The sequence below is a fragment of the Cupressus sempervirens genome, chromosome 2, assembly GCF_028749045.1.
Source record: "Cupressus sempervirens isolate cs-2001-9-10 chromosome 2, ASM2874904v1, whole genome shotgun sequence".
Classification (NCBI taxonomy): domain Eukaryota; kingdom Viridiplantae; phylum Streptophyta; class Pinopsida; order Cupressales; family Cupressaceae; genus Cupressus; species Cupressus sempervirens.
The window spans coordinates 216,098,365-216,169,731 of NC_143119.1; the positions used below are offsets into that span (position 1 = coordinate 216,098,365).

General features: G+C 35.8%; 1 protein-coding gene across 2 annotated transcripts; it reads right to left on the reverse strand.

Moving 5' to 3' along the window:
- Positions 1 to 2,617: 2,617 nt before the first annotated feature.
- Positions 2,618 to 47,838, reverse strand: AMSH1 (associated molecule with the SH3 domain of STAM 1). Of its 2 annotated transcripts, none has more exons than XM_089813225.1 (14): positions 47,660 to 47,838; positions 46,007 to 46,071; positions 44,877 to 44,952; positions 44,547 to 44,720; positions 44,305 to 44,417; positions 14,508 to 14,613; positions 14,349 to 14,401; positions 13,807 to 14,158; positions 13,589 to 13,678; positions 13,402 to 13,464; positions 13,217 to 13,291; positions 6,425 to 6,487; positions 3,166 to 3,218; positions 2,618 to 3,072 (listed from the first exon to the last, which is right to left on the reverse strand). In XM_089813225.1, the coding sequence occupies exons 1-14, from the start codon at positions 47,771 to 47,773 to the stop codon at positions 2,898 to 2,900; spliced, it is 1,572 nt and encodes a 523-aa protein (XP_089669351.1). In that variant the 5' UTR covers positions 47,774 to 47,838; the 3' UTR covers positions 2,618 to 2,897. The 2 variants fall into 2 exon arrangements, with proteins under 2 accessions (XP_089669351.1, XP_089669350.1); XM_089813224.1 differs by having other exon boundaries at positions 44,305 to 44,426.
- Between the last annotated feature and the right edge of the window lie 23,529 nt (positions 47,839 to 71,367).

Here is a 71,367-nt window from a genome sequence, read left to right on the forward strand (position 1 = left end):
TGGGTCCCTTATTTATTTGGCAAATACAAGACCTGATATTTGTTATGTTGTTAATGCCTTAAGTCAATTTATGTGTGAGCCAAAGGAGATTCACCTAGTTGCAGTCAAACACATCATGAGATACAAGGCACCCTTAACCTTGGGCTCAAGCATGAGAAAGTTGAATTGGATCTACATGGATACACAAACTCAGATTGGGTTGGAAGTGTTACTGACAAGAAAAACACTTCAAGATGTTGTTTCAGTTTAGGTTCAGAAATGATATCATGGATATGTAGAACGCAGTCTTCAATAGTCCAAAGTTCCACAGAAGCCAAATACATTGCTGCAGCAATGGCCTCTTGGGAAGCAGTTTGGCTTAGAAAGATACTTGTGGCACTATTTGGTCTAGCCATGAATACTACGGTTATTCAGTGTGATAACTAGAGTTCCATCAAGCTTTCTATGAATCTAGTTTTAAATGACAAGTCCAAGCATATTAAAATTCCTTACCATTATGTTAGAAATATGGTAGACAATAATACAATAAAATTAGAATACATTTGTACTATAGATTAGACAACAGATATTCTTACCAAACCTCTGTCTCGAGTGAAGATAGATCACTTTAGGAAAAGACTTGCTATGGTTGAATTATGAATAAAAATTTATTATTTAAATTATTAATAAAATATTTTTGTTGCCAGGCTATTGACTACTATGGGTTCCACAATTTGTAATTATTATTTAAGAGGCAATGATCTCTGAGTAATGAACACTATTATAAAAGACATTATGAGAAATGGTGATTTCTTTGATAATGTGTTGAACAGTAGAGATCTGTTGTCATATCTAGATGAGTACAAGATCACATTGTGATGTAGACATTGTTATGCCTATGAGTCACAATTTGTATAAAGAAAGAATTTAATCATTCTCCGGAGTTTATCCTATGAACTGGCAGATCTTAACTAAAGATCATGTTGTGATATAGGCCTACTAATACCTATGAGTCACAACTTCGATAAATTCATTCTCCAGATTTTATCCTGTATGTTACATTCCATGTAATACTTTTAACACTAGTATAAGTGATAAGTCATATCACAAATATAATAATATGACATTGTATCATGTGTTCAATAATACCACATGCTAAGAAAATTTAAATAGATATAGAGTATCAATCTTGCTTGTTCATCTTAATTGATATTGCTAGATATGATATCTCTCACTATGATTAGCAATTTAAGAGGGAGTGTTAATTCTGTAACTTCAAATCATATTGGTCTGATTATAGATTGTATTGATTTGTTCTTGCAGTAGATCCCTTCTTAAGTCATTATATATTTGCCTCCTCTTCTTAATAGTCATTGGCACCTCTGTTGGACAACTGGTTTATGGACTAACTAATCTCCTTGGTTAGTTTAGGTATTAACCTAAATTTTCCTTGGAAAGTCATCGGTTTTGAGAAAGCATTCAAAGCCGACTTTGGAAGGGGCGTCTCCTTTGTCCCTTGGTTCTATATTTAATAGGGTGTGGTCGTAGTTAAAGGACACACAAGTAGAACATACAGTCTACTCCTTTAAGCAAGTCTGCCCTATACAAATACATGCAAAAATAGAACATTTCAGAATAATAAAATATTATTGACGTCTCTTTATACAAGTCTGTAACAAGGAAGATCATCTTCAGCAAGCACAATAGAAGGTATTATCTAAGTTTGATTTATAACAGAATTTGTAGTAACTTTAAAAATAGTACATCATAATAATCATATTGCATAGCAACATTATATTTTTAAAAATTCTAGACATAAGCTTTCATTTTTCGTGATGAAATGATAATAAAACTTTAATCAAACACTCATTTAAATGGAATTTTTTCAATGACTTAAAAATTACGCATGCAAGAATGCTAAAATCTTGGGACATAGTTATATGATGGTCACTAATATTTACAATGCTTAATATCTGTCATATAAAATACTACACAGATCCACTGCCTAAGATGGGAATTAAGGTCTCTTAATTCAAGTGAATTTCAAATTTAAGCTATGGTTGATCTAGACAATCAGTTGTATGATGCAAAAGTTCCGCTTGCTGCTCTGTTCCTATCATCTCCACCAACCCATGCTCATAACACATGTTCCCAATGAGAAGCCCCGTGGGTCTCCTGATCTAGTATAAACTAGCACAAACCACAGTATTTTTCTTAATACATAAGGTGGTTAGAACCATAACCCATCAGTCTCATGATTTATTGAGCCATCCTAAAGACTTTCCAACCGACAGACACAAACAGTTCTCTTTGGTTATCAAAATACATGTGATTTATATTATTGGAGCATCTGTAAACATCAGCAGATCTAAATATGAAGTTAATACAATTGAAATTGGACTACTCTATCATACATCATCCTCTCTTAGTGTTTAGTAATGCAATCAAGCTCTTTAAACGCTAAATATTATTCACAGAAATATTAATAGAACAAATGGGTGAATAAACAAAAATTCACATTCAGTACCACTATCATAGAGGTGAAATAAAATATCAACTGTTTCTGATGAAACCACAAGATAACGAAAAGAAATAGACCAATGATTTCAATCAAGAAAAAATGTCTCGAGGCTCAAACTCAGAAACTCTTGCACGAGAAGTAATCAATACATAAAAACCAACATACATGAGGTATTATGGCTCATCTTAGAAGAATGACAATACAAAATACATATAAAGAATCACTCCCATAATCAATAACTAGTACTTGCCCCACAAATGTTCAGTTTCTATTGGTGATTCAAAAAATTACAGCTTGACTTGTACAAATATGGTGTTCTACAGAATATGACATTGCCATGACAGATGGGAAAATTTACTGTAACAGCTCTTCTTTATAGTTGCTGGCATAGCTTATATTAGCGAAGGTCAATTACATCAAATTTCAGAGATGGATCAATAAGAACATGAGAACAATGTTCATAAATTGGGCTACCATCCGGAGGTTCTTCATGAGGATGAAAACCACGCTGCTGGCATTGTTTTATGACATTAACACCCCCCGGTTCTGATAAGCGAAAAATGCCATATTTTCTGTGACATCAATGCAAAATTAATCAACAATAAGAACACAAAATTCCACAGTAAGTAATTAAATGAGCATAATTCATAGGATTGAAACCATACCTTGTTGTGTCGGTAGGTGCCATAACAATAGCAACAGCTTCTGGGAGCATAATCTGCAATCATCAGGTAGAGATATTGAATAACAAGTTTCTGGTACCACCTTCATTAATTATGTCGGTGTAAATTATTATTGCATATTTCTAGGGGTATAATCATAATGGCATATTGGAAAGTATTTTTAGACTTTTTATAGATAAAATAATAAAATACAATGTTAACATGTGCTGTGATGGAATTTGTGCAAATGAGTTCTAAGTGATGAATTTGCAGATATCATACATCATTCATCAAATGGATTAAATGTTCTATTTAAAATTTAAAATTGATATGCCTTTTGTTCTTTTCCCTGTTACCCAACAATGAATTTTATAAGCCATGTGCATTTGTCTCTTTTGATCTATGTTCCACGGAGTTTCCGGGACAGGGACGTTTTAGGGGACGGGGACGTGTTTCCGGTACAGGTACGGGTACGGGTACGGGTCGAAGCCAAAATTTTGGGGACGGGACATCAGGGGACGGCGATTAAAAACATAGGGGATTTTTCTTAATATAGAGACAAAATTCAAATATGTATATCATAACATTGATAAACCATTCACCATAGACATTTTAGAAGATAAATACATGGAATATTATCAAATGGCAAATACTAAGTGCTTCCATTATAACAATATCACATACATATATAGCAAAAATTAAAATGCCTGAAGGCTTCAAGTATCATGCTGAAATCAGAATGAAATAAAGAGAAGTCCAACTAAAATAGTTAGTAAATAGTAAATACCAAACGCAATCTTTCCTCACTAAACACAATCTTTGCTCATTGCTGCTACTGCTCTTATGTTTTTTCCTTCCTCTTAGCAAGTATGTTGAATCGAAAAATGAGTAGAAGAGTTAGTGTTTTAATGGACCAAATATGGGTTGCATATTGTTATTATGTCTTTAAGATGACTAGGGGCCACACGAACAACAAAAATTAGAAAAAAATGTTTTTTTGGGATGATTTGCCTTTACCAAATTGACTGGAAAAAAGGGGACGGCCAGCAGTTTCGGGGACGGATAGGGGACGGCACAACCGTCCCCGATACTGCTGGCCGTCCCCAAATTTCCTACCCAAAAAAATTGGCCGTTTCGGGGACGTTTCTGAATTTTTCAAAAAGGGGACGACTCAAGGGACGGCCAAAATCCGTCCCCGTTTCGTCCCCGGTACGGGTACGAGGGTAAAACCCCAGGAAACGCGTCCCCGTGGAGCATAGCTTTTGATCTATAATGGATCACATCAAATACTTCGACAAATAATGAACTATCATTTGGAATACGGAAAGCTGCAAAAAACCGCTTTGTTTGTAGTGTACCCTTGTTGAAATAGGATTTATTATCAAATAAAAATAAAGTATTACAAAAAATAATAATAATATAAACTATAATATAATTATAAAATATAAATTTAAATAAGTTTAATGAATGGTCAAAAGGTATGAAATAAAGAGTTATGACAATTGGAGAATTAAAGGCATAAAAGAAATGAATCAATCATCACCTTAATAAATGGAGAGGGAAAATTTAAGTGACTTGAGGAGATATAGATAAGTACTTATTTTAAAAAGACAGCACTAAGGATGAATAGGTGTGTCCATTTCAAAGGGCAGAAATAATATAGCATTGCACTCTTTCCAGGGTGCTAATGGTGAAGCTTGTGTCTCTTGGCAAATGGCATTTATGATATAAAGGTGTGACCTCTCCTTCATATTGAGAGAGATAAAAAGGAAGAACGGTCATTTGAGAAAAGCAGGCAGACAGGATTGAATAGGAAATGGAATATACAGCAGATTCAAATATATATATATTGTGGTCTTGGAATATGTGCATAATACTGGAATTCAGACTTCTACCCAACACCTTCATAAGGATAGGGTGTTTGAGACGGGATATGGATGGGGTCCTAAAGCCTTGAGGGAGCCTACTTGTAAATTGGTTTATGACAAGTAACCCCTCATCCTCCTTAGGGTTGATAATTAGGAGAGCTAAAGAATTGAGCCTAAGAAAATGAGCTTAAGTAAACCGTCAAATGTATTATGAATCATTAATTGTTTATTAATTAATTCTGATTTAAATGCATAGTGATGTATGTTAATCATTGGAGTTTGGCAACCTCCTAGTAGGGAAAATTACAAAGAGTAGGTTAAATTTACATTTCCAAGCACAATCCAAACCCTAGACAGGAATTTTAGGTAAATCAAGTCACGTCCCAGTACATCATGACATTGTTACTACATAAATATGATTACAGACAGGATGTTTCGGGAGACTGTTAAAAAGTGCGGTCCTCTTCTACTGCCATATGAACCTTTCACAGAGACCAGGAAAAAGGTAGTTGTTTTTCTGCATAAGATCTATGGTGACTAATTGCAAATTGAGCTACCCAGTAGATACAGTTAATGGAACTAGCACATTAATCACAAAAGATGGATTTGTTACAAGTATCAGGATGATGTTGAAAATATTAGACCCAAAAAGCAAGTCCAAATACTGTCAATTAAAAATATTATGTACGTAAACCAATATAAAATTATGAAAGAAATTATACCACAACATGATATGGAGCATATTTCTGAGAAATTGGCTACTTTAATTTTGAGTGGCATATAACAATTCGGCTATGGTAGTTAGAGAAAAGGTTTCCCACAAGACAAGTATAATTTTTGCAATCAAATACCATATTAAAATCACAGAGGTGAAATAATGAGAAGTGAAACCATGTATAGATCCTAGAGTTTGTCTAGCAAATTTGTATCCAAACACCATAGCAGAGATTTTATCATGAAACAAAATCCTTGTATAAGTTTTATCCTCATTTATGATTCTTCTTACATAGAGGAGGCATTTCTAGCAGAGAAGTCCTTGAAAAGAAATACAAAACAAAAAACAACAATAGAAACATATTGTCTGCATTCCTTGCCTAGATTTAGGTTTAGAAGTCTATGCTAATGCAAGGAACAGTAACAAAGTTAAATTAATAAATTTAATCTCAACCATTGTTCCAAGGAAATATTCATTAAAAAAATGGCTGTTAACATTTTTCATTTTAAATTTAAGATTCAAGAACATGGAACCCGCTTGAACTCATCCAAAGAAAAAAAAGCATACCAGCTAAGATTTATTCTGCATGGTGTACAATCATATGAAGTTTGAACTAACACAAATACGATTGTATACTGTAAAAAAAAACAAAAAATCATTAAAGAAATTGTAACATTACCTGATATGAATAATGAGTATGAAGATCAATTGATGACATAAAGCAAGACTGTGAAGGATGTGTCTGCAATTTGAAAACGGCAACAATGATTTAAAAGCAAAATGTGAGAAAGGTCAGTAAAAAATTAGTCTATTTATTTAAAAATGACAGACTAGCTTTAATAACCAGGTTCAACAGAGCCAAAAATCATAGATCTCTCAAATTTGGGGAATAGAATGTTCTATCTTTTCCAATACACCTACGTAAAAGTTTGCCAGAATTTACTGTTTACAAATGGGTTAAGCGAAGCAATTGCCAGTTAGATTGTGTGAATATGTATAAGTTTCAAAGTAAGTGTCTTCATTGTATAAGTAGCGATGTAAAACATTATTATGTAGATGACAAGGTTGACTGAACTTGGATTAGTGGATAGCTGTAATACAAAATTCTACCGTACTCTTTCTTCACTAACATATTATAATACATAATATTCCATATTCTCTTTAGTTATATATAATACTTCCCAAGGATGAGCACAGCACGTTTCTCAAGTGTTACAGCAACTAAGATTGCTGAGCAGTTTCCATATTTAGTATTTACCCTTCTGATACTAACAAGCATAGATTGACTGGAACCAGAATTGGCCATCAACATATTCATCTAATTTAGGAAATTGGGGAAAAAAAGTAGGAGTGCCATGTTAATAACTAGTTGTTTGCATCGGCAAGGAACAACTGTAAATTTTTTAATTTATATTTTGTGTTGTGCATCTCTTGCCAATTATGGATAACTATTACGATAATAGATAATCGTCTATTATTAGTTAATGGTAATCTATTGTAAATATCTAGTTAGCTTTTGTTTTTTTAGCTTTCTCTATTAGAATAGAATTCTATTCTTTACAATCGTTTCCTAAGGAAACATCACTTTATTCTTTTGTATATATAGACCTCTCGGTCTCTGTTAATAACAAGCAAGTTTTTTACCAATTACTTCCATAATATGGTATCAGTGCCTATACTTCAATTTTTTTGAAAAATCTATAATTTCTTTTGAAATTATTTGTTTAGATTTTTCAAAAAAAAACATTTCTAAGGTTTTTTCTCCAAAACCCGCCTAGGGTTTCTGTCCTTGTGAGAAATTTGTATATGCAAATCGTGAGTCATGGTCTCTAGTCGCATCCGAAATCATTGCAGAGCTCGTTTCTTCTGAAAATCTTGTCACAAATACACTCCTTGGCACTGTGTGTTTGATATCTCTGGAATCGCAACATCATCTTCTTGAAAGTGCTCACAATTTTCTCTGTAAATTGGGTCTGCAAAAATCAAGTTTTTTGGTCTGCAACTCACAATTTTTCGTGTGATTTCTTGAGTGTTTTTGGTGTTGTTTCCTCCTCTTTGTTGTCTTAGCCAAAATGCCTCTATTCTGAATAAAATTGATCATTTTTCTGCCTGCAAAACATCTTTTTTCTGCAATTTCGACCATTAATGGCCGCTAGCTAGGGTTTTCTTTGAAACCCTAATTTTTGGGTTCAAAAAAAATTTGATCATATATTCTTGAAATTTTTGAGAGCTCAACTGGGTTGTCATCTGATTTTTTTGGGTGCCTTGATTTTCAAGCCAACAAATCCAAAAAATGTCATATGCCTTCTAGGTTTTTTGAGCTCCCTTTTGGTTCACTCTCCGATTTTTTTGGGTCTTCCACTTTTTTGCCTCGAAGAATGTGCCTTCACTGATTTTCACAATTTTTCATTGAAAAACATGCCATGGCATCTCTAACAAATATTCTGCTCGAGCACAACTCCAAATTCAATGGTCGAAATTATGGCTGCACTTGGAAGCAGCAAATCGTCGCAATTTTTGAATATCGGAACACCAATCAACTTGTTCTGGGTGTTACGAAATGTCTGACTGCTCCTAGTTCTGATCATGATACATGGGATTTGAATAATCAAGAGGTGGTGATGCTTCTCAAATTATCCGTGGCTGATAATTAGCTTTCTCAAATTCCATCCAGCAAGACAACTGCAAAGATCTGGACACATCTCAAAGGTCTTCAAGAGACTTCTGACAAAAGCAGAGCCTTCTTTCTAAAAAACACTATGCTTTCTATTGTCATGGATGAGCACATCTTACTCTAGGCACACCTGAATCGGATTAAACAAATCTGTGATCAGTTACTTGCCATCAGTCGCAAGATGAAGAGGATATTATATTTATCACTCTTCGGAGTTTACCAAAGTCCTATGAGTATTTTATCGAGACTCTCAACATCACATCCTCTAGTGTTGATTTGAAGTTCACTGATCTCTGCACCCTACTGCTTCAACAAGATCAGTGGAAACAACAGTTCAATAGCAGCTCCAATTCGACCTCCATAAAGAAAGCCTTTGCTATGAAATCCTTGTAAAAGGATAAAGGCAAGTTTCAACAACCATCTCAACAGAAGTCTTCTACTCCAATATCAGATGGTTTCCAAAAGAATAATATTCAATGCAACTACTGCCACAAGTTTGGAAACATGAAGGTTCAATGTTGGAAACGCTTAGCTACACAATCTAAGCAATCAAGTTCACAGCCCAAAGCGAACAGTGCAAAGCACACTGAGCAGGCGGAATCTGCCTTTTACGCCTTCATGGCTAAAAGACCTGTAGATCATGTGAAGTCATCTGCCTAGTACATTGATTCAGGTGCCTCTCGTCATTTCATTCACCGCAGAGACTAGTTTACTGACTACCAGCCTTATTTAGACTCTGTTATTTTTGGTGGCGGAGAAGAGTTCACAGTTGTCGGCAAAGGCAACATTCAAATTCAGTCTGTTGGGAGGAATCTCATATTCCTTGATGTGTACTACGTTTCAAGATGGAACTAAATCTACTCTCAGTCAATCAATTGTTGCGACATTCTCCACATTTGGATGTCACCTTCAGTTCGTATCAGTGCATCATCACTGATAGGGCGACTCAGTCTACTGTTGCAGTGGGTCTTGAGGATCATTGTCTTTACAGACTTACTAATTCTAGTGATTCTCGGAACTTAGCTATGGTTGTTTGGCGGTCTTCTGTCAGCACACTTTGGAATCAGCGATTGGGCACGTAAATGTGCATTATCTCTCACAACTTGCTCGGGATGAGCTTGTTCTTGGATTGCCAAAGATTCAGACTCACCAACTTGGAGTTTGTGATGCATGCTAGGTTGGGAAGCAACATCGCACACCTTTCACTAGTGGCAATTCATGGCGAGCTTCTCAGGTACTCCGGCTTGTTCATGCCGATATCTACAGCCCTATGGCCACTCCTATTCTTGGGTCCAGGTATTTTTTGTTGTTTGTTGATGATTTCAATAGAAAAATGTGGGTGTATTTCCTTAAAAAGAAATCAGATGGATTTCTTGTATCTCAAAAGTTTAAACCTTTAGTTGAAAAAGAGTCGGGGAAATCTATTATTACTCTTAGATCAGACAATGGGGGGAATTTTCTTCTAATGTTTTCTCCAGCTTCTTGGATACACATGGCATCAAATGCCAGTTAACCACACCCCACACACCACAACAAAACAGTGTAGTTGAACATCAGAACAAGACAATCACCGAGATGATCCGATCCATGCTTGCACACAGACATGTTCCAAAGAAGTTTTGGGCAAAAATAGTTGACACTACACTTTATCTGTTGAACCGATCACCCCCAATGGATGTCAAAGGTAAAACTCCGGAAGAGGCCTGGTCAAGTTGCAAGCCCACAATCAGTCACCTGAAGGTTTTTGGCTCCCTTGCTTTTGTTTGGATCCCTGATGCGTCACGCACCAAGTTGGATGCAAAGAGTCAGAAACTCATGCTTGTTGGATAGAGTAGTCTTCACAAAGCCTACCGTCTAATCAATGTTGAGACATCTCGTCTCATCTACAGTCGTGATGCAATCTTTGTTGAGCAGCGAAGACCTTTCATGCCTGTTTCTCATGTTCCTAATCCAACAGACCAGCTTATGAAGGCTCATGATTTGGGAGTTCGGCTTCCATTAGGTCCACCTGATGGGAGGGCTCCAATAGCTCCTGCAGCTCCAGTTATACCAGTGGTCCCTGAACAAACACCTCCGGCTTCTCCTGCGGAATCACCTCGATTTGTAGATGCTTCACCTGAGTTTGATCCCAATTCTTCTAATGAGGAACTTGATCACCAAGCATCTCTTGATACTAATGTTGGTCGTTCTCCTCTCCGGCCTAAGTGGTGGGCTAAGATGCTTGATCTTCGTGATGATGAGCTCATTAATGAGAGAACTGCTCAGAAAAGAAAAAAAAAACTACAGAGTTTGTTAACTTTGCTCTCATGGTCAATATTCACAGTGTGTTTGAACCTCAAACATACTCCAAGGCTAAAGGAATTCCAAAGTGCGAACAGGCCATGACATTTGAACACCAGAGCCTATTGAAGAACAACACCTAGGTCCTTTCTGATCTTCCACCAAGGAAGAAACCCATTGGCTGCAAATAGGTTTACAAAATCAAATACAAATCGGATGGTACTTTGGATAAGTACAAAGCTCGTTTAATGGAAAAGGGCTTTTCTCAACATCAAGACATTGATTATGAGGAGACCTTTGCTCCTACTGCAAAGATGAGCACCATCAAATTAGTTCTAGAAATGGCAACACAGTTTGGTTGGAAGGTCCATCAAACGGACGTCAAGAGTGCTTTCCTGAATGGTGATCTCCATGAAGAGGTATACATGACAACCTCCTAGTTTCAAGGTTGCTGGTAAAGACCATCAAGTTCTCAGATTGGTAAAAGCTCTCTATGGCTTGAAGCAAGCCCCTCGTGCATGGTACATAAAAATTGATAAGTACTTCAGTGATCAAGGCTTCAAGAAGAGTTCTTCATGCTCAAATCTGTACATCAAGACTACTGACAGTGACATCATCCTTCTGGTTATTTATGTGGATGATGTAATCATCATTGGCAGTTAGACATCTTTGATTCAGGAATCAAACAGAATTTTGATATGACTGAAATTGGGCTCATGCATTATTGACTAGGTGTTGAAGTTTGGCAACAGTCTTCTGATATATTCATCTCCCAATCCAAATATGTCAAGACCCTGTTAGACAAATTCCGTATGCAGGATTGCAAGCCTGCATCTACACTTATGGAGAAAGGTCTCAAGTTATCTGCAAAGTCTAATTCTCCTTCCGTTGATGATACTACATACAGGCAACTAGTAGGCAATCTCATCTACCTCTCTACTACTAGGCCTAACATCAGCGTCGCAGTCAGCTATCTCTCACACTTTATGATAGCTCCTAAGGTTGATCACTGGATGGCAGCAAAGCATGTGCTTCATTATGTGAAGGGCACTTCCGATTATGGACTTCTATACTCTCGAAGTTCTAATCCTAAACTCAGTGGGTTCACAGATTCAAACTGGGCAAGCTCTGTTGATGATAAAAAGTCAACTTCTGGATATGTGTTCAGTTTGGGATCCAGTGCAGTCACGTGGACCAGTAAAAAGTACCAGGCAATTTCTCTCTCCTCTACAGAGCCCGAATACAGAGGGATTGTTAAGGTAGGATGTGAAGTTGTTTGGCTTCGTTGGATGCTTAAGGATATGCAAATGTCACCAGCAGGACCGACTACTCTGTTTGTTGATAACGAAGGCATTATCAAGTTAGCATGAAATCTAGTCTTCCATGAACAAACCAAGCATGTGGATGTTCACTGTCATTACATACTATAGCTGGTGGAAGACGGGACTATAGATTTGCAGTGTGTTCCTACCACAAATCAGACTGCAGACATTCTCACCAAGCCTCTTGGTCCTGATAAGTTTGTCAAATTCAGAGGACAGCTTGGTGTTCTAGATAGATTAACCATTAAGGGAGGGTATTACGATAATAGATAATCCTCTATTATTAGTTAATGGTAATCTATTGTAAATATCTAGTTAGTTTTAAGTTAGCTTTAGTTTTTTTAGCTTTCTCTGTTAGAATAGAATGTTTCTATTCTTTACGATTGCTTCCTAAGTAAACATCGCTTTATTTTTTTGTATATATAGACCTCTCGGTCTCTATTAATAACAAGCCAATTTTTTACCAATTATTTCCGTAATAATAACAATGTAAATCTAAATTTTTAATTTGGATCTAGTTTGCTGCAGTATAACAAGGAGCTGGCTTTTCAGCTATCAAATGGCGAAATGACAAGGAGCTGGGTTATTTGTTCTCAGTTGACAATATGACAAGGAGCTAACTTTTGAGCTACTAGTGGATACTGTGTCAAGAAGCTGACTTTTTTAAAGAAGGTTTGTGTAGTAGGCCAAAACAAAATAAATTTTCAATGGAAGGTCCACTACAAGATAATTAACTGCTTATTGATAAATAAAAAATTGTTACTGACAGTACAATAATTTTCTAAATTTCGAAAACGTTCAGTTAATAGTAACAGAAATGATATTTCCACAGTCCATGTGGATGATTGAGAGTGCTTCAGGTAATAACTAAGAAATTTTTGTATGAACATTTCAGATATTATCTTCCTTTTCCTGATGATGGGTCATGTACTATGATCCAAATGTCGATACAAAAAATCACATGGACATTTATTACCAGAAGCACTCTGTGTCATTCAGTTAATAACTTAATCAAATAAAATGCTTCAAGCCAGGCTTCCAGGTTTTTATGGTATTTCTTAGTTTCTAGGCATAAGAACCTGCAAAGGAAAGCTTCTACGAGTCATCTGACTCAAGTAAAAACAGAAAGTAGGACTGCAGCAGACCTCAACACAACTGGAAAATGACAAAAAAGCGTAGCACCAAAAAGACTCACATGAATCCATCCAAGAGGGAAGAGTGAACGCTTATCCTGAACATCAAATATATCTTCCTCGTTTGTTGTCTGACACTGGCCAAAAAACAAACATTTTGATCAAATCAATACACATTTTTTTATATTTACTCTGTAGAATTAAGTATATGTCTCAGAGGAAATAATCATTTGAATTCAAAGCTTACTGAATCAGAAGTTGACTCCTGCTTTGGAATAATAAGAGTTGTAACATAGAAAGTCCGCTTTTTCTGAAAAGAATCATGAGCAGTTGGAGATTTGTTAGATAAGTTTACAATGCAAAGTTTTTTTAACAGGTACTAATTAATCCCCATTTACAACTCATACATTTGTAAAACAAAGCCAAATTCTTACAAGTGTGCCTGCAAGGACACCACATGTTTCTAAGTTTTTCTCTGTGTTGTACTTGGCAAGTCTCATGAAATCATCCATCATTTTTATTGACTGCAAATCACATGTCAATGGTTACATTCATTATGTCTGTCAGAATAGCATTTTTCCAAACTTTACAAGAAATAAACACTATGCATGAAGACAAAGTCATAGAGAAGATTGTTCCACTAAACACTTACAATTTGTATGTATTGAGGACTTTTAGATTTGACCAGATCATCTTGTAATGAGTGTGCAGGACCAGGCCTTGGATCAGCCACGTTAAAATGAGAAACATGTGTTAAAGCGTCAAGTTCAGCAGGTATGTTCTGTACAGGAGCAAGAACAGGTGGAGGAGAAGGTTGTCTAACAATATCTGGAGTAACAAAAAGCTCCATGGTGCCAGGTGCAGATAGAGAAGAAGAACCGTTAACTTGAACAGGTCTCAAACCATTATCCAGTGAAAGAATTGTTTCTGGCAATGTGCTTTCAGATGTTGATACATTGGCTGCCTCATCTGTTGGCAGACTATTTTGTCCAGTCCAGTCCAAGCTTTTCAGAGAGTACAAGAAACCAGAAAAGTAAAAGATTGGGATCAATATTACTAAAGGAGAGAAAAAATCTCTACATGAATCCATTCAAGTTGACATCAAAAAGTCTAGATTCAAATAGAATAACATTTTCAGTAGTAAAATAGTTTACACAATCAACCATATAAGAACCAAATTGTAAAAAACCTAACCATGGCATTTCAATTGGAGTTAAATCAACTTGGCTGGGATATTGCACCTGCATCTGAATATAACACAACATTATTAAATAAGCTAGAACATGTTTGGTTAAGTATAGCTTACAGATGGAAGGGAATGAACAAAAGTTTCCAAGCATATTAGATGCATACCATTCCACTTCCGGTAGGTGCTTGCCATTGACCACGTAGCCCATTTGGTCCTAGAAAGGAGTGTCTTGATAATGTTTCCTCCCTTGCACGAGGTATATTTATTGAACTGCCAATTCATCAATGGCATGAAAAGCACTCTTAAACCATTAGGCTAAATTACTACAACAGAAAAAGAAGGAAATGCTGTTTAGCTGATGAAAAAGCAGCTAAGAGAGAGTGTAGTTGACAAATAAATGCTTCCTTATCCCTCACAGATGAAACCATACACAAGAAATAAAAACGAGTGAGAATAGCTGACAAAGAAATGCTTTCTTATCCCATTTTGAGTAATTAAAAAGTAAATAGTTTTCCTAGAAAGCATATCAGAACAGTGATTGGTTGATCGAAAATTTAATATGAAAACATAAGTTCAGTAAAATGACCTATGGCAACCAAGTAAACTGTATCATGATCAGTATTCTTTATATAAGGGTCAATAAGGACCAATCATGCATTACAACCTTTGCTGCATTTGCATTACAGGTTAGAAGGTTAGATGTGGGGACACAATTCCATTATTAAAGTTTTACTCTGATTACATTGAAAAAATCGAATATTAAATTTTGTGGAAAGAGATTAATTTTCTGTAAAGAATTTCCACTCAACTACATAGGTGTGGGTACAGTACAGTCATAGGGGCTCCCCTTCAAATCAGGGTGTAATGTCCCCTTTTTGAATATTCTTTTAAGTTATCAAGAATATCTTTCACTCAAAATATGATAATAATCTTGTCAAATATTATAAATTTACGATATATATGCAACTCAGCAAATCTGAATCATAGTACAATACCCAAAGCTGATCAAAACAATAATTTTCACTCAAAATAGGATAACAATTTTATCAAAAATAACAAATTTACGATATATATATATGCAACTCGATAGTGACAATACCAAGGATCTCATCTGTAGCTTGTCAAGGGCATAAAAGGATTGCAATCCTTCCAACCCTTGCCCCAACTTGGAGGGGGTTCATCCTCCTCAACCAGGATTTGGGTCCAAACACAATAAGTGCATGAAAGATCCCTGACCTTCCAATTCTTTCCTTCCGATTTGCAAATACCACCTAAAATTAAAAAACGATAATTTGATGTATTTGCTAGACTATTGCTGATTTGCTTTGCTGATTAATATTTCTTGATGGATTAGCAACTCAATCCTTTAGAAGATACATGACTTTTTATAAATGATTTCTACTTGAGTATGCTTTTTTTATTATATTTATTGTTGATTGTGTTTCTAAATTGCTGCTTTGAACTGATATTCTGAATTAATATTGTGAATTGATGCCTTTCCAAATGATTTGATCTCCTTATACCTTCTAATGAGAGGGAGTCACACTTCTTCACTTCGCAAGAGTCACACTCCATAATTAAGTGTTGTTCTTCACTTGTTTTAATGATGGCTGATGATGATATCCTTTATCTTGATCAAACATTTATTTATTTCAATTTTTGTTTTATTGCCTCAATTTTATTATCACCAAGGCTGCGAAAGGTAGTGATCTTATGATGGGGACATGTCAGAGGGTACATGAGAAAATGCGAAGGGCTACAGCCAAATTATATACGAATCAATCATCAAAAGATAAGAGTACAGAGACTCGTATGCAATCTTTGTCCTCATAATACTGGAGTTCTTTTGTGATTATTAATTTCTGTTACAGCCTATGTTAACAGGTACGCCCTCTAGGTCTCAGTTCCGTACTAAACAGGTCTAGATACTAACCCACAAGAAGAATGGCCTGAGTTCACCCAAGCTCCCACTCATGCACCCCCGAGTTCCCTGCACTACCCCTTGACCCCATTGGAGGCATTGTCCCCACAACAACCATGAGGAGCACTACCCCTCAAGCCCGTTGGGGTTTCCACTGACAGACCACCAGTAGTTATTGGAAACTTTGTTGCATAAGAAACTTAATTACAGTGAGTGCGTTACAAGGAAATGAGATCTAGCTCAAGTGATCGGCTTCATATAAGAAGTTTTGATGCAATGAAGAGCAATATGAAAACTGTTGAATATTGATTGTAATTTTCATTGTGTACTGACATTTGACAAGCCACTGAATTATGAATTTATGAGTTTTTCCTTTTTTGCTAATTATGAGGTCTTTAAATATTTTGATTCGCAATTACCAGTATCACTGTTTTAATAATTTAAATCATGTAAATGTATAGGTCAGTATATACATACGCATATCTATATGTATATGTACACACACAGCATTCACAGCCATGTTGTACCCAACAGAAAAAAGATATTGTCATGCTGGTGTACCAGAACCGTGTACCCATGCCCAATCCTGTCTAAAGCTGGCAACTTTGGTTAAAAATTTATCATGATGCAGGAGCATCTTGCATCAGAAAATAAAGTGGGAAATAATTTTGTTTTTATTTGTTTTTCAAAAAAAAAAAAGTATTAAAAATATATATATATATATTGTGGAGGAGAGAGAAAGTGACAAAAATTAGAAGAAAAAAATTAAATAAATAAATAAAAATGGAGAAAAGAGGGAAAAGGCATTGAATAGGTGGCATTATTAAATGTAACTTGTGGCTAGAGGGTTTATTTAATGTAACTTGCTAAGCCGACTTGTGGCTTGAGAGTTTATTTAATGTAATTTGCTAGTGGCTCACTTGTGGCTTCGTTTGGTGTAAGTGGAGGGCTTTGTCTTGTCATTATGCATTCATTCAGAGGAGAAGTGAGTGTGGAGAGTAGTTGAAAAGCGATTTTTTCCTACATCTGTGAACAGAGTGCCGAATGTGAGACAGTTTACAGCAGGATTGTGATTAATCATCCAGCTTGGAGAAGAGCATGGAAGATGGAGTAGCTGAGTGAGAGAAGCTTTCCAAAGTGTGTGAACAAAGCGCCGAATGTGAGGCAGTTTACACTTGGATCTTGGATAAAGTTTGGAAAGAGCTAGTAGCTGTGGCTTGGAAAACAAGGAGATTGCTTGGTGGGCTTGCGAGCACAAGTTGAGATCTTCCTTGGAGGTTTCTACCAGAGTGTGGATCTGGACTAGCTAGTGTTTGGGTTGGATCTTGAGGGATCTTGCAAAACTGTTATTGTAATTGCTTTGTATTTGGCCATAACCGGGAAGGCCTTACAGTCTGGCACATTGCATGTAACAGTTATTTTATGAATAAAGAGTTGTGATTTGATATCAAATCTTGCATTATTGTTGTGTTTCCACTGTGTGGTTATTTGTTGGGGGCTAGGATATCTCCTTTGGGGATTCTCCTGCCTTGCATTGCGTCAGATCAATATGTTTTACAATCAATTTTCTATTTATCCATGCAGGATTAGAATATGAGCATAAAACTCAAACTGGAGATCTACGAACTACCATCTGCAAATTAAGAATGAATATGTAGCGGATGTTGCAAAAGTAGATTTGCATGTGGGCTCTGTGGTTGCTTATGATAATGATAATGATAAACATCACGGTCATGTGATTAATATGGAATTCTATCGCCTTCTAGGTCTCTTCCTGATTTTAATGATTTTGGAGACTAAGACACAGGTGTATTTTATTTTTTGGGTATGTAGCCTAATCTATGAAGGCTAATTCTAAAATTCTTTTTCTTCTAATTATCATGTATAGCGTAACCTATACAATGCAAATTCGAAGTTTGTTTTGTTCTAATTTGTGTGTTTATCCTTATCTACAAAGGCCATTATTGATATTCACTATAATTCCATGGGAAAACCTTGAAGAAATTTTGATAAAATAGAGGAACTATTTCTATTAGAAATAATAATGGAAGATTATTTGGAAACGCATTTGCAAGATATTTGTGTAGAGGTGCAGGAAAAAATTATCCAATTTGTCAAAATAAATAATCAAGATCGAATCCAAAATTCCAAATCATCTCAAAATATATTTTTAAAATGTCATATTTGTTTTGTTTCTATTTATATTTATTTTGTTCATAACTTCTTAAAATTATCTTTGTTTTGAGTATAATTATATTTCTTTTAGTTATCAGTTTCCTTTATTTTTTCAAAAAGAATTTTGACAGCTCACACTTCCCACAACCGTTCTGATGAGCGCCTAACAGCTTCCCAAAGGTATATTAACAAGTGTTAAGAAAATCAAGCTGGAAATAGTTGGCTAGGGTACCTCCCTAGTGTTTGTGAAAATTCTGCTATCTCCACTTAGTCTCCAAGGTTCCTCTGTATAGAAGTCACCATTGGTCTTCTCTTGATTGAGATCTTTTTTATGTTTTAACTTTAAAGAAGTTATAGCATTTGATTTTTCCTTTTGTAGGCTCTTGCAAGATGTAATGTCCCCATTTTAGCAGTTGACGAAGTGTGTGTGCGTTAGCCTTGTTCTACATGGTCCCGAGGGCTAACGAAGGGTTTAATGGGATCCTGGAGTGTTTTGGCCTAGTCATTTCCAGTTTGGGCCAAAACGAAGTTGATTTACTCAGTTTCAGGCATACTTACTATTTTTAGTAAGTCAGCAGGACACAGTGCAGGTCAATTTTGGTGATTGGATTTGATACTCCTCAGTGAGAACTTTCCGATGAGCTATCACTCGCATTATTCGGAGTCGGATTGCTAATGCATTTTAATGCTTGAAGTTTTATTAAAGTGACGTCTAATTTAATTGTAAAATATTAAAGTGTTACTTTAATATTTATTTTATGGGGATGTGTACCCAAGGGAGACATAAGGGGTATTTTAATATATGTTTTATATACTACACATCTTTTATCCCACATTGCCCATATGAGTTGAGCAGACCCTTGGAAATAGAATAAAAGGAAGCATCTGTGGCTTCATTAGCCGGGTTGAATATGAAAAGAAATTGGTGTGTGAGTTGCAGCTCCGTTCTTGGCATTTGAGGATGTCTATCCTCTCTTGTAACATTCTAGACGTCATTCCCTTGGGGTTTGGCCTTGGGAATTTTTTTTTATTGGCTTCATTATCAGGCAATTTAGTTGCATTTCCAGCTACAGGCAGATTTGGTATTTTGCTCATATCTTCTTCACTACTTTTCCAACACTTTATGCCGCTTTGAGGGAATGATATTACGAAGGTAGTGGACTAATTGAAGGACAAAGCACTGTAGCAGCAAGTTCGAAAGCATGGGCTGGAGTATTATATCAATACTGCTGAAGTAATTAGTGAGTTGATAAATCTGCCATGTATTTGGTTTTATGAATTCTCAAAATAACATTTTATTAGCAACAGTTCATTTCCACTTTGCATATTATTGTAGTTTCTTTCTTGTTTATGTTGTATGATACCAATTCCATGCACAAAACACAACAAACAAATAAACGTTTGATTTCCGGAGTTATAAGGGGTTTAAAACATTAAACAGAGAAATAAGAGGTTGAATGCAAACTGTTTGACAAAATTCCTTTCAGCAAATTGGTTTAGTTTTTTGGGACATCCAAGGGTGCCCATTACAGTGGTATCAGAGCCTAGTTGTAGGGTATCCATTATAGTGGTATCAGAGCTATAAGTCTTGCCATCCTGTGGAGGTCTTATAGGGAATTTGGAACAGCCGGATAGAGGGAAAAGTGTTTGACGAAATGTCAAAACACTAAAATCAGAAATTAAAAAAAACACAGGTAAGCATTTATGTTTGAGCATGCGACAGGAGCTTTATAATTTCCGTGATACCAGAGCAAGACAAAATAGGATTTCAAACTTGCAAAGCAAACAGTCTAGTACATCCGTGCAGGGGGACATTGAATCCAGCCATACAGACACAGAGGAGATATTCTTTGATCAGGACAACAATATGGGTGATCGAGATGACAGGAATACAGGATTAGGCGGAGGCGGGAATGCCGGTCCAGATCAGGGGGACATAATGTTCAGACAATTACTGGATACATTGGAGCAGGGGCAGCGTATGCAGCAGGAGCAGAATAGGCGAATGGACATGATGTTGCAGCTCATGGCTAGACAGATGGGTGTCAATATTAATCCAGGTGATGCCAACAACAGAAACAATAACAATGAGGGAAACAATAACAATGGGGGAAACAATAACCATGGAGGCCAAGGCAACAACAATGGTTCTGAGAATAACATTAATGGTAATAATGGACATGGCAACAATGGGAATGAGGCTGATAACTTTAGACACGTTGCACGCCCAACGCGAACTGCGAGCTCGAGACCTCTTCTACCCACCTTCCCACCCAGAGATCCGGTTCAACCAGTAAATGAACCGCAGATTACCGAGTTACAGGATCAATTCAGGAGGGACTGGGAGGCTAGTGGACCGGAGTTTCAGGTGGATATTTCCCTCAGAGATTATATGGACTTGAGGATGAGACACATGCCTAGAGCAAGAGGGAGGAATTAAAACTTTGAGCTGAGAAAAAAAGTTGGAAAACTTTCCTTACCTTATTATGATGCTTCAGGGAAGATGACTGCACGAGCTTGGGTGCAGAAGGTAGATACATACTTGCAGCTAAATCCTATGCCTGAGGAAGAGGCTATCAAGTATGCGGCTATGCAGTTGGATGGCGTTGCACATGAATGGTGGCATCATGGCATGGTGACTTTGGGGCATAATCAAATTACATCTTATGAGGAATTCACTGAAACACTGATTGAGAGATTTGACACTAGGGATCCCAAGTTACATTTCAAGGAACTAGCACAGTTAAAACAGTCAGGTTCTGTGGATGCTTACATTGTCGAGTTTCAGCGCTTGTCTGTATTTGTTACTGATATCTCTCCTAGGAGATTGGTGGTGTTATTTTGTGATGGTCTTGCTGATCCATTACGAGGTTGGGTGAAGGGACATGATCCACTCACCTTAGCTGAAGCAACTAAAAAGGCACGAGATTTAGCCCCTTCGGTATACAAAGGAAAAAACCATTCAACAGATTCTTCCTACCGCAAGGACAAAGACAAAAAACCGTTTCAGAAAGAGTATAGCAAACCCAAAGAAGGATCAAAAGGACTAGACAATGAAACCTTGAATGAACTTCGAAAGAAGAAGCTATGCTTCCATTGTAGAGAGCCTTGGGACTTATCTCATAAATGTTCTCTCAAGGCTAAGACAAATCAAATGGAGTATTTTTCAGCAGAAGATTCAGAGTCAGAGGGGGAGGATCAGCACTCCGATTCAGATGAGGGTAACACTATAGAGGAGAGCAGCATTCCTAAGGATGACAGATCGTTGGCACGCTTGACAGGGGCCCAAAAGGCAATCACATTTAAGGTCAGGGGTACTATCCAGGGGCAGAAAGTGATATCTCTTATTGACACTGGGGCTACACATAACTTCATAGATGCACAGTTGGTAGCCAGGAGAGGGTTACAGACAGAGGAGCATGATGGGTTTAGAGTCATGGTGGCTAACGGTGATAAATTATTATGCACTCGGAAGATATCTAATCTTCACATCAGGTTTGGAGATGGCTACGAGTTGAAGGATGAGTTCTATGTTGTGGACATGGGAGATTATGATGTCATCCTCGGCATGACATGGATGGCTTCACTAGTGGAGTTCACACTCAACCTAGCGAAATTGGAGATGAGATTCCAGCATGAGGGCAGAACGGTGGTACTTAGAGGTCTTTCAGATGGAGGTTGCAGAGTAGTGTCCTTGAGGAGAATGCAGAGACTTTTTCGTCATGATGACATAGAGTGGGCAGCAAAGTGCTACATTATGCCAACTTCACTAGAGCCACAAGAAAAGAGTCATCCACCAGATATCCAGAAGATACTTGATAGACACGCTAAAGTATTTAGCGATATTCCTCATGAGGTTCATCTTGACAGAGGGATGGAACATGTTATTGAGCTCGAGGAGGGAGCCAAACCAGTTATGATTACTCCCTATCGTCATCCTAAGAAACACAAGGATGAGATAGAGAAGGCGATTAAGGATTTGTTGGAGATGGGGCATATCAGGCCCAGTAAGAGCCCCTTTGCTTCAGCAGTAGTATTGGTAAAGAAGAAGGATGGGACGATGCGCATGTGCATCGATTACAGGGCACTGAATAAGAAAACAATTAAAAACAGGCATCCCATTCCTAGGATTGATGAGCTGATTGATGAGTTGCATGGGGCATGCTTCTTCACCAAAATTGATTTGCGATCTGGATACCATCAGATCAGGATGAGAGCAAAGGACATTGAGAAAACAGCCTTCCGATGTCACTATGACCACTTTGAGTTCATGGTTATGCCATTTGGTCTAACCAATGCACCCACTACATTTCAAAGTTGTATGAACTAGGTATTCAGGAAGCAGCTGAGGAGATTTGTCTTGATCTCCTTTGATGACATCTTGGTCTTCAGTAAGACCTGGGAGGAGCACTTACATCATCTGGAGGAGGTGTTATCTATTCTGGCGAGAGAGTCATTGTATGCCAAGGAATCTAAATGTGAGTTTGGCATGACTGAGCTCCTTTACCTTGGGCATATCATTAGTGCAGATGGCGTTCGGGTTGATCCCGAAAAGATTAGAGCTATTGTAGAGTGGCCTACTCCCACAAACCTTACACAGCTTAAGGGATTCTTTGGTTTATGTGGTTTTTATAGGACGTTTGTTAAGGGATTCTCACAGATTGCTACACCCTTGACAAATCTAACCAGGAAAGGAGCCTTCGTGTGGACAGGGGCAGCTCAGAGGTGTTTTGAGCATTTCAAGCAGGTAATGTCTTCATGTCCAGTTCTAGCTCTACCGGATTTCACGAAGCCTTTTGAGCTTCATTGTGATGCATCAGGTGATGGGATTGGAGCAGTATTGATGCAAGAGAAGCATCCCATTGCATTCGAGAGTAGGAAGCTCCGGGGAGTTGAGAAGAGTTATTCTGTCTATAACCGGGAGATGTTGGCCATAATGCATGCATTGGCCAAATTTCGATCATATTTGGTAAGTGGACGTTTTGTGATCAAGACTGATCACAACAGTATTAACTACTTCATGAGCCAGCGTGATCTTAATGACCAGCAACAAAAATGGGTGACTAAATTGCAGGCTTATGACTTTGACGTAGAGTTTGTCAAAGGTAAGAAAAATGCGGTGGCTGATGCCTTATCTCGGAGACCTCACTTATGTGCTCTGGCAGAGATTTCAGGAGAGTGGAGAGATCGGATTATAGCAAAGTATGTCGGAGATGCTTGGGCTTCTGGATTGATTTCAGGTACCATACAGGATGATCACTATGAGGTGATAGATGGATTGATCAGAGTTCAGGACAGGGTTTATTTGATTCCATCATCACATTTGAGAGAGGCGATACTGAAGGCATTTCATGATGCAACCACAACTGGACATCCGGAGGTATTCAAGACCTACAGGCAGATCCGAGAGCGGTTTTCATGGAAAGGGCTCAAGGATGATGTTTAGAGGTATGTCAGGGAGTGTGTGGTTTGTCAACAGAATAAGGGAGAGCACACATTTCCTGCAGGTTTATTACAGCCCTTGCCCATTCCTGATAGGAAATGGGAAAGTATTTCGATGGACTTCATCACTAGTTTTGCACGAGTGCAGGGAAGAGATTGCATCTATGTGGTGGTGGACCGCTTGACAAAGTTTGCTCACTTCTTTGCTATTCCGTCCACTTACACAGCAGCACAGGTGGCAGATCTTTTCTTTAGAGAGATATTCAGGTTACATGGGCTGCCCAGATTCATTGTCAGCGACCGGGATAGTAAGTTTATGATTGTTTTTTGGCAAGAGTTGTTTAGGTTGTGTGGTACAGATCTTACACCTAGCACTAGTTATCATCCACAAACAGATGGGCAAACAGAGATTGTGAATAAATGGGTGGAAAGATATTTGAGGAACTATGTAACTGCACAACAAAAGGCTTGGATCAGATGGTTGCATATGGGAGAGTATTGTTATAACACCACTTATCATATGTCCATCAAGATGACTCCTTTCATGGCATTCTATGGTTATGAAGCACCTAGCTTCATGAATTTAGTTTTGGGGGACAATAGAGTGCCCAAAGCCAAAAACTTATTGCAGGATAGTCGGGACATCCTGAAAGTGCTCAAAGAGAATATACAACAGGCCCAGAATCAACAGAAATTGTATGCTGATCAGCACGAATAGAGCGTAGCTTCAAGGTAGGGGATATGGTTTACTTGAGGCTACAACCATATAGACAGTCATCGTTCAAGAAGAGCGGAGCTGAAAAGTTGAAACCTAGATTTTATGGTCCCTACAGGGTGATTCGCAAAGTGGGCAAAGTCGCCTATGAGCTTGAGCTTCCAGAGGGCAATCGAGTGCACAATGTGTTTCATGTGTCTAGGCTTAAGAAAGCCATTGGTCAGAATGTAGTGCCTTTTGCAGATTTACCCCCTTTGGATGAGGAGGGGAAGCTTGTGTTAGTACCCGAGGCTATTCTGGACACCAGAGAGAGGAAGCTTAGAAACAGGATAGTGAAGGAGTATTTGGTCAGATGGAGAGACCTGCCGGAGGAAGATTCTACATGGGCGAGTGAGCAGGTTATTCAGCAGGCTGGACTGAGATTGCTTGAGGACAAGCAATTTCAAGGGGGGCGGACTGTAATGTCCTCATTTTAGCAGTTGACGAAGTGTGTGTGCGTTAGCCTTGTTCTACATGGTCCCGAGGGCTAACGAAGGGTTTAATGGGATCCTAGAGTGTTTTGGCCTAGTCATTTCCAGTTTGGGCCAAAACGAAGTTGATTTACTCAATTTCAGGCATACTTACTATTTTTAGTAAGTCGGCAGGACACAGTGCAGGTCAATTTTGGTGATTGGATTTGATACTCCTCGGTGAGAGCTTTCCGATGAGCTATCACTCGCATTATTCGGAGTCTGATTGCTAATACATTTTAATGCCTGAAGTTTTATTAAAGTAACGTCTAATTTAATTGTAAAATATTAAAGTGTTAATTTAATATTTATTTTATGGGGATGTGTACCCAAGGGAGACATAAGGGGTATTTTAATATATGTTTTATATACTACACATCTTTTATCCCACATTGCCCATATGAGTTGAGCGGACCCTTGGAAATAGAATAAAAGGAAGCATTTGTGGCTTCATTAGCCAGGTTGAATATGAGAAGAAATTGGTGTGAGTTGCAGCTCCGTTCTTGGCATTTGAGGACGTCTATCCTCTCTTGTAACATTTTAGACGTCATTCCCTTGGGGTTTGGCCTTTGGAATTCTTTGTTATTGGCTTCATTATCAGGCAATTTAGTTGCATTTCCAGCTACAGGCAGATTTGGTATTTTGCTCATATCTTCTTCACTACTTTTCCGACGCTTATGTCGCTTTGAGGGAATGATATTACGAAGGTAGTGAACTGATTGAAGGACAAAGCACTGTAGCAGCAAGTTCGAAAGCATGGGCTAGAGTATTATGTCAATACTGCTGAAGTAATTAGTGAGTTGATAAATCTGCCATGTATTTGGTTTTATGAATTCTCAAAATAACATTTTATTAACAGCAGTTCATTTCCACTTTGCATATTATTGTAGTTTCTTTCTTGTTTATGTTGTATGATACCAATTCCATGCACAAAACACAACAAACAAATAAACGTTTGATTTCCGGAGTTATAAGGGATTTAAAACATTAAACGGAGAAATAAGAGGTTGAATGCAAACTATTTGACAAAATTCCTTTCAGCAAATTGGTTTAGTTTTTTGAGACATCCAGGGGTGCCCATTACAGTGGTATCAGAGCCTAGTTGTAGGGTATCCATTACAGCCTGTTCGTTAAGCGAGTCCGAACTCCTACTTTGTCTTGCTCTGGTACTGCGAGAATTATAAAGCCCTTGTCGCATGCTCAAACATAAATGTTGAAGATCTCCACAGGATGGCAGGACTTATAGTTCTGATACCACTGTAATGGGCCCTTGTAATGAGCTCTGATACCACTGTAATGGGCACCCAGGAATGCCCAAAAGCTGAACCTGCGAATGCTGTAATCAATTACAAAGAGTTGTATTCCAAAGGCCGAACCCTAAGGGAATGACGTCTAGAATGTTACAATAGAGAATGAACGTCCTCTATTGCCAAGGTTCCTCTGTATAGAAGTCACCATTGGTCTTCTCTTGATTGAGATCTTTTTTATGTTTTAACTTTAAAGAAGTTATAGCATTTGATTTTTCCTTTTGTAGGCTCTTGCAAGAGTGATTTGCATCCTTTGGGTCCTTGGAGAATTACTAAGAAATTTAACTTTGGGTAGTTTTCTTCTGACAATAAGATTTCCTATTAGTGGAGATATTATTTCTTTAACCTTGAGCCATTGCACCATGTCTTATGTTTATTCATCATAGATAATTAAACTTTCACATCTTGCATAACGTCAACCTAGGAAATGTGTAAATATGAGTATGGCTTACACCAATCAACAGGTGAATAAAGTTCAGTTCCAAGTATCCAACAACAAAATTCTGCTAGAATAAATTAATTAAACCATAAAGAGTAAGTCAAGTTCTGCAATTGAACGAATCAGATGTCATTGAATCTGGTCCTTGTCAACAATAAACATATTTGTTATAGCAGCTCAGAATCCCTTCTTTACCTCAAATTCATCAGTTGAAGCCACTTTTTCATGCTTTCCACATCCCAATTTGGAAAAAGTAGCAGCCATGCGTAAAGGTGTATTCAAATGGTAACAGCTACACAGAATAATGGCTACACCTAGTGGTGAATAGAGCTTTGATTTAGAATTCTTCTGCCTGGTATGTTTCTGTCTGCATTGTTAATTTTCACTGCAACTGGAGCAGTAAACCTGCTAAATATTACAATTTTCCAAGTGATGATCCTTTGAAGTTTGAAGCTTCATCATCTCTCCAAAATATATCTTGATTTCCTCTCACCTAGACAGTTCATTCCTTACAAGTTACATTCTTGCCATGCAATACTGCACCACCCCAAGTATCCTTTCCAACCAGGATAACGATTTGTCTCCTACAGGCTAGGCTTCCGTATCCGATGCGGACAGATGCTGGATGCGTCCGGAAGCCCTATGGATGCTGGCAGGAAGCATCCAGGATACCGATTCATCTCCTACAGGCTAGGCTTCCACATCCGATGCGGACGGATGTTGGAAGCCCCATGGATGCTAGCAGGGAGCATTCAGGATGATGCTGGATGCATCCAGAAGCATCCTGGATGCTTCCTGCCAGCATCCGCAGGGCTTCCGGACGCATCCAGCATCTATCCGCATCGGATGCGAAAGCCTAGCCTGTAGGAGACAAATCGGTATCCTAGTTGGAAAGGATACTTGGGGTGGTGCAGTATTGCATAGCAAGAATGTAACTTGTAAGGAATGAATTGTCTAGGCAAGAGGAAACCAGGATATATTTTGGAGAGATGATGAAGCTTCATACTTCAAAGGATCATCACTTGGGAAATTGTAATATTTAGCAGGTTTACTGCTCTAGTTGCAGTGAAAATTAACAATGCAGACTGGCTTCCAGACACATCCAAGAGCCTGCTGTTGGCTTCCTGCCAGCATCTGCAAGGCTTCCGGACGCATCCGGGAGCATCCACGGGCCCAGCGGCAACTAGACATGATGGTGCACTTGATAAAATGGATATACTGTTCAAGCTGAAACTCGTACTTATTTATTAATCAGAAACTGAAACCTCATTGGATGTATATATTTAATGTGTGTCAAAGGAGGTCTTCCCATAATTTTCATTACACACTTCTACCACATCCTTCACATTGTAATCAGAAACCTGGGCCATCCATTGGTTAACACAAGCCACTGCCCAGATTGCATGTATGCATCCCACTCTATTGTCCATTCTTTGCCTGACCTCCTGCTGTTTGGATTATCTTGCCATCGATGGTATGAACAGCATCAAAAGTGAGCATAACAAGATCTATTAATAGCTTAATTTATCCTCCTTGCAACATTGAATCCAGAACTGTTTTCCCTGCACATATATATATATATATATATATATATATATATAGACACGCACATTTCCTCCCCCAACCACATCCCGTATCTGCTTTGGAATCCACATCCGAATCGGTAACTTAGCTTTCCAATAAAAAGAATTAGATGGGCATGGCCCTTGAGAGAGTTCTTCCTTATTAAAACTTAAATACATAAGAAGTTATAGTCGTTGCAGATAAACATCTGTGTTTCTCTGCCAGCTTCAACCAACATTAATTCTAAATCATCATTGGTATTGTCTTTCATTATTATACAATATCAAAAGCCATCCTTGGCATTGTGCTGATGATGTTAAGTAATGCTTTGGCTAGAAAAGGCTCAGTTTCAGCTATCTCCTGCTAGCTGTGCCTAGGCAGATAAAGACATAAAATCTGTAACTTCTTGCTATACTGAAGTCAAGTAGTCAAATTCTTTGTCCATTATGTGTAGCCTTGTCACCATTCAGCATTGTGGTAGAATGCAATAATTTTTATTATAATCCACAATAATGGCCATAATCACAGTTCCTGGCAGATATGGAGCAGGCACCACTCTGTTTGGCACCGATAACCTTCTTTCTAATTCTGAGTTTTCAAACATTAAATTGTTGTAGGTACTCTCCTCCCTATTCTTCCCGTAGCCCCATCAATGCCCCCACATAATTTTCCTGTTCAAAAATTATTCCAATGATTTAAAGCATACAGAACATTATTTCACATTTATTTTATTTACAACTTGGAGATATTCTTACTTTGAAAAGTAGTAATGGCACTTACAAATTGAATTATGTTTCTAAGTTTTCCAAATTTCCACATTTGGAGAAACATATTTCCCAATCTTAGGTGTTCTGCCTTAAATTTTCTTCAGATGCTTTGCAAGATCCATTATAGATGGCATACCAGATGTGTCATGTCCATTGAGTAATTTGCATCTTCCTTGATATCTATATTATGTGCCCTTCAATGAATAACTCTCTGTTGCTCAGGTATGAGGGATGGCAAACTGCTCAATGTGCAGAGCAAACTTGAGGGCCTTCATGCATCATCTGACATTAGGGCATTTACATGAGTGGCTCACACTCACCTGACTTGACTTTAGAGCCTTAAGGCACTCAATCAATGACATTTATCACTTGCCTTTATATATCTGTTAAGTAATGACTCTGCATGTCAACCTGTGGATCTTATCTATTGGCCTTCATGCATTCATCTGACATAAGGGCCCTTAGATGAGTGTCTCACACTCACCTGACTTGACTTTAGAGCCTTAAGGCAATCAATCAATGACATTTATGACTTGCCTTTATATATCTGTTAAGTAATGACTATGCATGTCAAGCTGTGTATCTTATCTATTGAATGATGTTCAGCATTACCGTCTATTGAATTGTACAGAAGTAATTGAAGTGGCTATCATCTGCAGTTATATAATTGTATATGAAATGTCAATAGTAAATTGTTTCAAGGAAGAGTAACTTCTTGCTATTTGAATTGTACATTGTCCACCAACTATACAATTTACTTCACATATGAGTAGCTGTCATAATTTGTTGCATCGTTGTGTTCAATAGTTTTGAGATAAAATCATGCTCAAGTTCTCATATCCAATATTTTGCAGGATTTGTGATTAAAAAAAGTCACTAAATTCTGGTACGCCAATCATAAGGAGAATATCAAGGCACGTGATCATTGAAAAAATATAAACCTTCCAAATAATATTTGGTCCAGTACTTTTTGCCCTCTGTTCTTTTGGATCGTTTCCATCTCTTGATAACTGTGATAGTTGCTGTTGGTTGTTTTCCAGCATTTGTCTCTACTGAATAAGATATATGAAAAGTAATTTGTGCAACTCAGTGGCTCCTTTGACACAGTGAAAGTTGTTCAAGATCGACATGCTCTAGTACAGAAAGACCAAATGGGTTGTGCAGAATGCATATGCTTGAAGCTCTAAAGAAGCTCCCACCTTGTCTTCCTGCTATCTCTGATCATTATTTCCTCGCAGCTTAGAGTAATGCCTGTAGCACATTCCCATATACTTGGAAACAAAGGAATTAGGTAATTTTAATGACGGTCATTTGTTAAGGAACAAGTAGAAAACAAAGTAGCGGCTCTCTAAGTCAAGCTGCTTTTTTGCTCCATGTTTATTGAAGATATTTTGTCTGTACTCCATTTAGAACTTTTGTGGTTTGTATTTATATTAGATGATTTAATTATGATTTAAGAATATCAACTCTACAGGCATTCATGGGTATATAAAATAGCTGCAATACCCGTTATATTTCATTATAATCAATCGTTGAGAAATACAATTATTTTCTTTAAATTTTGAATTCTGAGTTTACCATTTGGAGGTTGCATTGTGTTTATTTAATTATTTGTAAACGTTTGTGTGAATAAAGTATTTACCTGATTAATTTATTAGAGGATCTATTCACATTTTAACCTAGGTTCTAGGTGTCTTTCTAGAAATCTTAGTTGTCAGTGGGATCTTACCTCATTTACTTTGTGTGTCCCAGATCATTTAATATCTGTTTTAGTTAGTTGTCTCGTGTTATAGAATCTGATTAAGACAAACGTCAACATCTTATTTATTCATATCACTCACCTTGCCAATATAAGCAAGTCATAGTACACTTTGTATCATAAATCAGAAGATCATATCTCATGGATCTTAATATCAAACAATCTCATTTCTTGAATACTCTATGTGAAGGTTTATCATTGTTTTTGCAAGTGATCCTGGAGCATTAAGCTAATCTTCAACTTCTACATGGCAACTTGGGGAAGATTTATTTCCTGTGTAGCATTCGCATGGCCATGTCAGGTGACTGACTGCTAGCCCCTAGGAGTCAATTTTGACCCCCCATGAGCACTAATAGGACATTTTTTCTTCGGACCATCACTTTCTGTGAGGGTGTCAAAATTTTATGAACAAGATATCAAAAAAAGGTTGGTTCAGTGTACTTAACAGTGATGCAGGTCATTTTGCTAGTTTTTTGCTGCAGGTGCATTTTATTGCTAACTGAAGTCAATTTTCCCCATTTAGACCTCCAAGCTCATAGCTTTTTTCAGCATTTTATCTTTTTTTCCCAATTCCAACAACATATAAAAGGTATTCAAGAGCTCTACAATTTGTCCATGCACTTGTTCCATATTTAGCACCACGTATATTTTATTCAGTATTTTGCATATTTGGCATGGTGACTGATTACTTGACATCCTAACTCCTAGAGAAGTACTATCTTTTTGAGAAGGCTTTGTATGGAATATTGATCGTATTTGGTAGTTTCTAAATGTTATCAAGAGTTTGTCTTTGTAATTTTCGGTTTTCTCATAGTTGATTATGAGCTTTTCATCTCATCTCTCTAATCATCTTGAAAAATAGAAAATATAAACAACGGAGAGATATCATCATATAGCATCTTTGTTAGCTTCGTGTAGTGTCTCTCCCATTTGCCTCTTGCATGCCATCCTGATGGATGTGACTTCTGCATTATGTGTGTTAGTGCTTTTGCACAGATGGATGGAATCTCCTTATGATGCCTAGTTTTGCTCTGGACATTTCTTGTAGCTAAATGTGATTGGTATTTTGTGATCATGTTCGACCCGTGAGAGGTTGTTACCTTCGGGGTATCCTAATTTAAGTTGTGAGAACCATTGCATTGTGGCTTGTTACCTTCAGCAAGTTGATATTCCCTTAAGCCTGGTTGTGAGAACCATTGTGTTGTGGCTTGTTACATACTTGATTCAGGGTGCTAGACCTTTTGAGGTAATGATAGTACCTAGTTTATTTGATTTAAAGGACATTGTGAATTATATGTGATATGATGTTATTCGATGATTTCACTAACGAACAGTGGCTACCAGAATATAATTGTTTATCATGACGTTCTCTCAAATTTTGAGAGATATTATGCTCCATCATGTTGATGGATATGCATTTAGAGTTATTCACTATTATTTGTTCAAATTGTCGTAAAATGATTAATTAAATGTTTATTTATGATGTATATTGAGGATTAAATATGGAATGGCAAGTGTTGTGACATTCGAATACACACAAATGATTGTGTCACTATTCCATTAGGCATACTTTGGTTACTATATGCATGTGCTTCGGCTATCTATCTGTGTGTGTGTGTGTGTGTGTGTACATACATATATATGTATGTATACACATACATACATACATATATATAAATATATACTTTGCATGATTGCACTTGATGTGTGCATGTTTCAATTAATTTGTACCAAACATCATTCCGCCTAAGATGCAAGTTTGAGTGTGTCTTAATCCCCGGCAGTCACATAGGAGATAGTTGCATTGGCCTGTATTGATTTACTATACTGCCTGTGCATTATTAATAGACCATGTACCCGTATTGATACACTGTACCTCTGGTACAGTGTGGGTAAAGTCCAGACTTCATTTGCATTATTGTAAATATACCACTAACTGTCTGTACATTAAAGTTGACCACAGTCGCGGAAAGTTAGGGGTTAATGCTGGTTTTATCCAAGGTTGCACAGTGATGGGGTTACTTGGGTGCCTCAGGGATGGGTACAGTACTGGTATGACTATTTTTTCAAAATAGGAGACGAAAGTACTTTCGATACGTCAATTTGTTTTAACTGAGTTTTCAAAACAAGAATGGTGATAAAGTTTAATGTCAAACATTAACTTTAAAGATTAAGTACACAAATTGGTTTGTTGTACATATTAGAATATTATAATGTTCCTTTAATGGTCATCTTAGTTAATCTTTAGTTTATTAGGTAGTTTCTATTTTCGTCTTTAGTTCATGAATTTATTTTTTAGAAACATCATCTATATAAGGAACTTGCATCTCCTTTGTTTAATACAACTACAACAACATCAATTTACCATAACATGGTATCAAAGCAAGTTGATGGGATTTCGTAAAATTTGGTGAATCTTTTAAGAAAAAATCGATCTTCTTTCAATTTGGAATTTTTTCCAGAAATTTGTTTTTCAATTTTTTAAAATAAAAATCAGTAGAGGTATTTTATGAAATTTGTGGTTTATCTTCGAGGATTTTTGCTGAAAGCCGCAAGCCTAATTGGAGGTTTTGATTGTAAGATTTCTTGGTTTGGGCAAAACTCTCTGATTTTCGAAGGTTACATGTATTTGCATGTGAGTAGCACGTTCTTGCATGTTGCTTGCATGTGCATTTTGTTACCTGCATGTGTTGTTTTACCATGTAAACTCTCGTGCTTTGCTACATGAAGATTTTTCTAATGGGTTTTCATAATTTTTCCCATCAAACTATTTCTGATCCTGTTATTCCCAAAGTTGCATAGGATCCCTTTGTGGGAATTTTCCCCTCAAAAATTATTTGTTTGGGTTTTTCTATTTTTTCTAAAAAACAAAGCTTTGATTTCTTTGATCTGTGTCTCAGATTTTGTTGTTTGGTTTTGATTTTTTTCACCTCAAAAATTGTGTATGGTTTTTCCAAATTTTCTCCTAAAAAATCATGGCTTTTTGCAACTTGTTTTGGGGCATCGTGCTCATCTACAAAGTTTGGAGGGTTTGCCCATTTTTTCTCAAAATTGTGCTAGTTGTTCTCAATGTTTGTCTCTGTCTCCAGGGAAGAGCAGCTTCATTATCCAACATCAAGTTGAATGTTTTGTGATGATTTCTGGACAGATGTTCAGTGACAAACTCATTTCAGTGGCATGCTCGTCTCGTTTCACAGAGCATTCTGAAGAGGGGGGCACCCTTCTCTGTTTTTTTGTTCTTGGAGAGATTTTGGCTTCTTGGTCATAAACATTTTGCAGATCCACAAAGGGTCTCAACAGCAGCAAAATGTTTTGAAAAATTTGAGACCAAAAGACAACAATTAGACAATGACCATTAAGGGAGGGTATTGGAATATTATAATGTTTCTTTAATGGTCATCTTAGTTATTCTTTGGTTTATTAGGTAGTTTCTATTTTTGTCTTTAGCTCACAATTGTTTCTTTTAGAAACATCATCTTTGTAAATCTATATAAGGAGCTTTCATCTCCTTTATTTCATACAACTACAACATCGATTTACCATAACAATACAATCATTGTCTCAGAGTTTCAAATTGATTAGTGATTGCATATTGAAATAAGTTGATAAACTGAAATAAAAATCAGAAATCTTAATTAAGGTCCTTAGCTATGAAGCTCTCCATTGAGTACCTAATACTTGGGTACATGTACGAGTACACTTGGGTACATGTACAAGTACCCACTACATGTCTAGGGGTATGAGTACCCATGCAACTATAGTTTTTTCCCTTTAGATGATTTTTATTGTTTCTGGCAATTTTTGCCATAGAGGCATTCCAACTTGCAAAATTGGCCTAACTCGATCTAGACTTAGTTGGATTGTTTCAGTTGAGTATTTTTTTCGTCTTAAGTGGCTTTTTATTTAGTCTTTTGTATTTGGACCATAAGTGTCATCTAATGAAGAAATAGACTTCATTTTGACACTTAGTCTATTTTGGAGAGCAAAATTGCCCAGACCCTCTTGTGAGCATGTTAGCAATTTACTCATTGGGAGAGTTCTACCTAGCAGAATTTTGTGGGTAACCACTCGTTGGATTCGAGTTTTGATTGCTCCACTTTACATGGAGGCTTTTCCAGATTTGTAGAGCATTTTATTTCTTCCCTCCATTTTTGTGTTTTTATTATATGGTGAGGTAGGGCTTCCCACATCTTTCCTTTTATTTTATTTCATGGTTCGAAGTAAATTGCTATTACATCGTGGGCTGACAATTAGTATTCCCCCACATTTTCATTCTGTTATTTCTCTTGGTTGGGATTGTAGGAATTGTATTTGATATTGAAAAGTAAAAGTAAGGTTATACGCCCAAATTTTAATCCCGAGAAGATTCATGACCGTTTCCTCAATTTTTGAGAAACGTGTGCACCTAGGCTTAACCTTTCAGCTTTGCTTATGGATGTCCCTTGCTTTTTTAAGCTTGCAATCTCAATTTTATTTGATTGCTGGGATGTTGGTTATGTGAGAACCAACGGGTTATTCTGGAATTGCAAGATTCCACTTTTGATTTTTAGATATTTTCATGAGCATCTCAGTTTGTGTGCTCTCCAATTTGGGTTCTCACCATGCTAGTTGTTTTGGTTATTGTCTTTCATTGTACTCCGTGATTGTGATCGAATTGTGTGGTTAGAATGAATAGAGGACATTTCGGTTAACTTATTTCGCAATCCAAACTCCCACTTCTATTGTTGATTTTATGGTTGTGCACCAAGCTATTTGATAGCTAGAAAATGGGGCTTTTCCATACTTTAAGCTTTTTACTTGTTCTTATAGCGAGATATATGTTGGAAAATATTGGGATCCACACTCTTGGCATTATGGCTGATCGAGTGGGTGTTATGCATCCACATGGTATATGCTCAGCTTTATGCCTTGAGCAATTTGGAGTTGATATTTCTCCAAGGCTTTGATTGAGATTTACTTGATTGATACCATTGCCAGTCATGTCCTTGGTGTAGACCAATTGGACGGTTCTTATTATCATTGTCCTCGATGTAGACCAAGTGGACAAGATATGGTTTATCACATCTTTGGTGTAGACCAAGTACAAAGTGTATATTTTATGCTCATTCCCTCAGTGAAGACTAAGTGTACAAGTTGAGGTTTATTATGTCCGTGGTGTAGACCAAGTGGACAAAGCCTTTTATTCATGTCCTTCGTGTAGTGAGTGGACACAGGCTTTTATTCATGTCCTTGATGTAGACCAAGTGGACAAATGTTTTGTTTGTCCTTGTTTAGACTAAGTGGACAAGTTTCTTGAATTGGTCTCGTCCTTTTGAAAATTGAGCCATAGGACTAGGTGCATTGAGTAGTCATGGTGAGTGCTCCTTACGTGGACCCTGGCCCAGATGTGATCAAATAGGCTAAGTCAAGGTGTTTCTTAAAAAGTGATAACTAAAGTAATGAATTGGGTAAAACATTAAACAAGAGTATTTGGAAACCTCAAATGTCAAGATTGGCCTATGTGGTATTGTGAAAACCATTGAATCCCAAATGCCATGTGTGACCCAAGCATGAGGTAGATGGTACTGTGAAAATCATTGAATCCTCGGATGTTAGGATTAACTGGAAGGTGAGGTAGATGATATTCACCCCAAATTTTAGAATTGGTCTATGTGGGTGGTGATACTCCCTATGGTTAGTACTCTAGTGTCTAGGTCTAGTAGCAGTGAGTAGTGAACCTGATGGAATATGATGGTGTTGCTTTGGTAGTGCAATCTGGATGGTTTTTTGCATGTTGAGTGTTCTTCATGTTGTACGTGTTTATCTGCATTCGAGTGATTGCATTGAGATCATTGTACCCTCCCTTGAATGCACTTTTATGGCATGATTGATAGACTAGTTGTATGTGTGTTTGATTCATGTGACTATCTCTGCAAGCACGGTGAGGTTGGCCTAATGGTACCACATGGTAGGGTAGTGTTGCATTTACCACTATTGGGGACCAATGTACAAGTGGCGGACTTCTTCCAAAGACAAAGTTCAAGCATGACTTTCTATCCTCTATATTTCATTTCAATGATCTACATGTATTTGATGATATATGCTTAGTAAATTAGATTTCATTTGTCATTTCTTGAAATTGTGTGTATCGAGTGATTGTGGTCTCAATCATGGGTATCTAGTACTCCCTAGTGTGGAGCTAGTTGTTTACTAGTCGTATGTTGGTGTCAGTTTAGACGTTGTACCTTTATTCTTCTCAAGTTTAGTAGATATTTGCAGCTTAGCGCCTACACTAATGAGTGTTTGCACTAGGGTTCCTCATTTCCAACTCATTGGTCTGAGACTTTAATGTCTCAAATGTTTACCATTTAATTCAATTGGCATCCCAATGAACTAGCGCCTACATGGATCAGCATATGCGTTCTTTTTTGGCTTTCTAGTTGGGCTTATAAGTTGGTTAGTTTGCTAGGCTTTTTGTGATAGGTTTGTGCAGATTCTTATTGGTTAAATGGTAATAACTTGTATGTTTAAAAATTGTAAGAACACTACATTTGGGGTTAAAAGGAATTCCCATTTATGATGGACTTTGAGGATAGTTTAGCATTATCCAAGTCCTTAGTGGGCAATCTTGTGGATGTGTGTGCTCTGTTTCAAATGCGTTATGGGTTGTCATGGAACCCTTGGAAGAGTAAGACTTTCGCTTGTGTGTGATCATTGATAATCATTGTTTGTTCTATAATTGCTTGTACAATTTGATTATGGTTGCACTTATGCACATTATGTTATATCTATGCTTTCTGAAAACTAGATTAGTGCATATCTAATTGTGTTTTGAGGGTTTCTTGGTGGGGTATTACACTTCATTTGTTACAAAATTTGTATGGTCTTTTCCCCCTCCAATTACAACTAGCAAAAAAATTTGCTCGATATTGCAGTAGGGATCATATTGATGCAAGAGCATCCTGGGTGTAAGAGCAATCTTGCATCACTCGAAAATATTTCCTTTTTGTTTCTTGAATAAGGGTTGTCTCAGTGCAGCGTTGTTGTTTCTAAAGGCTTGCTTCTTATTAAGTCAGTCATATGAGTTCAAAATGTCCTAATTTCAAAGGTGACTGTTCATCTTGGATATATCAACCTCCCAATTGAGGCTCAATGTCATATCATGAGTATTTGTGAAGTTATTACAGATTTTTGGTGTTTAATTTTGGTATAAAAACTTTTGGCTCAATGTTGAGGGCCTTAGAGGCCCCAAATGAGCTCTGAAATGGGGTTGACTGGAGCTTGCACAAGGCCGGCCCTATAGTTCAAAAGGTGAGGATTTCAAAAAGGGGTTATTATAGCCAATCGGACAAATAGTTTGAAAGTTATGGCCTTCCAAAGTTGGTTCGACCAAAATTTCCAAAATAAGTGTCAAAGGTGTTTCGGGCCGACTCTATATGTTATTTTAGGGTTAGTGAGTCTCAACAGTTAGGGCTTAGTGTTTAGAACCTTCCCGGGCAATTAAAAGTGTCTATATAAGGAAGGCATGTAGGTTATCTGGGGCAATTCTAGGTGATAGTCATAACTTTGTCTTGCAGACTGTTGTAAGGAAGGCACTCATGTGAGTTTGCATAATGTAATTCTGTAATTTCGTATTTGCGGCGATAATAAGAAGCCCATATATTGTTCTCTCAATGTGTGTTGTTTCTCTATTTCTGTTGTGTGTTGTGGTATTAAGAGGAGCACCCTTCATCACACATATTGTAGGGGTTATTGCAATGCGGGTTGATGATGATTTTTTGAAATTTATTCTTGATTTTGAGTGTCCTCATGCTCTTTGGCCTAAAATGTGGGAGATATATGAAGATCCCAATACTCAGCTATTCCTAGATGATCCTTTTTCGAATTGTCTTGTGCCTATTCATTTTGCAAAAAGGATACCCTATGACTACAATACTATCCAAGAATTTGACTATTTGGGGTAGTTTGAATCTTCATAAAATGACAACGAGGTTACTTCAAAAGCTCCTAACTAATCTATAAGTATTTCTGAATAAAGTATTTAGCTACCCAATTTATTAGTGGTTGTTAACTTCTGCCCAAGGTGTCTTTCTAAAAGTCTTAGTTGTCAATGGGATCTTATCCCGTTTACTTCTTGTGTCCTAGGTCATTTAATATTTGTTTCAATTAGTTGTTTCATATTATAGGATTAACACACATGTCAATATCGTGTTTAATCCTATCCTCACCTTGCCTAAGAAGCAAGGCCATTGTACACTTTGATTCATAGATCAAAAGATCATCTCATTGATCTTTAATCTAAGTTACCCAAATTGAGCATATAGGCTGGAAATGAGTTTGGTTGTTGTCTGGATCTGCCTAGGGTTCCACCCAAGTGCCCGGATTCACTGTGGGTAGCAAATCCGGGCACCTTTGTTTTTTGAGAGATTGATACTATGAACTTTTCATGATCTGCTACTGATGGATGTTGTGATCATCACTTCAGTTTAGCCTAGTGTTTGGTCATATTGTAAAGCACTCTTCTACTCTTTCATTAATATAAAAGTGATATACTTGTCGCTGGTGTTTTCTCCCTCAAGTTGGAGGGTTTTCCCAAGATTATATGTTTTGTTCATTTATTTTGGTGGTTGTTTATCTTCATTTCTGGTATGAAACTTCAACATGGTAACAAAGTAGTTATAATTTTTTTGCCTGTAATTGAGGAAAGAATCAAAGTTTCTGCTATTAATATGGCATTGAAGCTCAGACAATGCACCACAGGAGAAGGCAGAACTGATCAGTTGAAAATGATGGATCAGCTAAAATATCAAAGCCACTTTGACTGGTAGAAGCTTTGCAATGACTAATTCATATTAGATCTAAAGAGGACATGTATTGGCGTATTGACAAGACGGCAGTTCACAGTCGCGTATTGGACCTGGTATCAAGAATTCCTGAGAGGAAGTTCAAAAGAGTTGTATATGTAGTGAATAGTGAATTGGAAAGAAAAAAAATTATGAGCCACCATCTATTGTTGTCCCTATGTGCTTCTCATAGTACTGAAATTTGTGGCTAGAAGACCGTTGGTCTATGCATCTTTTTGCAATGCTTTTTCAACACCCTCCTGTTGTTTGCATCTGCCTTTATTTTCTATGATAGCTGAGACTCTCTAGTAAATTGTGCAATTGATCGAATTTAAACTTGTAAAATCAATCATCATGAGGAAATAGGATCTTAATGATAAAACAGCTAATGGTGCTCAAATCATCAACCATAACTTACCTCAAGTAAAAGAAGAGGCAAAGGCAGAAGCCACCATGGTCATTCTCTGAGATTGAGGAACCTGGGATCGAAGGCATCGTAGTGTGGCACAAAGGGAATATGCAACATGGATTCGAGCAGCGGCATCATGTCATCACCGTGCAGAAAATGGTTGGGTGCACAAGAGTGGAAGAGAAGAGATGATCACAGGAATATGGCCTCTGAATAAAGCTCTTACATTCACTTCAAGTACATTTGATACTTCTACAAATGGCTCGGAACATTCTCGTAGTATCATCAAATCACTTGAGCATATGAATCCACACTATGCGCAACCTCTTCAGAGTCCACAATGATTCTTATCCGCCGCTGTCTCCAACACCGCTCCCAACAGAAGAGGATCATGAGGCAGAGAGAAGAGTTAATGGTGCATTTGGAAGATAGGTATATGCACTCTTGAAGAATTTAGATTTGTTTTTGAATTACATTCCTATTTCCCATCTTCTAAACTAAGTATTAACTGTTAAAAAGCCACAGCTATTAGAACTTGTATGATTTGTGTAAGAATTAGATTAGTTGCATGTATATATATATGACTCACTTTTTCTTCCCTCAATAATATGATTAAACTCATAATGTTTTTCTTGTAACCTTGGTAGCCATCCCAAAGAGATCAGGCATTGTGCAAGAGATACAAAGTCATGGAGATTGTATTCGAGACCACTACGATGACCACTATAAAGGTGGTGGATATGGTGAAAGAGACTGTGGTGTTGATAGTCATGATTAATATGGAAGTGATTGTTAGCGCCAAATGGATATGGAAATGAACAGGAATAATGATTGAGATGCTTCTAGTGGTAGGGGAAGTGAACGCTATGTCTGTGGTGGCGCCGCACGTTATGAAGAAGCTACAAAGAAAGACCAGCCCCCTATGACCGCCCAAGTCGTGGGCATCCAGCTTATGATAATCGAGATGAATAACTGAATGGCCATGTAGTTATTTCAAATATGATGTTGGCCAGCAACAATGAGATGGTGTTGCTGTCAATGAACACGCTTGTGTATGGGACTAAGAGGAAGTCTCAAATTCAAACTTATTTAAAGCACAATAAGGGCCCTGGCATTCAACATCTTGCTCTGTTAGGTGATGATATATTCTCCACCGTCAAGGAGATTCACCAGAGAAGTGAGCTTGGAGGGTTTCAGATCATACCCAAGCTTCTGCTTACTTACTATAAGAATTTGCAGAATAGGACCGTTGATGTGTTGTGGAGAACGTTGTCCTTTCTAATAGGGAGTCTCAACATCAGTGAATCTTACTCTCTGGTAAAATGCATAATTGAGACAAAAAAATATGAGGTGAAAGCCCTTGAGAGATGTTGTTGTGCTAAAATGCATATTTCTCTAAGACTAAGAAATATGAAGTGAAAGCCCTTGAGAGATGTGCTTCTTTCCACACATGGGAGTAGCCATGGTGGACGTCATGTTGAGAGACTCCATGACGACATCACATTGAGTGATTCCATGATGGGCACTTGCACTTCTTCCCACCTATGGGAGTAGCCATGGTGGACGTTGAGTAACTCCATGAAGTTATCACATTGAGAGATTTTGTGATAAATTCTTTTCCAGAAACAGGTGTAGCCAATGTGGGTGTCATGTTGAGTGACTCCATGACATTATCACATTGAGAGATCCTATGATACTCTTTTCTACAAATGGGTGTGGCCATTGTGGGTATCATGTTGAGAGACTCCATGACTGGGATATCTGGAAAGATACCTCCTTAGCTAAGAGGGACTATTGATGTTATACAGTTATAGCATTGGGAGCAATCTTTCTTTCCTAAGTTTGAAATATGTAATAATCTATTTTTTATTGAAGGCATCTTAGGGTCCTCATTTTGAAGGGGCAAGACATTGAAGAGTCAAGACAATGCAGGGTGTCACTTTGTGACAGCAAGACAATTAAGCGTCAAAGCAATTTTATATCTTCTTGTAGGAGGAATTCGTATACAGACTGATATCTTGTGTTTTCTGAACTAAGGAATTTTCATGATCTGCATATCGATGGATGCTATGATCATCACTTCAGTTGAGCCTAGTGTTTGAGCACATTGTAAAGCAGTCTTCTGCTCTTTCAATTCATATATAAGTGATATATTTGTGGCTGGGTTTTTCCCCCTCAAGTTGGAGGGTTTTCCCAGAATAATTTGTTGCGTCTTTTATTCATTTATTTTGTTTGCTGTTTATCTTCATTTCTGGTATGAAAATTCGTTGTGGGTTGGGAATCTGAGCACCCAGGCATTTCCAATGGGCATCCAAAGAGCAATTAAATATGGATTGTGATTTGAATTTTCATAAGGATATTAAATATGGATTGCAATTTGAGTTTCATTGTGTAAAAACAGTTTGAAATTTGAACATTATGAGTATCACTCTTCTTATAGTTATGCAGTTATATTTTATAATTTTGATGATTGAACATATGTATGTCTGTATGTACCTGTACGCAAGGGAAATAAAATTGGCGTATCCATGTACCCAAATCTGTATCCCATACCCATACCCAAATTGGTAACTTAGATCTTATTATCAAGCAAGCTCATTTCTTGCATACTTACTTGTGGAAGGTTATCATTGTTTTTGCAGGTGATCCTAGAGTATTGAGCTAATCTTCAGTCCTACAGTAAGTCCGTAAATCGCAATCAAATATTACATATTATTATATTACTGCTTTTATATCGTATCTATGATTATCCATTCTGCTTCCCCTTCAAATTTCTGGATCTTTCCAAGCATCCTCAAAACTCATGCTCCAATTGCAAAACCCTGAATACATAGTTGAACATTATAAAATATAGAAATGCAGAGCAGTATTTACCAAGAGACTGGTACAGGAGACGAACCAGTAGCAGTACACCCTTAAAGTAAAAAATAAATATTTGTGTTTGTACGATGAAGGTATTACAGCTTCACAAGATCAATAACGGTTCAAAAAGGGAGGTGTATACTTGGGAATTCCTATCCGACTTGAAAACAAGATGTCTTGCTCAGAGGTAACGAAGCATAAAGCAACTTCAACCTCTAAAGTTTATATTACATAAAATACAGATGTGAAAGATGAGAAATGGCTAGACCTCAACTGCCAAAAGCAATCAGTAGAATAAGACTAAATCATCTGCCAAACTGTTGGCCAAACGGAGGATTCAGTTCTAGGTATCAGATTTCCCAGTGAGTGACATAAAACTAGAGACGTAATTAAGACAGCAAAAAATATTGTGCATTTCAATAATTATTTGAACAAATGCTATTTAGCATACTTCAAATAAATATTAAAAAAACCCAAACTAAATACACGAATCGCTAACCTGGAAAAAATGAGAGATAAATGAGCTAATAAATGCCACTTCACAATAAGACACTACAAAACCACAAACTCATCTGAAAAGCGGCCTAAAAGTATGCAACAAATTAATAAAGAATGTAGACTACTACTTTGTCCTGCTTATAATCAGACAAAAAAACAATTAAACATTGTAAATGACAGAGACCCCTTCAACTATGACTCCCGACAACAAATTTCTATTGAATCAATGGTCTTGTAAGAGAAATCTTAGGTTAAATTATAAATAACAACAATATAAAATGAAGGATTGAACTTATGCATCAAAAAGAATCGGCCACTGGATCTAATCACAAGAAGATATAATAAAAAACAACTGGTAAAATATAACAGCCATCAATTAACAACTGCAAATCTCTGCCTCAATCACATATGAGGTAATATTTCAAACTTTAATTTATGAACCATTTATGGATACACATGGAAACCAGAGGATTCTGAGCACTTGCACAGATGACACTGAATAACAATTTTCGCCTCGTGTGCAACTGGAGACTGGACTAGAAAAATCTACAGTTGCAGTTTTATTGTCATATCATACCTGACTAACATTCTTTCGTACTGGGGCAAGTTAATAATTCTAGTGGTAGTTTTAAAGCAGACATTCGACAAAGCAAAGAAAATACTCATTTCTCACAAACAGAATTAGATTGCTAAGAATTTTTTTCCCTGAGTCCTGATAATCAACAGCAATCCAATTCTAACCTTAGTTTCAGTAAAAAGCCAGTAATGCTTACAGTCTGTTAAACTGCTGCTCAAACTGATTTGAGTACAGGCGTTGATCTCTGTTAAATTCATTTGCCCTCCATGAATTTTGCCTTGTGTTGTTTTGTATACTGCTTCCACGACCCTGCCAAACCTGATTGTGCTAAGTATTCAACTAACAACTCATCATAGCACATTGGAAATATACTAGCTTTGTAACTGACGAGTTTATACAGCAGAGAGGAAACAAAGATTAAATCCAATAGAGTTATACCTTCCCATTCTCATAGACTGGATAACCTTGATTCCTTCTAGGAGGCCACTCTAAAGAAGAATCACTGCTTTCCTCTTCATGAGTGGCTCTTGCATATCTCTTGTTCAATTCATCAAGCTGCCGTTGCACCTCTGGTTTTAACCGTTCCAACTCACTCACAACATCAAGTAATTTCTGTCAAGAAATATAGAAGTCTAGTGTAAATCAAATGATAAAGAAACATATATATCAATAGCTAAATTCAATTGTTGAAATGGAAGTATGAAGCACAGATGTCTAATGACAAACATACACTCAATATTGCCACCATTAAAGAAAAAGAAAAACTACCTTCCTGTACTCAACTTTCTCCCTTGAGTGAGATTGTTTAAAGTCTCGATGCTGTGGTATAGTTTCTGAAATTAAACTGCAAGAAAAGTAGAATATAAATAAATATCCTATTTAAACCGTAGAAAATGGCAACTGTCTGGGCCACAATTTATGGAAGAAATGGTTTACTTCATTACAGTTGGAAAACTGCTTCTCATTATCCTTTATACATATCATGCCTTTACAAGCATTTGCAGATAGTCTTCTCATTATCCTTTATACATATCATGCATTTACAAGCATTTGCAGATAGTCTTTGAAAAAATAATTAAGTCCAGAAATTTCTATAAATTCTTTCATTAAAATGAAAATTGACTACATTTCATCATGAACATGATAAAATTTGTCAGGTTTGAGAACAAGTGTTCAAAACAATAGCAGAGTCTGCTTCCAACAACTTTTATACATTTTAAACTTGGCTGCTAGCAAGAAATTAATAAGATGTGAATATGGATCCAAAAGTTCAAGGAAAACATGAAATTATATTCCTATAGAAACATCAAGTGAGAAAGATATATATATAGGATAAACTAATGGCTTAGATTCTCATTTGGGGACACTGTACTGGGAATTGGTGACTTGCTCCTCTCCAAAAGGTCAACCATGATTTGTGAAAGCAGTGCTTCACTTATTATTTTCAGAACAGTGCTTCTCATTACTATTAATGTATCATTTATCATGGGTATACAGTCATTTCCAGCAGTATTTGAGGAACTAATCGAGTTGGAAAAATCTACATCAATATTTGTACTCGGTGTATGTAGCAATGAAAATGATGAATTTGAGAAGTTTGAGAACACACATTTAAAACAATTCAAATGTTTGTTTTCCATTTAATGCTAGTGTGAAAATAATAACAAAAGAATATAGCATCTCAAAGAAGAACATGTTTTAGATACAAACATAAAATTGTTAAGTCCGTTAGCATCATCAATAGGCAGTTTAACAAGGCACATTGTAGTCTGAATTCCAGAAAACAGTCCTAAAATAAGTGTAGATAATAGAGACTAATTTCCGGAAATGAGGAAGTGCATTGCAGCCTCTTGCAGTTAAAACAAAATAAATGTTGAGAAAAGAAAAATGTACTTTACCTTGAAAACCTAAGCAGTATGATGTACAAGTCTATGAGATTCTTTTCTTCCCTGTAAATATTTGCCTGTACACAAACGGGCAGAAAAGGTCAGCTGATAGCTTAGCTATATAACAATGGAAATATATAAAATGGTCTGACTAATACTTATGCCATATAGTTCTGATTTGTCCAACAGTCCACTGCAATGTCAAAAAACTGGAGGCTCAACAACCATAACATTTTATGGAGTTATTTTAAAATCCGACTTCATATTTTTCACATTTGGGTAAAAAGTTGAAAGATAAAACTATACACATAACAGAGAATAAGCAAACTGAAAAACCTAATTATTGCAATAGTGTATAATGCTGAATGTTGAACTGATTTTATGCAATGTTATGCAAAAGGCATATTATGAAGAGATTACATTTCTGAATACTGGTTTGGTGCAAAACGATGCAAAGGCATACTATACAGTGATTACAAAAATTGCTGAATACTGGTTTGATGCAACATAATGCAAAAGGCATATTATATAGAGGTTATCTTTATGGATCCATTTTCTGTCAATGAATGTGGTTCGGAACATTGGTAATCTGCTCCTAATAGCAGAGACCTAGGTTAGAATTCCCAGAACGCGTGATAGAAGTTTAAGTGTTAAAATTAAGTAAAATGTGGCATCAAAGTCACTGGCCGCAGAATTCCCTAATCTTCCTTTCCTGACAGCAGAGAAACGTGCAAATCCCTGAAAAAAGCTAAATTGAGTAAAATGGTGAATCCAGCTTGCTGTCCAAAGAATACACTGATGGCTGATGGAGAAGGGAGCAAGACAAGTACAAGTTCTGCGTGAATTTTGATGGAAGAGAATTATCAGCCACCACCACCACCAGAACTTACACACAATTACCAGTATCCAGTACCATAAGAATAATTGATAATAAAACAAGATAGTAATAAACCAAGAGCATACTAGTATTTTGATATACAGGTATCGCAGTAGGGTTTGTATATCTCATGATATTCTCGAATACCTATATTTCAGGTACATCTTCGTGACCCTGCAAACAGCATCATATAAAGATTGTTTTCTCTAAACAGACATTGTCATAACTCTCTCAGCTTAAGAGTAGAAACACTGGTTCAAATCCAGAGGTAAGCAGGGCTGTAAAACTCATTGAACAAAATATACAGAATGCTTGCATAAGGTGGTCTCGTAAACCAAATTGTTGTCTCGCTTGGAAATGAACCATAGAACTATCCTTATCTTCTTACCTTTCACTATGTATCCAACTACGGATCTCCCACTATCTCAAATCAGGATCGCTGTACAGGATTGTCACATGATAGCCAATTCAAGCAATACTATTGGGCATAAAAAGGCATGATTAAACCTAATTCTCTACCGTGGGCAGAGCACGCGGACGAAATCAACCCGTTGGCCATGGAGAATTCTCAGAAAACTGTTACTGGAATCAACTGTATGTTGTTATCGTTGATCCCAGAAACAATCTTTTAAAAATTCAGCTCGTGAGAAAATAAAATTATAAAAACAACGCTACAATCTTTATAAATCTCCCAGTCTCGTTTCATCCGTGATAATTGGACGATTAATTGAGCTGTCAAAGCATGCCCTCTAATTTTCAGATTTCAAAGGGGTTTTATGTAATATTACCTGTTTGAGCATGTTGCCAGCGAGTCTGTAGTAAAAGTGCAAGGACATTCGATTGTCCACATCGATCTTCTGTGTGTTGGCCGCTATGCTTATTTTGCTCATTGGCGCCCTCATCCTTCTTGTTTTGCCGGAGCATTACAGAGGAATAATTGCTGAGCAGGCTGAAAATTCGTTTTCCTAGACTATTTGACCCTCCTCTCGGGGATATATTTCTTCCTTAATACTCAACATTTGTTCTCATTCGTCCAAAGTGGACGATGATGGCATAGTTAAGCTTACCTTTGATGCCACCCCCACCCCCAAAGTGTGCTTGATCATTTAAATCTTGCTTGGTTTCTCATATTTCTTTGTAAGAGTTTGTATTCAACCTAAATAAAATCAAAGCTAGAATGTTATTATTTAGGGTACTTAAATTCTATTATTTTAGTTTTATCAATTTTAGGTCAAGGTTTTAGCGACCTTCAATTATGTTCAAGTATGTGATTGTGGTCATGATTTTTAATTTTAAAACTGCACTCAACTATGGTCTCAACTCAATCTAGTTCTAACTAGAATGTTATTATTTAGGGTACTCAAATTCTATTATTTTTGTTTTATCAATTTTAGGTCAAGGTTTTAGCTGTGACCTTCAATTATGTTCAAGTATGTGATTGTGGCCATGATTTTTAATTTTAAAACTACATTCAACTATGGTCTCAAGTCAATCTAGTTCTAATTAATTGTTATTTGTTAACTCGTGCTCAAAATATTCAAACTTGGATGTTAGATTGTTGAAAAGCACAAAGTTTGAGATCATTTTGGCATCAATTTCTTTTGCACAAATTTTTAAAGAGTGCATTACAACAACAACTACAAATGTATGAATGTTTGTAAGTGCATTTATATTATGTTTGGTCTATCTTTGAACTTGTTAAACATGTCAAAGCACCCAAGTTTTATATGATAAAGCATTGAGTTTGTGTTATGGGGTCAAAAGTTCAAATCCCAAAGCGGCGTCAAATATGGAATTTTAAGTTATGAGACTCTCAATCTTCCCTAGTTGGCTTCTAATGTAGATGTGATTTTTAAAGGAGTTGATATTAGCCATGTGGTTGTACTCACAAAAGTTAAACTTGGCTTCTATCCATGTGTGTTGTATGAATTCTAATTTTTTCATATATTTCATAATCATTTGATCCTTAACATCAGCATTTCCTTTAAGATTAACCCATTTTGTTTAATACCATCTTCCTTATCTTTATAGCTTGTTCTTTTGACCTTCAAGAGTTTTTTGATTGACATCATAGCATATTACAACATGAGGGTGTTTGAGTAGCTTCTAGAGGAATGCATCATTTAGATTTGGAGTCATGTTCTCATCAAAATAATGGTAATGAATTTTCCAATCACTAGTGGATTTGTTTCTTCTTAAGGGATGGAATGTTATTTGTAGGTATTGTATCATACCAAGTCTTCAAACTTTCATCTTTGGCATAAGAGTTAAATCTTTAAAGAGGGGACTCATATCCTCATTCTCTCCAATAGGGTTGCACATATTGCACTTATGTGATATAAGAAGCTCTTGGAGGGTCACATCGAATCTTCTATTTTCTTCTTTGGTAGATCATTTTGTCTTTTAAAGATGATTTTTTTCCATGTGATTTTGTTAGAACACGTAACAAGAGTGAAAGAGGGGGCTAAGTTATTCTACACCACAAAATAACTTAATTCAAATCTTGATGCACTTCAAATCACCAAAAATATCTTGGTACAAAAGAATAATAAAATGTAGATCATAATCAATGCAAGAACACTAGTTGTGTGGAAAACCCCAATTTGAGGAAACCATGGTGAGAATCAAACTTAAAATATAGATAATATGAATTGCAATAGTTAGGCTTGCATCCAAGACTTGTACAATTAAGGTTTGTTGACTTAGAAGACAATAGAAATGAATTGTACAATTGAAACTCGTTGTCTCTAGACAGGATACAAAAACCTACCAGTAGACTTATTATTATCCAACAATAATATAAATCAAAGACCTTCCTTGTTGAGATAATGGGTGTTGCACACATTGCATAATATTGCTATATTGTATTATTTTATTTTATTATGTAATGTTGCACCTAGATGGACATACAACATGTAAAGATTCCCATGGGATATACTTGACGAATTATATTGTAACATTGTGATAATATTTCATGTAATTATTTAATATTGGAGAAAAGAATTAAATGCCCAATACTAAATGTGGGGTCAATGGGTTAGGTAGCACATGGTTTATGTAATACCACTTGGTAGTATTGTGGGACTTGCTACTGTATAAGCAGCCACAAAGGTAGTTGTTGGGATGGGAAGAAGAAGGCAAAAAAGGCAAAAAAGGCAAGAGTCGAGTAGGACAAGGCTTGACAGGTTAGCCAAGGGAGCATTTGTGAAGGTTGGAAGCATGGTATGGGATGTGTGGATTCATGTGTGTTCACATAGATTGCTCAGTTGTGGCTATGGCTTTAAAGGCTTCTATGGTTGTATTGCAATGGTGTTTTTGCTGAATATTATATGGTGATGGATGTTTTTGGAGATTGGGGTTTTTCCCTCAATGAGGGTTTCAATATATCTTGTGTCACATTTTTGAGGGTATGTTGTCTATTCTCTTGCATGTGGATTTCAATTGCATGTTTATTTCAGATCTATTATGGGTTATGTGGAAACATTTATATTATTTCTCGCAAGTTTCCTTACAAGTGGTATCAGAGCCTAATTTTTATTGTTGTAACCTTAAGTTGAATCCATGGGAATGCATGAGAGGATAAAAGAAAGGGCAAGATATATGGATTTTGTAGGTTGTTTATTGCAAATTTGAGGGTTTAGATTTGTTGTTATGATGGGATGTTGAAAGATTTTGGGCATGTAAAATTGTTGGTCAAAAGGATTTTTTTATTTTTTTTATTTAAATGAAGGTTTTAGGGGGAGCTTGTAGAAATGACCTCCTGGATAAAAACAAACATCACCGTTGGATCCAGGTCAATGTTTTCATAAATTTTGATATATAATATGCCCTAGTTCAGCCATGTTTAGAGGAAATGAAAGAGTTTTTTAGTTTCAGACCATGATGGTCATCTAATTTAATCCCATCAGAGTTTTTGTCCAAAAAAAAAAATCGTAGTGAAAACGAAAAAAACATTGTCTTAGTAAAACAGCCAGAACTTTCTCTCCAGATATCGAATTTTAGACTTCTTATAGGCGTTGCAAAACTAATTCAGAGCACTACAATTTGGTGTAGGTTTGGTTCTATGATTTTGAAATTTTCTCAAGTTTTAAGAGCCCAAAAGTTAGATGTTGTTTATTTTGAGCACAGATTAAGGCATAGCTTGGGCACATGGAGTCGGATTTTGGACTTCGAGTAATCAACGGAAAGCTCTACATATTGGTTTAGATTTGGTGTAGGTTTGGCATGGTTTATTTGGTGATATATTAATCTAAATAGTTTATGTTACATATTGACTATGGTAGCATTGTGAATTTATGACATTGTATGTTTGGAGATTTAAGATTTGATGTCATTGTATACTCAGTTCATATTTCAGATTGGTCTCATAATGATATGGTTATCAGTGTTTGGTTTGGATATGTATGATGACTTATTAGGTCTATAAGTTGTGCAGTGTTGTAAGCGGTCTATACTTACAGGTTGCATTTATAGCTTGGCTATGGGTTGTCTTTTCCGATTGATCTTTCATTATTGATGCATATTCAGATTGTTGACTTGGATTTGGGTTATCTATGCCCTAAGTCACGTGATTTGTTGTTTTTCCTTTATGTAGAATGGATGAGATGTTGTTACCAGGTATAGTCATGGTGGAGGATTACAATTGACTATTTTACGCTGATAGGTTGAACATATTGAGGGTCAGATGCTTAGTTAATAGATGTGATCATGGTGTTGTAGATTTTGGCATGACATGATTGGATATACAGGTACATCCTTGATGTTCATTGGTTTGGATTTTTTATTTGGTTATGGTGGTATATCTTCTTGGTTGAGGATCATGGTTATTTGATTTCTTTTGAGCTCATGATGTGCACTTTGAGTTCTGTGATGGTTTGATGCCTTAGTTGATTCTCATGGTTAGAGGATGGTTTTTTCATCATGATGTCATTGATAGCTTGGATATATGGTATAGTGGGAGCTTGTGACAGTGACAAAGTGGCAGTGCAAGATTAGTTCTTGGTCTGATTTGTATCTTCTTGGTTTGGAGATCTTGGTTTCACTTGGTGCTGACACTTTGGTTCTGCAAGTGTAGACCTAGAGGATCTTCATGTAGGAGATGGATTGTATGATTTCATGGGTGACTTGGTACCATAGTTGAGTGGGATTTTTTTGGCATTGATATATTTATTGAGTGATTGCAGATGTTGGAGGTTTGTCTTAGATCCTATTGCTACAGAAGCATCTTTGACATTTGCATAGTGCACTTGTTATCTTTGTGGTGTGTGAAAATGGTTAGATCTTGAGGACTCATGGGGTTTTTGGTTATCTTCATGGTGTGTGGAGGTGGTTCTTCATGGTATGTGGAGATGATTTTCTTAATAGTGTGTGGAGATGGTTGCATCTTGAGGACTTATGGGGTTCTTGGTAAAGGTGTGGTTTATGCTTTCATTTGACATGTTATCCTTAGAGTTAGGATGGCTTCATTTTTATGTCATGATGTACTCTTGATACACGTTTAAAGTTGTGACATGTTATGGTGTGTTCATATGGAGAATATTATCTCTTTGGTTGAGATGGTTTAGATCATATTGTTGTGTTTATGTTCTTGAGGCCATGGTTGGAACTTTGACATTGATCTTGGTTTAGTTTCTTGGTATTTAGTACATTAATCATAAGATGGATACTTCACGGTATTGCTATGTTGTATTTGGAGTTGGCATGGATTGATTGTTTATAGGTGCTCATGGATACTCAGAGATAGTGGTGGTGTTGATTTCTCTTGGATTAGAGAATTTTATTTGTTGGGATAATTATTTGGTTTCAGTAGGAATTCTGAGGGGCATTCACCTAATATGGACTTGAGAGGAGATTGTTCTTAGATGAGTCTTGGTTGAAGACTTGGATATCTTGATGAGCATTCTCATTCCCCACTCTTGGTCTAGTCGGTAGTTTGCAACTTGAGAGGTATAGCCCATTGTTTCTCTCAAGTGCATTATATTTATGCTTATCTTTCATGGATATGGATCTTGAGCTATGGTACATGAGTTAGTTATAGAGGGTTCATTTGAGAGATGGTTTAGCATTGGTTATCTCCATTTTCATATGTTGTTATGCTGGTTGAGTTTGGGAGATGGTTTTATATTGGGAATATTCCTTGGATTATGAATGGTTTATGAGTTTGATCTTCTTGTGAGAGGCTTACATCCATGATTAGCTATATGGTATGGTTTGGGTGTTGTTGTGGCTTCTTGGTTAGGGTTTTATGGAGGAGATCATACCTGCACAATTTACATCTATAGGTGTGTGTAGAAGGACATGATATAGATTATGATTTGCATGGTTTCTCTTTGGTCTTGGTTATATTCCTAGATGTTCGGTTTTGCTTACATTGGATTTGAGATTGGTTAGAGATTTTGATCACTAGTTTGTGCTCATGTATATTATGTGAGAGATGACATGGTTATTTCTTTATCTCTTTCCTTTGTTGGTTGTGGAGAGCTTGGAAGATTGTTGGAGTTTTTTATGAGAGTTGCTCTTGTAGGTTATTGGTTTATGTGTTGTGGATGTCTTTGACTACATGGATTCACTTCTTTGAGATGTTGTGAGTGGATTGGTTATAGATTTGACATTTTCTTTTGCAGTAGGATCATCTTGATACATGTGTCAAGTATTTCTCTTGAGGCTTGTGATTACAGGTTATAGATTGGATATATTGATGTGAGATTCACTTAGTATACCTTTGGAGGTATGGATAGTTGGATGGGTTTACCACTTGTTGTGGGTGCTATTTCAGCGATGGATTTTTTGACAACTATAGATACATGTGATTACCTTTGGATTAGGTTTTTGTGCTTTTCATTTCAGTTGGTATAGGATTTTACGATCCTCTAATGCAACAGGTTGGTGGCTTTCTCTTTGGATGGCTTCTATGTATGTTCGGTGGTAGTGGCATAATAGGAGGTGAGATCATTTATGTTTGAGAAGCTGGATACTTTGATTTTGTTGTAAGTACTAGGATGGAGCACTCTGTGTACTTTGATCCATGATGGTGGATGTGCTAGGAGGGATTGTTCCCTTGTTCATTTATGTGGCTACAAATTGACCCTATGCAATGTATACACCAAGTGGGAGATTGTTGAGATAATGGGTGTTGCACACATTGCATAATATTTTATTATTTTATTTTATTATGTAATGTTGCACCTAGATGGATGTGCAACATGTAAAGATTCTCATGGGATATATACTTGATGATTTGTATTGTAACATTATGATAGTATTTCATGTAATTATTCAATATTGGGGAAAAGAATTAAATGTCCAATATTAAATGTGGGGTCAATGGGTTAGGTAGCACATGGTTTATGTAATACCACTTAGTGGTTTTATGGGACTTGCTACTATACAAGTAACCACAAGGGTAGTTGTTGGGATGAGAAGAAGAAGGCAAAAAAGTCAAGAGTCGAGCAGGACAAGGCTTGACAAGTTAGCCGAGGGAGCATTTGTGAAGGTTGGAAGCATGGCATGGGATGTATGGATTCATGCTTGTTCATATAGATTGCTTAGTTGTGGCTATGGCTTTGAAAGCTTCCATCGTTGTAGTGCAATGGTGTTTTTGATGAATAATACATGGTGATAGATGCTTTTGGAGGCTGGGTTTTTTCCTCTCAATGAGGGTTTCCCAAGGTATATCTTGTGTCACCTTTTTTTTGGATATGTTGTCTATTCTCTTGCATGTGGATTTCAATTGCATGTTTATTTCAAATCTATTATGGGTTATGTGGAAACCGTTATATTATTTCTTGCAAGTTTCCTTACATTCCTCCGATCTATAGGCACCCGAATCTAATATATATATCTGTCAAAATGAAATAAGAAGAATCTCTTAAAAATGAGCATGCATCAAGAAATCAAAGTTGTGGTATGCATATCTTATTTTCTTATCATATTATCACTGAATATACTATTTCCAAGATCATACTTTTGTATATTGGCTTCACTTCTTTCTTTCTTTCCTTATATAATGCACTCTTCCACAGTTCTATTCCTTCACTGTATTCCTCTCCCACCTCTATCTTGAATTCCTCAAATATGAAATAGATCATTTAAAGATCTAAAGAAGTTTTTTCATGGGAAAAGAAAATTATTATTACATAATATGGGACATTAGGACCCAAGATGCATGAAGCAATCCACTTGTCACAACACTTTCTCCTAAGATATATCTTATGATTTGCATGTCATTCAAAGTCATCTTCAAAATCTAATGTGTAGATAAGAAATAAAACTTGTAGAATAGTTAACCATAAAACATCTCCCAAAGCAATCTTGAAGCACATGGATCCAAATGCTACTTCAAAAAAGGGGGAAAATAGTAAATTGTATTTTTTTAAATATTATATTTTGTACTAGAGGAGAGAGTCCCCTTCAATAACATGTAAGAGCTACAAACCAATGTGAGACCCAAATTAACATTCTAATATTAATCATAAAGTGTATCCAAACCAAAATAATGGCACCAGATCATGAGCACATTTAAATGCAACAAAATTGAATATCAAATATAGATCATTAAAGCTCCCTTGTGAAACCCAATTATCACCAGAACACATACTCTATGACCAAGTGTGATTAATAATGCTATTTGAAAACACTTTTTCCAACATATCCAAAGGATACCAAATATGTTTTGGACATATAATCTCTACTGTCATATAATGGCAACAATACTAGATAAATAATCTTAGCTTCGACTACAACACAATTCACATCCCAAATAGAAGAAAAAAATTAAATTATTATTCTGAAGTTATAATTCCAAATCATCAAGCTCAGCATCAATAATATCATCAAATAACTACAAAAATGATAAATCTTAACATAGAGACTATAATTACAAATCAATTAATACCATCCAAATTAAGCACCTCTTAGACAAGTAGTGAATATTCTCAATAACATTTTATATAAATTTCATACACACAATATTGTCATCATTGAATTGTACCATATAACTAAACAAGGAAGTTAGCATCATCATTGCAATATATAAATAGAGACTTCAAAACACCAGTGTAATAATATCTAAAATTGCAAGTGTATAATATATGTGGCATATCATGAATCATATCCACAATAATAGCCTTTACCATGATCTATGCTATCTATACCAAATTGACTAGTCTAAATGCATCTTACCTCAACACAATCAAGGTACTAACATTAATCCAACAAGACACAATTCTTTATCCTTCCAAAAAAATGACATCGATGACAAACAACATACCATATTTGTAACACTTTTCTCCTTTTCTTTGATTATAAGAGATTTATTTTGTATGTACATGGTTTGTTAGAATATATAGTCCACCAATATAACTTAGATGAAGGTTGGGGGGGGGAGGTGGGTGGTGTGGGTGGCGGGGGTGGGGTGGTGGGGTGGGTGAATCAATTATCCAACTATTAGCACAATTATCAACCTTATTAAATATTAACCATATGAGCAATATAATTAGAAACCACAACAAGATACTCATGCACAATAACACTAGATATGTCAACTAGGGAAACCCTTGATCAGAGGGAAAACCCCAATGGGGATGATACCCACAAGATGATGTACCAATATAAATATTCCTTTTTAGAGGATGGACCCTATTAGGAATCCATAATATACATTTAGTACATATCAATCCCTGTTAGGAGTTGTGCCAACCCTGTTAGGAGAGACTCATTGTCCAAGCAACTTCAAGGGAAAGACCAATGAACCCATTGTCCAAATGATCTTTGTATTATTCCTTGCAAAATAATAAAATTGAATTGTATTGTTTCTTCCTCTTTCTCTGTCCTATCAGCTAGGCTTTTGCTCCTTCTGATCTTGATACCAAAACACAAACTTCACATCCAATAATCACTTGGATTGCTTACTCCCATTTACCATTTACTCTACTCTTGTTTGAACTTCCTTGATTACTATGCATTTCACACACATTTATAAAAAAGTTATACCATGTCTTCAAAATAATTCCTTGATTTAGCCTCAAGGCTTTCCTAATTAATATAATAAGATAATTAATTATTTAATAATTACAATAGCACTGTTAGCTCACAGTCTACACAAATCTTCACACATGCGACTTCAGGGCTTGTGCACTTACTGACATCATCATCATACTATCCTCTATCATTTTCTTACTGCACATCTCCAGATTATATCTCTGTTAGATGACATATTAGGATCATTAAAAATTGCTTCTCAAAAACTCTATTTCTACATTGTTCTCTATAAATCACTTACAACTTCTGTATAACTTTGACTTAGATTATGCACACTTAACCTTGCTGTCAAGACATAGTGTGGAACATTTCCTTAACTGTGTGTCTCTTGACAATGAAAACTTTCTCCATACAATCATGATCTCTATCTACTACTCTATCAGTCTTCACAAAATTACTACTATGTTGATATCAATGACAAACATAATCATGAATGCAACATGTCAATACTTTCACATTCTCTCCAATGCTTTGGATACTCCCCCAAAGGAATACCATCAACATTCATACTAACAATCTCCCCCTTTGGCATTGATGGCAACATAAATGAAAAACATCTAGGTTCCAAGAATACCAAATACTTTGTTGTTGTTGATGTTGTTTTGATCTTTTCAATCCTCTTCATTAATCAAATCTGAAATCCTTTGGAACACTGCTATGGTCTACATCTTCTTAGGATTGACATCAATTATTCATATGCTAAACAACTCTCAACATCTCCCTAATAAATCAAAACTCTTCATATTGTATATCTCCCCCATAGAGAAATGCCTTCTCCTTTCTTACATGAATCTTTCTAGATCTCCCTAATAAGGTAGAGATGTTTTTCATGTACATATCTCCCCCATTTAAATTAATGGCAAAGGCCTCATTACGTCAATTCTCTACTCCAAGTCTTTAACTAGCTCAAGTGTCCAAAGACATTGTTTCAAGACCAATTACCAAGAGTCCTTGATGACTCTGCTCATCATAGATACTCCCCCATACAAGAAGCATCAGCATTCTATCCAGTCAAACAATAGTGCTTTGTACCACTAGACTAATGCAATCTCTACATCATCTACTCTAAAGTAGGTAGGGGCATAACGTCAAGCATACCTCTCAAGTACTCAAATGTTAGGTAAAGGCTTTGTAAATATATATGCAATATGTTCTTTAGTACTACTATACTCCAATCTGATTTCTTTTTCTGCTACTTTCTCTCTCAAAACATGATACTTAATAGATATATGCTTAGTCTTAGAATGCAATACAAGATTTTCAAACATACTTATTGTACTTGTGTTATCACAATATATGACAACGGGTTCTGAGAATTCCATCCCAATATCCTTCACCATCTACTTCATTCATATGACTTGATTGCAATTATTTTTTGTTGCTACATACTCTGCCTTAGCTATACTTTGGAAAATAAAATCTTGTTTCTTTCTTAGCCAAGAAACTAATCTTCCTCCAAGAAAGAATGCTCCACCATTGGTGTTTTTTCTGTCATCCATACTTCCTGCCCAATTTGCATCAGTATAAGCACATAGAGTGAAATCACTTGATCTATCATAACATATTCCATAATCAAATGTTCCCTTCAAATATCTAAATATCCTATTTACTGTTGCATAATGATACTCCTTAGGATCAGCTTGAGATCTAGCTACAATCCCAACCACATTTTCTATATTTGGTCTAGTGTGAGTTAGGTATTGCAAAACTCCAATCATGGATCTGTACTTCTTCTACTCAATTGTATGTGTCTCATCTTTGCTAGATAACATGTGACTAGTTATCATTGGTGTAATAATAAGCTTGCAACTTTCCAAGCCAAATATCTTCAACAAGTCCTTCAAATAATTTGCTTGTAAAATGAAAATACCATCACTATTTTGCACAATCTGCAAACCTAGGAAGAACTTCATCTCTCCTATCATATTCATTTCAAACTCATTCTTCATTTCTTCAACAAATTTATCACTTACTTCATCATTAGATCTAAATATTATGGCATCAAAAAATATTACTATTATTAGCAAACCATTCTCAATGTCTTTCAAATACAAGTTACTATCTACCGTACCTTTAGCAAACCCAAGCTTTGCCAAATACTTGTCCAACCTTGCATACAAGGTTCTAGGTGCTTGTTTTAGACCATATAGAGCTTTCTTCAATCTTAATACCATATATTTTTCTTTTGTCAGAGGAAAACCTTCAGGCTACTCAATATATACCTCTTCTTCAAGTTCTCCATTTAGGAAGGTTTATCTAACATCCATCTGATACACTTTAAATTTCTTATTTGTTGCATAAGCCAGGAACATTCTTAGTGCTTCCATTATGGCTATAGGGGCATATGTCTCCTCATAATATATTCCTTCTTACTATGAATGTCCTTTGCATACAAGTTTGGCCTTGTTTCTTACAACTTCGCCTTGTTCACTCATCTTGTTTGTGAATACCTATTTGGTTCCAATAACATTATTGTCTTTAGGTCTTGGAACTAATTGGAATATGTGTCATTCTTCGCAATCTAATCTAACTCTTCCTTCATTGCTTGAATCCAATGATCATCTTTACATGCTTCATCTATACTCTTAGGTTTAACTTGAGAAATCAGACATCTTTCTTCATTAACTTTGTTTCTTGTCATCACTCCTTTGTCTTTGCTTCCAATTATCTTGTCTAGAGGGTGATTCTTTGTTAGATTCTTGTCAGAGGTAGGAGTTGCTAACTCAACTCTTACTTCTTCTCTTGGCTTAGATCTTTCTCCTCTTTTCTCAAAAATTTGTATATCATTTTGTAAATCATTGTTTGTCTCAACAATATTTTCATGGTTAGCCTTTGGATCAACAATAGTTACCAAAGCTACCTCTTATATTACTTCATATTTAAACTAATTCAAGCTCATCATCACATTCATTGAAGAATCTTTCCATATTTGCTTTAAATTCTTCATCTTCATTAGAAAGAAAATTCTTTCTAGTTTTCCTTACTCACCTAGGACATCTAGATGAAAAATGGCCAAACTCTTTACATGTCCAACAAATGAAAATTTTCATATCTTCTGGCTCTCTTTTCATAAGCAAATCAATACCTTCTTTGATCTTCTTGTCTTCTTCGAATTTGGACCTATCTTTACTTGTCCTTCTATTCTTTTGTATGCAAAAAAAGAATTTTGGATCTGGAAACTCGATGCTCAATTCTTTACACATTTATGATGTCTCACTAAGAAGCTCCATCTTCTAGGTGTCAAAATTTCCTCCATCAGACTTAGGAATTTATTTTCTAAAGTGACTCACTAGTGATCTCCCAAAGTTGTTAAGCTTTCTCTTCAAGGATTTGATGCTCTGATACCAATTATTAGAATATATAGTCTACCAATATAACTAAGAGAGGTGGGGGGGTGAATCAGTTATCCAACTATTATCACAATTATCAACCTTATTAAATCCTAACCATATGAGCAATATAATTAGAAACCACTACAAGATACTCATGCACAATACCACCAGATATGTTAACTAGGGAAACCCTTGATCAGAGGGAAACCCCTAGTGGGGATGATACCCACAAGGTGATGTACTACTATAAATATTTTGTGTTAGAGGATGGACCCTGTTAGGAGTCTATGAAATACATTAAGTACATATTAGTCCCTATTAGGAGACTTTGAATCCTTGTTAGGAGATTCCAACCTTATTAGGAGTTCTGCCAATCCTGTTAGGAGTTGTAGAAGGTAGATGGACTGACTATCCAAATAGCTTCAAGGGCAAGATCAATGAACCCACTATCCAAATGATCTTTGTATTATTCCTTATAGGATAATAGAATTGAATTATATTGCTCCTTCCTCTTTCTTTGTCTTGTCAACCAGACTTCTGCTCCTTCTGATCTTGATACTAGATCACAAACTTCGCATCCAATAATCCCTTGGATCACTTATTCACATTTACCAATTACTCTACTCTTGTTCACACTTGATTACTTTGCATTTCACACACATTTACAAACAAGGAAAATACTTTCCTTTATACCATATCTTCAAAATAATTCCCTGACTTGGCCTTTAGAATTTCCCAATTATTATAATAAGATAATTAATTATTTTGCAATTACAATAGCATTGTTGGCTCATAGTCTATACAAATCTTCACACGTGTGACTTTAGGGCTTATGCACTTACTGACACCATCATCAGACTATCCTCTATCATTGTCTTACTGTGCATCTCTAGATTGTATCTCTATCAGACAATATAATAGGATCATTAGTTTTTCTCATATACTCTATTTCTACATTGCTCTCTATAAATCATTTGCAACTTCCATATATCTTCAACTTAGATTATTCACACTTAAACCTTGCTATCAGGACATAGTGTGGAACATGTCCTTAACCATGCACCTCCTGAAAATCAAAACTTTGTCGCTCTGATCATGATCTCTATCTACTACTATGCCAATCTTCAGAGTATTACTGCTATGTTGACATCAATGAAAAACACAATCATGAATGCAACGTATTAGTACTTCCACATGCTCTCCAATGCTTAGGATACTCCTCAAAAGGAATACCATCAACATTCATGCTAACATGATTACCTCATAAAGACTTGTAGCTAGAACCCATCCATGTATCCTTTATTGAATTCATTAGTGGGTTTTAAGCTCCTCCCTAAGTTGATCTAAAAGTATAATTTTGAAATAATTAGGCAATCCACTTGAGACTTAATCAATCAAATATTAATTACTTAAGGCCCCTTTGACTTTGTTACACTTTAGAGTATTTTTCTATAATTAGTTGAGCTAATTATAAATCCAATCCTCTCAATTCATAAAATGATGACACTTTTCATCCTCTACTTTAATCCTTGCCTAAAATTTATCTATGTTCTCTATGATCAATTTTGTATTTAATATATCAATCTAGCATTATTATCTTACTATATAAATCAACACAAACATACCACATCTCTCTCTCTCTCTCTCTCTCTCTCTCTCTCTCTCTCTCTCTCTCTCTCTCTCTCTCTCTCTCTCTCTCTCTCACGCACACACACACACACACACACACACACACACACACACACACACACACACACACACACAAAGGTTACATATCAAATTAATAATTTTCCTTCTTCACATGTTATTTAGGTATTTTTGTTATAGATAATTTTTAGGGTTTACTACCAACTCCAAGACCACCACCAAAAGATACACTTGGCAAAGCAAAACTATAACTTGCTACAATTTATTATAATCAAATTAATGGTTGAGGATGAATCTCACCCAAAATAGGCATTCAGATCAATCAAGAACCATGATATTTATTTATGGTAGTTGGATGAAATGATCCATAACTATGACTTGGTAAAGTAATTTAGTGTGGAAGCATGTCATCAAGAGTGTCTTAATCTCAAGATTGCATCATATTACATATCATTGAGAAAAATAAGACAAGAGTATCTTAAAACCCCAATAAGTCAAATCTCTCTTGGAATCTATTATCAAGCATCCACCAAATTTCATATATAAACAGGAGTTTAAGGGAGGACAAAAAAAATGTTTATCCTAAATAGGCTTAAGAAACATTCATAAATATCATAGAGCGAGGTCAAAGATTGGAGGTTGGGAAGGATACAATACATTTGTTTATATGGTATCATGGAAGAAATATCTCAAAAACACCAATAAACAAGTGTTTAACAAAATTTAAAATCCAATTTTGAACTAAAACTATGTTATTTTTAGGACCTAGATATGAACCATAAATCTTGTCAAAGAATTTGCTTGTTCTAGGAGTTTCTTGAATCTATAACTCCATAGAATAACCTCTTTTTGAAAATGAATCTTAAAAAGTGCACATGATTTTCTTATTCTAGTCATTTTTGTGGCTTAAAACCATTCAGAGCACTATTGATTGAAAACGTAGGTTTAGAACCTTATTTAGTTTAGAAAGACTGTTAAAAACTATTGGAAATTTTTATAATATCTAAAATAATAGAATAAGTAACAAAAATCAATACTTATATTGCCCCCAATGAAAATGTGTGATTATATGAAAATATACAAATTAAGTAACCTTAATATGAAAGACTAATGGAGATATATATCTTATTTATTATTCCATAAACTACCAATTTAGCCTACTTAGTAAAACTATATTATATGAACATAATGTTGAACACTTCTAGATGTTGAGAGACTTGGGGTTGAACCAATATACACTTAAAAGCTTAACCTTATTATTGATCATTCATTTATATAATGTATATGCAAATATAAACCGAAACATAAAGAGAAACAAACATGATACTACAATTTTATGTGGAAAACCCATGATTTAGAAAACTATATGAGGATAGAACTCACTATATAAGGAATTGGTTACAAAAGTTTAAAACATATGACAAGGATCCTAGAGTTCAACTTATGAACCAAGGCACACACTTAGAGAAAAATATATTGAATTGCAAACTAGTGATTGTCACTTCTTCAAGACAATATTACAATGGTACTTGTTGAAGGTCAAAGTTGCATTTGGCCCAAACTTGCCTTTAATGGGTTGTAATAGATTTGTGGGAAATAGCAGTGCTTTGTACTTGGGTGGAGAAAATAATAGAAAATATGAAATTGTAAGAGATGATTCACCCAGTTTAGAAACACTCCAATACTTTGAAGCACGAGTGATTTTGGAGTGGAAAACATGAGACTTGTGTGGACAAACCATTGTAAAAAACAATATGCTCATAAATAACTACTATGACAACATAAAGTAGAGCATGTAATGACAAATTAAATAATAGAGAAGTTACCAAGGCATAATCCATCAAGAAATAGGCATTTCAGAAGCTAGACCAAAGTTTCACCTTCACATAATCTATACAGAGTGAAATAAGTCATAGAAAAAATCAAAGGGATGAGCAAATGATTAATCATATTCACAATTAAAGAACATAGTTATACCTTAAGACATAGTAGTATCCTTAATGGTTACAAATATGGTATGATGATTGCATTAGCCCTACTTCTTCTAGTAGGAATTTCTTGAGGGAAGAGAAGTTTTGATCCTCATGTGATATATCTTATGGATATTTGACTTTTCAACCTTTTCTCAAAAGTGTGTATCATACATACATACATACATACATACATACATACATACATACATACATACATACATACATACATACATACATACATACATACATACATACATACATACATATATATATATATATATATATATATATATATATATATATATATATATATATATATATATATAGAGAGAGAGAGAGAGAGAGAGAGAGAGAGAGAGAGAGAGAGAGAGAGAGAGGTTACCAAGGCATAATCCATGAAGAAATAGGCATTTCAGAAGCTAGACTAAAGTTTCACCTTCACATAATTTATAAAAAGTGAAATGAGTCATAGAAAAAATCAAAGGGATGAGCAAATGATTAATCATATTCACAATTAAAGGACATAGTTATAACTTAAGGCATAGTAGTATCCTTAATGGTTACAAATATGGTATGATGATTGCATTAGCCCTAGTTCTCCTAGTAAGAATTTCTTGAGGGAAGAGAAGTTTTGATCCTCGAGTGATATATCTTATGGATATTTGACTTTTCAACCTTTTCTCAATTGTGTGTGTGTGTGTGTGTCCTCAAGGGGAGAAAGCCTTACAATTCAGAAAGTGATCCTTGGTCATGAGAATGGTGTCATCATTTTTGCCAAGGTTGAGGAGTCACTTTCTTTTGTCAACTCTTACTTGTCTCTATTTATATATTTGGTGACTACAACTTCCAAGTGAATGTGATATTTTCTTAAAGAAACACCATGCTTTGTTGTCGATGCACTACGAATGATGATGGTGTGAATATGTACGCTCAAAGTGGCCATTTCTTGGAGATGCACATCACACCTAGAGTTCTCTAAATTTTAAAATGGGTTTCATTTATGATAGTGTGATCATTTTAGATGTTGGCATGAAGGTTTTGTGTTTTGATAAGTTAGACATGTGATAAATAAATGAATGATTTGCAGGGGACCAACTTTCTTCTCTAGCAGACCTCTATGAGGATAAAATGTGATAGGTGTAGTTATGCCCATACTTTGTCAGTGAAGTCTAGAAGCAAAATGGGAACACGTGGCAACCCAACGGGGAAGGATGAGAAAAAAAAGAAGGGGTGTGCAAAAGTTTTTATCGTAGTAACACGTGTTACCCATTGTTAAAAAAATATTCCTACAAAGAAAGTGCTTAAGGCACAAAGAAAGGACCTTCATGGATGTTTTAATTAATGTTTACAACTTTTGGAAACTCTTGGGGAATTTTGCTTTTCGAATCAGAGGATCTAGATCTCTATGCTCAATAGAAGAATTGCTACTAACTTAAGCTAGGTATATGAGGACTAAGGGGTTATAATCTACACAATCAATAAAAGAATCAACAATTATCTTAAAGGAAAGGAACAAATAAAGAAGCACATAAAATAGAGATCACTTCCAAGGCTAAATCAAGTATAGTGTATGGGAAAAGGAAATGATGGGAAAAAGGTCTCTGCAAGTGTCAACTCATGTTGCGATTAGAGCACTACTAGAACATTATTTTAGTCGATGAGTAAAGTCACTTAGCAGTAAAGCCTTTTAGGAACAATGGCATCCCCTAAACTTCAAAATAAAATGTCTCAATTTCCTACTCCATTGTAAAACTTTATATTTGATTTCTTGTACAAGGCCACTTTCACAAGAAATCAACGTTAGCTCAGTCTAATTGTAAAAAAGAGCCTCAACCAAGGATATGTGGGTGTACGTGGATTATTTTTTTCTAATACTAAGGGGAAGGTATGAATTATACTACCATGGTTGATTGCGTAGGTGAGGTGAAGTCCTGTAGCTAACCAGATAAAGCCTCTTTGCTAGTGAGCATCCATAGCCCTTACTATAATCACCTAATTTTTGTCTAGTAGAATATATACCCCTCTTTTGAAATAGTTAAATTAAATTAATACTAGACTTGAGTATGTATAAAAATCCACTTTGCATAATTAAAATCATCAAATAATAAAATTATATATTACTGTTTGACCACCTAATTATATTTCTCATTTATTTAAAATAATATTCCCTTTTAATTGAATAAGTTAAGTCCCCACTTATGTACACACATATTTCTAATTTCTAAATTCAAAAATAAAAGAAATAAACTCCACTCAAAGTGCACATCTTTTGGAAAGTTCTAAAATATGGAGGACATGAATCAAGAATGAAAACATCTCCATTATTGTTCATTTTTGCATCTTGATCATTCATCTCACTTTCTCAAGTCTATATATTGATGTCTCTACCTTAATTCAAAGGATCCTAGTTTTTACATATTGTTATGTTGTCATTTTAATTTTCTAACATTTTAGCATCTCATCTTTACTTAATCTATTCTAGTTTATTGCATGTGCATATTAGTTTAATCCCACATAGTTTAATCTTAACAATTGGAAATCTATCTCTTTTCATAGTTTAGTTCTCATTATAGTTTAAAATTGCATTTACATGTCAAAGTTCTTGAGGATCTTGCAAATATATTGCATTATCTCTCTTTGAATCTTTCATTCCTTAATGCACCTTGTAGGGTCTGATCATAGGAAATATGAGAGCAATTAATAACATAGATCTTACACATTATAGATAGGAAGCTACAAGTTGGCTTCTAGATTTTTCTTTCAATTTTATTTCAATCATTTTGAATCTAGAAATAATGGTTTACAGATTTTTTTGTAGTTTAAATTGAGCTACACATTTTTACCGGTACATTTTTTGCACCTACTGTGGAGTTAGAACATTTTCTAGCTTCACCTATTTGAATTTTTTAGTTATCTCTCTAATGTAAAGATACGAAGTATCATACGATATTTCTCCATCTTGCATATAATAAACTATGTTCATATATTATCACACCTCGTTTGGAGTTTTATTGTAATATTCCTAGAGTTATATCATACTACTTATGGCCTTATATTATAGGTGCATGTTGTATCACACAATGTTATCATTTATAATATGATAGTATCATGAAATTTCATATGTCTCTATTGCATCATACTTAAAACATAGGTTTTTTTTTTCATGCAATAGTTGTAAACTTTTTGGATTTTTTATGACTTATTTTAGTTTCTATTGATCTCTATTAGCTTTTCATAATGTTAACTATGCTTTTTGCAGGGTTTGGGATTTGGTTTTTGAATAATATTTTCCTAACTTGCAGGCTTACCTTAATCAAAGAATTGCTTCAAACTATCAATTGTAGGTTTATGTAGTCAAAGACAAAGAAAATGAAAGATTGCTAATGATGTAGTTTTTCAAGTTGTCTAGGTCTTCATCAAGCAAACAATGTATCTGAATAGTTTTTTTATTAGGAATCTAGACATATTGTAGGTGCCCTTGAACATTTAAATGTACTTACCCTATAAATGAACTATGTTTTGTGTGTCTTGAGTGAAGTGGCCTAATAGGAGAATGTGATCTTCTCCTTTTAAGAGAGACATAAATCCCAACTCTTGTCACCTAACTTGCTTTCTTTTTGTTTTTACATTTAGAGGGCCTACTAATCATAGAAAAAATCTCTCAGGAGTGACCCAAGTGAGAACATGTTAATGTCAGTCATTCCACCTCACTATAATCAATATGCTTCTTTGCACCTAAAGACTTGAAAGACACACAAACTTAATTCATGTTATACTTAACATGACTAACCTCATAGATGCACTAATTATTATATAGAGTGGTCCTTCTCTTAATCCTTCTTGCAAGAATACAAACTTTCAAATGTCGATAGGTTTGAGAGGTCTTAATCTTATATACAAGACTATGTGGGGTTGGTGATTAATAAAAACCTTTACTAAATGTTGTTAGGTAGTTTTCCCCTTCATTCACCTTTGAAGGTGTCATAATCCTTGTGTAGGGATTGATCTAATAAATTTCTTGGATACTCAAATATTTTGCACCCACCAATCATATCACAGAATGCAAACACGAATGGGGCATCACTAATTTTGTGCAATCGAGCATAAGTGTCATTTTAAAATCTGCAACATGTTAGTTCTTATGGATAATTATCCTAGGTAAGGATTTTATTTACCCAATCAAATTGTTTTTAGGGATAAATTAGGTTTATTATTTTCTTTTATGTAATCCCCCCTTTCACTCTTATCATACCAGGTTTCTTTGTCCTTGGTAGGACAACTTTTTATTATTGTCTTCATTTTATCCTCAAACCATAGGAGTTGAATCAAAAGAAAATAAGGGAAACCACCAAGTCAAAACTAAAATATATCTTTTACTTTTTTTCATCCTCTTAGAATTTGACAAGAATGGTTGTTTACATCCATAGTTTCAAAAATTGCAAACATATTTTTCCCTTAGTGGTGAGTAAACCCTATGTTCTTGATGTAAGTGTCTCAAAAATACCCCCACAATCTAAAAATGATGTTCTCAAACTGTCATAAACTATTTAAACAATCAAAATAGAAACCAAACATGATCTCTTAATTAAAAAACTATGCAACTATACCTCTACTAGTTTTTGTATCACATTCAACACTAGAAAATATTGTACTATATGTATATGAGCAATGTTAGTATGCTAATAGAAACCAAATTTAAATAAAGCTTCTACAAACTAAACAAAATTCATAAACTTCAAGATAGACTAAGATGAGCTCTCAATTGAGAATATGAGCCATTAATGGACTCTCTCAATAAGAAGCTCTCTTGTTGAGTAGCTTTATCTAAATGGATAGGATGTATGCTCAATATGCTTCCAAAGGCTTCAATGGATGATTGTGGATTTTTGGTGTGGATAGATGGCTTTAGTATGGATTTGGCTCTCAAAATAGCATTATAACTTTACTTCATGGATTGTGTTATTTTGCAAAGGGGAAAGATCCAATTTATAGGCAAGAGGCTTGAGGGATTGAGGGCTAAGATGCAAGTATGGGAAAAAGCTCATGGAGGGCTCAGATTGCATGAGAGTAGAGCACATGGATTGTGCTTCCTTACAACCAATCAAGGAGTGACACATGTCACATGGTGAGAGGATGGAGGAAAGGGGAAGGATGAGTCAACAAAGGAGGCTCAAAGGATAAAATCTTCATAAAGACCCTCATAATGACTTGTAAGAGCAATAAAAGGGCTTGTAAGAGTCATTTATGACCTAGTGGACTTCATAAAGTTTTATGGTTGAGATATTTTGAGGGTGATGAGAGCAATTTCGACTTGGACTTGATTAGGAAGGTTTTAAGCTTGTTTAGGCTTGTGCAAATGATTAGAGGATGGATTAGGATGGTTTAGGATTAGCTTAGGGATAGGCAAGTGGATGGCATTTAATGAGGGTGGGTGAAGGAGGAGATATTTGTTAACTTTGGCTTGGGTTAGTAAGTTTTAACCCATGTTTAGAGAATGTGACAAGGTTAGAAGGGGATTAGGATTAGGTTTAAAGACATCTTCTAGAAGAGTCTAGACTTTGGATGAGGATAAAGACTTTCTAGAATAGTCTAGAATTTCCTAGGATGAGGATGAAGACTTTCTAGAAGAGTCTAGAACTTCTTAGGATGAGGATAAATTAGATTTTTAGGAAATAAATAAAGTTTTATTTATTTCAAGGGTTTGGGTTGAGGAGATATTTATTAAATTTTTTTTAATAAACATGAGGATTAATATTTAATCTTAATTAAATATTTTGAGTTGGGATTAGGGGTAGGAAATGATGGGATTAGCCTTTAATCGAAATTAAAGAAGGATTAGAAGATTTTGGAAGAGGTTATTGGTCATAAGGAAATTGGCCAAGTTTTGGGCAAAAATTTTTATTATTATTTATTTTAGGATTTTTGGTCAATTTATTAATTAAATAATTAATAAATAAGGAAATAATGTTTAAATAAGATTTAAACATTTTTGGGAGGGATTCCTTAATTAAATATTTTTAATTAAGATAAAGGGATTTAATGGCATAAAATTAATTAATTAATTAATTAAATAATTAATTAATAAATGATGATGTCATCAGGGATTTTTTCAAAAAATAAAAATACTTTATTTTTTAAAGGATTTTTAGGTGTCTACACTATATATCAAGTATGTCTATTATGGCACCTAGTTCTAGGTTTTATCATACTACTTTTGGTGTTTCATCTTACCCTATTCTAACTTTCATCATCCTATAGAATTATGGCATACACTTTACAGGGTTTTATCATACTGATATACCTTTATCGCACCCTTTGCAAAATTGTATCAGATGATTAAACTCTCTATTAGGAGATTCTTTTTGGACCTCAAAATTTGTCTAATATGGTTTTTAATAGTCTTAATCCTTTGATGTACTTTGTCATCTAGACTGTCACAACAAGTTTAGAGTTGACTTTTGCTAAGAATAAAGCCCAAGTCTGTTGATTATGAGTCTTGATTAACAAGTTGCATCACTTACCCTTTTCTCATTTGATTTATCTTATCTCTCACTTGTTCATAAATGTCCCACATCAAGCATTCAAGACTCAACTTAGACACCTCATAAAATTTCATCTCACTCTACCTCATCAGTGAAAAATTGCATAGTTTTTTTACCATATAAGGAAGTCAATAAAACTCTAACTTCTTAGTAACTTTTGACACTCTTTTCATTCTAGTACAAGCTAGGAGTCAGAGGAGCCAAGGTGGTAAGTCTAAAACTATTGAGAGTTCTTATTTTGGTGCTCCTACATCTTGGGTACTTAATAACCTAGTTGGGTCTCTTTTCAAATCTAAATCCTCATCTAAATTAAAGTCCTCTGCATCCCCAAGTTTACCAATGAAAAACAAGAACATGGATAGTTTTATGGAAAAATTGAATGAATACCTACAATTCCAAAGGGAGGCATAACTAAATGCTTATAGAAATAAAGTGTCTTAGTGCACATATCAACGCGTGTCCCAAAATATATCCCAACATGTTGATTTGTCCTATGATAGTGACCAAGAACCCATTAAGGATGACATTCTTTGGTTTCAACAAGACAAGATGACACAAAAGCAGGAGAACATAACCTTTATTAGGACAAAGCTAAATACTTAATGCATCTCGCATCTCAGGGAGTTAAGCTCCCACCTAATTTGATGTTGAGGGTTTGATCCAAAAGGAGGAACTATCTTCTTTTTCAATTTTAAACAAATAATTGAGGAAATATGAAAAGAATTAATACAACTACAAAAGGAAAAAGAACAACCAAAAGCAAAATACTTGTGAGAGGCTATTTGTCCCTTCCCATTTGACAAAGATATATACATGTCTCATTTCCTTGCAAAGGTTGAGATCCTTAAGTATGACAAATACCATGGGGAAAGTGACCTTCAAGACTACGTAAGGGAGTTATGTACCCTCAATATAGAGTTCATGAATGAAAAAACATACCTAAAGAGACTATTCCCTACGAGTC

Bases quoted from the DNA above. Each gene is read 5' to 3' on its own strand.
- AMSH1 (XM_089813224.1), bottom strand. From the start codon at position 47,773: ATGAGGGCGCCAATGAGCAAAATAAGCATAGCGGCCAACACACAGAAG. The intron at 13,465-13,588 runs GTAAGAATTTGG...GATTCTTTTCAG, and splicing joins GTGTCCTTGCAGGCACACTT to AAAAAGCGGACTTTCTATGT. The intron at 3,219-6,424 runs GTAATGTTACAA...TGATGATTGCAG, and splicing joins ATACTCATTATTCATATCAG to ATTATGCTCCCAGAAGCTGT.